This window comes from Propithecus coquereli, unplaced genomic scaffold (genome assembly GCF_000956105.1).
Source record: "Propithecus coquereli isolate 6110/MARCELLA unplaced genomic scaffold, Pcoq_1.0 Scaffold358, whole genome shotgun sequence".
Lineage (NCBI taxonomy): Eukaryota > Metazoa > Chordata > Mammalia > Primates > Indriidae > Propithecus > Propithecus coquereli.
The window spans coordinates 1,242,932-1,310,788 of record NW_012149263.1 but is presented as its reverse complement, the minus strand read 5'-3'; the positions used below and the strand labels follow the sequence as shown (position 1 = coordinate 1,310,788).

Below are 67,857 nucleotides of genomic sequence, written 5' to 3'. Positions count from 1 at the left end.
GCCCCTGAGTCCTCACTTTCCACGCAGCTCAGTTCCCCACCCCCATCACGTCCCCTTCTCACCAGTCCCCCACGACCCCCTGCAGCTCGGGGATTCGCTCCAGCGCCTGTTTCAGCAGGTTCTCCAGCTTCTTCAGAGCCTGCCCCACGTTCTCTTTCTGCTCGTTTTCCTGGGACGCCTGGCTCTGCAGCAGCTCTGAGGGTGAGAAACAGGGGAGGCAGCCCTGAGTCCCCTGGCTCGCTGGTGCCTTGCAGCCAACGCGTCACCAGGTCTCCACTTAGCCTTGACCTCAGCATCTCTCCCAAACCTGTCCCTCCTGCCAGGTCCTCCTCCCAAGGGGAACCCCACCCACCCCAGGCCTCTTCCGGGATGCCTCCCTCCCTCCCTCCCCCGACAGCCCATCAGTCTCCACGGCCCATCCACCCAGCTTCCTGAGTTTCCTCCTCCCCACTTCCCTACTCTCCCTTCAGCCTCCCTCCTAGGCTGCAGGCCTCAGTCTCCCACTCGGGTCCACCCTCTACATGGCAGTCAGCGTGATCTTCCTGAAGCTTAAACCCGACCCTCTCCTTCCCTGTTTAGAACCCTCCAAGGCTCCCTAGTACGCCTAAGGCAGAGTCCAAGCTCCTCAGCCTGGTATTTGAGAGTTTGCATTATGTGGCATCTGCTTACTGCTCTTGGGAAAAACCTGACTTATCCCCAGGGCCTACGTGAGACACCATCTTACCTCCTGGAAGCCCTTCCCAGCATTCCTGATGCCACGGCTTCCTCCTTAGCCTACTCTAAGCCCTTCACTCAAGAGGTGTTTCCCTCTGGGACTGGGACTGGGCCTAGTCCCTCTTCATGTGCCCAGAACAGGGCCCAGCCCAGAGCAAGTGCAGATTAGCAGTGTGGTCAGACCTCTTGGGCCTGAATACTGACTCCACCCCATCCTTGCCCTGTGACCTGGATCCTGACATTTGCTCTTTCTTTAGCTACATCTGCTGTCAGGTGGAATTATCTGAGCTCTAGGACAGTGGGGGAGGGGGCAGACAGATCGATGAACTCTGGAGATGGGACCCACAGGGCTTGCTGACAGGTTGAAGGTGGAGGGTTAGGGAGCTGGGGGGTGTCAAGGATGATTCCCGGGTTTCTGGCTGCAGCACCTGGATGAGGAGGGTGGGATAATTTACCGAGGAAGGAAACCAAGAAGAACAAAATCGCTTTTTGGAGTAAAGACAGAACCAGGAGTTCCATTACAGATATGTTAAAGTTCCAGAAGCCCTGGGGGTGTGGAGATGCTGTACCATGTCTCGGACTGTTCTTGTCCCTCCTGCACGCTGCGCCCTCCCCTCGTGGAGCGGTAGAAGGCAGGGAGCTGCACACTCAAAGGCCTGAAGACAGTCTTTCCTACTTTGCTGACGGTACCCCCAATTCATCTCTTCCATCTCTTTATCCTCTGGTTTTGCTTCTGCCACGGGGAAATCCGGGGGGCTGGAAAGCTCTCCCCTAACTTCCCTTTAAGCTACATGGGCTGGCAGTGGGCAGATGCCCAGCAAGTGTTTGTGAGTGAATCCCGGAATGCATGACTTCTCTGAGCTTCCGTTTCCTCATCTGTGAACTGGGAGTCTTAATCCCTTCCCCGGTGGTAAGGACCGGGGAAGGCTGTGTGTGCGCAGACGATTACTGTAATCGCACTGGAGACCCGGGCGCTTACTGCGTCCCGGGCACAGCCCACTGCCCTGTTTGGGTCACCCGCCTGAATCCTCCCAGCAACTCTGTAAGATACTATTGTTATGCTTACTCTACAGAGGAGGAAACTGAGGCACAGGGGATCACACAGCCAGGAAGAGACAGGGCTGAGGAGAGTCCAGGTAGTTTACTCCACAGCCCAGCTTTCAACTACCGAAGCGCACCACGTGACGGTGAGAAACGAATAGCTGGCAACCCGCCGGGCGGTGTACTCGGTGGTTAGGAGCACGGACCAGCCAGACTGCCCGGGTTCGCATCCCAGCCGTGCTACTGGGGACACCTACTACGTATGCCCTCTGCACCTCGGTTCCCTTCTCTGTGAAATGGGGAGCACGGCAGGCTTACCAAACAAGTGAGCATGTTTAACGCACTCAGCGCATAGTAAGCGCCGCTGGGTGTTCCTTCTGGAGGCGGCCGGTACTGGGCAGGGGCAGGGATGCTGGCTGGGGGACGCGGGGCAGCCTACCCTGGGCGGACGGGCCTGGCGGCAGGCTGTCTGTCATGTGGAGCAGATCCCAGCACCGGAGGTTCCGCTGGTCCTGGAGGAACAGGAAGTCCTGGCGAAGAGAGGCAGCCACTGGCAGAAGCAGCTCCGGAGCCTGGAGGGAGGGGGAAGGACAGTCACCTTGGGCAGGGGTGGACAGACAAGTCGTAGGGGACAGGCACTCACCTTTCCTGGGGGCAGCCCCAGCGTGTGGCTCAGTGCTATGAAGCTGGAGCCCCTTGGGGACATGGGGTGCAGCTGGTGGATGGACGGTAGGACCGTGGGCAGGGCTTTCAACCTGTGGGGGGCAGTCCAGGTTGGGTGGGACACTGAGAGGGGTGCTTGGGTTCTAGAGGTTCTTTCTGTGGGACCAGGAACATGGAGGTTGGTCTGGGGACTAGGAAGCCAGACTGGGGCTGGTGACCTGCGGGTGAGGTCTGGCATCCTGGGAACACTGGGGGTCTGGGTTATGTTTCTGGAGAGAGTTCAGGGAGTGACAGTCGCCCATGGCAGGGGACATGGGGGCAGCCCCCAGTCTCACTCTCTGGGGCTGTGCCGCAGCAGGGTGCTCAGCAGAACGTGGGGCAGATGCCGGGCTTTCTCCTCCCGACGGCGACGCAGCTCCTGGATCTGCGGTGCCACTGCCTCAGACGTGGGGACCACCTTTCGCTGAGCCAGCGCCAGCACCTGTGGGGAAGGAGAGGGACGGGTGGGGCAGCCCCGCCCGGCAGATCCGGCCCTACCCGCGCCGCCCCCCAGCTCCCATCTCACCTCCCCGGGGCTCCGGCACAGGCGGGTCTTGCTGGCTGAGTTCCCCTTGATGAGCAGGCGGACCTGCTCCTGGGTCTCCTCCTGAGGAACCAGGAGGCCACCGAGACTAGCTCCTTCCCGGCCCCCAACCCCAGGTCACCCCTTTGCACGGGTCCTGCTTCCTCCTGGGAGACTCACCCTGGGCCCCTCCCCCCAGGAGGCCGTTCTTAATTTTTCTTTTTTTCCTTTTTTCGCTTGGATCATCTACACCAAAAGGAGGCCGTTCAAAGCCTCCACTGTGGCCCTTCGCCAGGCCCTGCCACTCCTGCCCGGGCCCAGCCCCTCACCACCAGCTGGCGCCAGCGCAGGATCCGCTGCTGTTTGCCCTGAAGCTCCCTCAGCAGAAGCTGCCGGTGCCCAGCTGCGTCCTCCAGCTCCCGGCTCTGGGCACGCAGGGCCTTGAGCTCCGCCCGCAGGCCACAGTCGCGAAGCCCCAGCATCAGCACCTGCCTGGGGGACAAGCAAAAGACAGGAAGGTGACAGAGACCCGGTGGGGGAGGGAGATGAGATCTGCAGGGACGCACAGGGGACACAAACCAGGGAGACAAACTTCGAGGGAAGCGGGGCAGAGACGGGGGCCGCAGGGCAGAAAAAGTCCAGCATCCCGAGACACCCGGCGGAGGGGCGGCCTGAAGGCCTCTGTCCAGGGAGCCCCCTCACCTCTCGCTGGATCCCAGAGCACGTCTCTCCGCTTCCTCCAGCAGCCCCTGCAGGCGCCAGGCCAGGACTTGCCGCTCCTTCAGGACGGCGCCCCGCTGGGTGAGCAGTGCACCCACAGTGTGCCAGCCCTCCTGAAGCAGGAGTACAAAGTCAGGGTGGGCACGGCCCATGGGGTGAGGGGACTGAGTGGGTCTTGGAATGGGAGCGGGTGGAGTCCTGGGGAGGGTCCTGGGGTCACCTGGATGAGATGCACCGTAGACGGCAGGGCCTGGCCGGAGTCCGACTGGTCCAGTGCCTGGGGCCTGGGGTGGGGGCACAGCTGGTGAGGGAGCAGCCCCGTGTCCTTGCCTCAGTGCTCGAGGGTAGCCAGTATCCGCCTGCCTACCGCACTGGGCCCTGGGTTTCAGTTCTGCCCCAGCAGCAGGAGGCCGTGCCCAGCTCGCCCACCCATCTGCTCCACTCCTCACCTGGGCATCTCCGTATCTCCGAGCCCGTTCCCATTGCACAGAGACCGAATTTCTGCCTCTCGCTCTGCAGCCAGGTGCTCCAAGGCAGCCAGGATGTGGCCCGGGGGGTGGTTTGTCAGCAGCGTCTGATGGGGGCAGGGATGAAGTCAGGGCAGGACTGGGGCAGGGCTGCGAGCTGGGGCCCCACAGGAAGGGGGTGGGGATCAAGACTTAGGTGCTGGCACCCTGAGGTTTGATCATGGGGCTGGAAGGTGTGGCCTTTCCTGAGAGCCCCACCCTCTTACCTCCACTGAGCTAAGCCACTGCTGGTAGGAAACTCCGAAGTGGTCATCGCGAGGGATCCTGTGGGGTTGGGTAAGGGGACAGAGAATGTTATAAGACACATCAATTATCCCTCTAATTATCACTGCCACCCTATAAGGTATGGGCTGTCATGGTCCACATTTTGCAGATGAGGAAACCTCATCTATGCCTGCTAGACTTGAGTTCCCTAATTATACCAACTTGCTGGCCTTGGAGCCCTTACATGCGCCGTTTGCCTGGGACACTCTTGACCCTCTACCCTAGCTAAGCCCCCTCCCCTCCCTGCCTTCCCAGCTGGGAGAGGCACCTCCTCTGGGTGTCCAGAGCTTTTCAGGCTTCCCCGCCTCCCACCAGCCCTAACCAGCTGGTTGTCACTGTGTGTGATGGGTCTGTCTCCTTTTCTTCGCAGCCTGGAAACCCTGGCAGGGCAGGGCCTGGGACTGACATAGCCCAGAAGCTCAGTGTCTGAGGAATTAACAAACAAGCGACCCCCCACCCCACCCCACCCCTAAAGCCCAGGTTCTTTGCAGGGTCTCTGGGGGCTGGAGGACACTCACGGGGTGCTCTCCCTTTTGGCCTGGGGAATCAGGAGGTTCTGCAGGAACTGGGCCCGGAGGGTACAGGCTGCTCGGATATCACGCTAGGGAGAAGAGGATGGGGAATGAGGGGGACCAGGTGTCTGCCTGAGGCTGGACTCCCACCCCTCCTCCCAGGGTCCAGGACTCTTACCAGGACCACAGGCTCCAGGCCCAGGGCTGCTGACGTCAGGGGTCCAAAGGTCACATCCACTTGGGCCTTCCTGGAGGGAGGAGTACAGTTGGGGCTGGGGTCCCTGGGAGGAGGGAACTGGGAGAACAGATGTCTGTGCCCCATCCCCTCTCACTGCAAGGCTGGTCACAGGGACCAGTGAGCCAGGATTCCAGGGGCCACCTCTAAGATTTAGGCCACTGTCACCTCCCAGCTGGACTACTGCATTAGCCTCCTCACTGGTCTCCCTGCCTTTGCCCCCTCCATTCTGTTCTCTACCTCACAGGCAATGATCCTGTTAAAACCAAAGGAAGATCACGTCCCTGCTCAAAACCCTCCAAAACCGCGTGATTGATGTTTTCCCATCACGTTTAGAATAACAGCAGTGGATAACAGGTACTCTCGTAAGCACTTTACATGATTTAACTCACCTAATTATCTCACCTCCCCTATAAGGTTGGTATCAGTATTGTCCCCATTCCACAGATCTGAGAAACTGAGGCGTAGTGAAGTTAAATATTTTGCCCAAGGTCACGCAGTTGTAAGTGGCCAAGGCAGGGCAGGAACCCAGTCTCAGAGTAAAATTCCAATGCCTCCATGGTGCTCTGTCCACTCCTGCAACCTCACCTTCTCGTGTTCTCCCTCTTGCCTGTGAAGCGTGAGCTGAACTGGCCTTCTGGCAGGTTCTTCCCGCATACTGAGCTCAGGGCCTCTGCTCTTGCTAGTCCCTCTCCACGGAAAGCCCTCCCCTGACTCAAAGGATACCTCCTCAAAGGCCTTCCCTGACTACCCTTTCTTCATGGCCCTCGTCTCTAGTTTATGATCTGTCTTCTGTGCATCAGAGTGTAAGTGTTAGGAGGGCAGGGACTTGTCCTTCGTTTACTGCCGTTTCCCCGGAGCTGGTGTGCGAGATATACATTTGGCACGATTCTAGGCACTGGAAATACAGGTGACTGAGAAGATAAAACCTCCTGGCTTTAAATCCTATGGGGGGGCGCCCAGAATTCTGGAACCCCAGAAGGGATCAAGGCAGAGCACTGGGGTCTCGAAGGAGAGCATCTAACCACCTAGGCTGGTGAGGGCTGGTCCCTGAGGCCTACCTGTCTATGTCCTGCAGGCGCCTGAGCTGGTTCTGCAGTCTCTGTGTGGGGTCTCGGAGCCCACGCTGCTGTCTTCGCATGGCCCCAGCTTGCGCCCGAAGGAGGAGGGCGCGACGCTGAGTGTCTTGCATGCTCTGCAGTGCCTGCTCCATGGCCATGTCTATGGGAGGAACAGGGGTGGCTGTCAGCACCTTCCCCACCACATGTTCCACTGACCCTCTTCCCGGCCCCACGGGTCACCCTGAGCCTCAGTCTTTCGCTCCATCAGCTCCAGGCTCTGGTCTAACTCCTGGATCTCTGCCCGCAGGCGGGACACAGTGGCTTCCAGCTCCAACTTCCGACGGACCTGGTAGGGTCAGGTACAGGGTAAGACGCGTGGTCTGATCAGGGCTCAGCCTGGCCTGACTGCCTTTTGTGGGGCACCAGGCTCCTCACCTGCCCAGGGGGTGGCAGAGGCTTTTACCTAAGCAGTTTCTGTGTCCGACACAGAAGCACTAAGGTACTACCCTGGCCCCCTCCTTCCTCCTCGGATTGCCTCACCTACCCTCCCAGCATGAATTCCTATCTACATCAGTGATACCCACACCTCTGTCCCAGTCCTGATCTCTTCCCCGAGCGCCACATCTAGAGTCCCAAGGCCTCCCCTTAGATGTCATCTGGGCCCCTTAAACTTACTGGGTCCCACACTGGCCTCAGCATCTCTTCCAATCCTGTCCCTTCCCCCATCTCTCCTCACCAGCTTTGATGCCGCATATCCATCATATCCATGTCTCCCCTCTCCCCCCACGACTCGTGTCTGTTTCCCCCTGGATTGCAAGCTCTGTGAGTACAGGGATCAGGGCTGTCTTGTGACCCAGTGTCCCCAGCATCACGCAGCACTAGGCTGGGCTTAGGGTAGAAGATCTGCAAGTCTTTTTTGGATAGAAGAGAATCTTGGAGCACATGCTTCTCACCTCTGGACTGTCCTGGTGGCCATACCTAAGGAAATGAGGCCAAAGTCAGGGGTGACTGGGGCTCCCAGGGGGAAGTGTGAAGCTGTGGGTGGGAACAGGGCTAGATTGGACCGGGGAAGACAGGAGGAGATGGATTATTACCACAACAGGTTTCCGCGGATCTTCTTGACAGTCCTACCGTGGAGAAGAAGGAAGAGGAGTTACTGTGTCCTCGCCTGGGTCCCCTCCCCTGCCCCAGCCCAGCTCACCTCTGACTGTGCACGTGCTGCAAGATGTAGGCCCAGATGTCAGCGCCCTGGCCCAGACACAGCCTGTGGGGACAGCGTATGAGGGTGTGCGGGGGGCAGCACCCACGGTGGAGGAGCCTCCTTCCCAGGGTGATGGTGACGAGGAAAGTCTACTGGGGAGCTCCCTTCTCTGGGAGGGAAGGCCCATGCTTTTAGGGGTTAGATATTCCCTCCTTCTCACTAAGTGTGGGGGCAGGCTCATTCCCTGGTGGGGTGCTCCCTTTGTCTTGGGACAGGGTTATCTCCAGTCACTTCCAGAGGCTGGGGGTGGTGGGCGTACTGCCAGGAAGTGCACTCTCACGGCCAGATGTGGGTCATCACTCCTACAGATTCAGTCCCCAGTGGGGTGGTCACTGCTAACTCCCCAGCGTCCTGAGGGCGGGGAGCCCTCGGTAACTCGGGTCATTCACAATGGGGGATCGAGTTCTCAGTGAGGGGTGGGGAGTCCTCACTCCCGGAGTGGCCCTCACCTGCGCAGTGTCGCTTCCGGGACCCGGGCCGCCCCCATCTCTTCGGCCGCCCAGCGACCCAGTTCCCGCGCTTCCAAGGCTGGCTCCATAACAGCTAAGCGGCCGCTGGAGCCGCCTCCCGCACCCTCTTCAAGTGTGGCGCCCGCCTCTGACGACACACGTGCGCCGGCGGTGACGTCACCGGTTGCCGGGCAGACAGCTGGCCCCGGCGCTGCGGTCTGGCGGCTCTCGCGCCCCCGGGGTGAGTCGCTGAGTAAAGACAGAAAGGTGTAGAGAGACGGTGGCGCCCGCTCGCCTTCCCTCGTTCTCCCGCTCACTACCAGCTGTCCCGGAGCCTGCGAGGTCTGTGGGGTGCCCCAGAAAGCACTAGGGGTGGAGTTCTGGAACCTTCGAGGCCTGGACGGAGATCTGGATGCGCTGTGGGAGGAAAACTCAGTCTGAGACAGGCCCCGAGCGATGGCACCGTTCAGGGACCTTTCATTCGACATGCGTGCCTGGGTCACCACTGTGTCCTCAGTGTTCAGGACAGAGCTTGGGTCTCTAAATAGTTGTCGAATGAACAAACAGGGGGAAAGGTAGTGGGTGAGACCAAAGCTGGGGACCCAGGGAGGAGGCTGGAGCAGGATGAGGGGTGGGGAGCCAGCACAGTGCTGGGCCAGGGTGAGGCTGTGCGGCGGGGAGGAGAGGCTAGGTAATCGGGTCACGGCGTTGACGGACTTGGGGAGGTTCAGGGCTCTGGCTGAAGGACAAGGGACCATGATCACCACTGAGATAGCAGATTTGGGGGGAAAAGCCGAGGCCAGCTTCAAATGCTTCTCAAGGATTGAGAGGCAGCAGACAGTGCCAAGTGCTGATGTAATCTAGCTGGGCTTCCTGGAGGAAAGATTGGCAGCTGTAACTCCTTGATGTCTGGTTTTGCAACAGCTGCCATTTTCCCCAAACATCTTCACTCTTTTACACTGTGTGGAGTGTTTTGCTACTTAAAAAAAATCAATTAGACACCATGTCTATGAGATTTTCAGGAGCCTTTGAAACCTTTAAAATATATTGGCAGTTAAGAGAATGAAAAGATAAGTCACAGACTAGGAGAAAATATTTGCAAAACACATACCTTGTAAAGGATTTGTATCCAAAATATATAAAGAATTCTTGGCTGGGCGCGGTGGCTCACACCTGTAATCCTAGCACTCTGGGAGGCCGAGGCGGGAGGATGCTTGAGGTCAGGAGTCAGCAGTTCCAGACCAGCCTGAGCAAGAGCAAGACCCCATCTCTACTAATAACAGAAAAAATTAGCCGGGCATGGTGTGGTGGTGCACGCCTGTAGTCCCAGCTATTTGGGAGGTTGAGGCAGGAGGATTGCTTGAGCCCAGGAGTTCGAGGTTGCTGTGAGCTAGCCTGATGCCACGGCACTCTAGCCTGGGCAACAGAGCAAGACTCTCTCTCAAAAAAAAAAAAAAGGAAAAAGTTTCTGCACAAAGAGCAGTCAAGTTGAAGCCCTTTTTCCTACTGGCTTTTAATTAGTCATCCTGCATCCAGCATCTAGAATGTTTATTTTGCAGTTGGCTGATTTTCAGAAACAAACAAGGGAAAAGAGCCAAATCCTTTACAGACATACATAACCAAATCAAGAGAAACCACGATAAGAGCGTTCACCAAGATTTTAACCCAGGCATGCAGATCAAACAAAATACTAATCTGGTCACACAGACCAAGAGTGAATTCACCAGAAAAGACATGCCTCAGACACAGAATGTAAATTCTGTAGAAACCACAGCACTCAAACCAGAAAGACACTTGTTTTTTATACCAGAAAAGACAAAAAGTCTTTTGGCCTCCCAGGAAGAATGTGAACTCTTACTTAAGGTGACCTTATAACCAAACCAAATCTTAAATAATATCAAAAAGCCGCTACCAAAAGGAGGGAGGCTGGGCCCGAGAAGAGACTCACCAGGGCGGAAAAGGTGACCCGTGGAAGCAGAGAGCTCAAAGGGTTCAAGCGAGTACTGCGTACAGTTTCCAAGAATCGCCAATTCCTTCTGACAGTGATCTTGCTCCAGGTCCCACTTTGGATGCCATTTGTGTCACCCCAAAGAACAAACAGAGACTCTCTAAAATCAAATGATATTTATTCGGGAAAAGGGCACTGCAATGGGAACATGCACGCCATAGTAAACCATGTGCGTATTCAGGAACGTGAAGGAAGACCAAGGTCTTTAAAGGAAAAATGAGGAGGATTACATAACTGTTTCGAGATAACTATCCTCGGCTGCAAAGAGCAATAACAAGGATGATGCCAGTCCAAGGGTGGACAGGAAGTCGCTGGGCAGATGTTCTCACAGAAGTATTTTTTTGTGTATGTGTGTAAGGTTGCCAATGGCCTTTGGGCAAGGTTGTGGTTTTTGTAGAGTCTTTTGTGATAGTTTTGTTATTAGGCGTACAAGTGTGAGAACCATTTCTTCATGGGCTTCTCTGGCTCTATTTTTGAGGGTTTATTTATTTATTTTTTTAACACAAGTGACTCCATTTTGATTTCTGACAACTTGCACACCATCTGCAGCACTTAATGATGGGGATACATTCGGAGAAATGCGCTGTTAGGTGATTTCATCATTGTGCGAAGATCACAGAATGTACTTACACAGACCTAGACGGCGTTGCCTACTACATATCTAAGCCACACGGTGTGGCCTGTTGCTCACAGGCTACAAACCTGTCCAGCGTGTCACTGTGCCGAATACTGTAGGCAACTGTAACACCATGGTGTTTTTTGTGTGTCTAAACATAGAAAAGATATAATAAAAATATGTCACTATAATCTTATGGGACCACTGTCATTTATGCAGACTGCCTTTGACTAAATGTTGTTACGTTGCACATGCCTGTATTTCAGTCTGGAGGAGCCTGAATTCCACAGTCCTCTTGTTAGGAGGTGTCTGGGCGAGGCTGGGAAGGTGGAGAGCCGGAAAGATTTGTCAGAAGTCACTAAGCACCACGACACCCCTAAAACAATGACTCTGTGTCATTGTACACACGCGTATTTAGTAAAAGTGCAAAAACACACAGGATGGATTCACAGCAACACGAAGTCCAGGTTTTTTTTTTTCCTGGAAACGAGGGAGGGAGGGAAGGACAGAACAGAGAGGGAGAGGGGAAGGAGAATAATACATATCTGTACAATTTTATTTCCAACAAGAAGAGATCTGACGCAAATATAAGAAAACATTTACATCTTTTAAATCTTGATAGTACTTGGGGATTTGTTGGATCCCTTTTCTGTACTGTCTGTAGATTTGGAACATTTCTTTAAGCACTTTAACAAATGCAATGTTTTTTATTTTATTTAATTGACATATAATGATTGCACGTATTCACAGGGTACATAGTGATGTTTCAATACATACGATGGATAGTGATCAGATCAGGGTAATTAGCGTATCCATCGTCTTGAACATTTATCATTTCTTTGTGTTGGAAACATTCAATATCCTCCTCTTAGCTGTTTGAAACTATATATTATTGTTGCCTATAGTCATCCTCCAGTGCCCTAGAATACTAGAATTTACTTCTTCTAACTAGCTGTCATTTTGTAACCTTTAACAAACTTCTCCCTGTCCTCTGCTTCCCCCTGCTCTTCCCAGCCTCTAGTGTCCTGTGTTCTACTTTTTAATTCTGTAAGATCGACCTTTTTCAGCTTCCGCATAAGAGAGAACATGCAGTATTTAACTTTCTGCTCCTGGCTTGAACATGCTGGCTGTTCTGTGGAGGGTGGATGAGAGGGGGAGACTGAGGCCAGGGCAGGGAACCCGGGCAGGTGATGACAGGGCTGCCCCATAGCCGGGGGAAGATGGCTGAGTCAGGGGAACTTCTCCCCAGGTTAAGACCTTCACAGGGATGAAAGCAGCGTTCTCGCTGGGGCAGTGCCTGTCAGAGCTCCCTCCCTCCCCATCTGGGCTTTTGTTCCAGCTGTGCCCCTGCCTGGATCACCCTTCTTCCTTCTCTTTGATGGTTACCTCTTCCTCCGCCTCTAGGTCTTAGCTCAGATGTGCTCTCCTGAGGAAGCCTTCTCTGACCCCCTATGTTGGCTGGATCATCTCCTCTGACCTCTCACATTTAAGATTCTTTTTGGTGACAAATGCCCCCCAAACCCATTTCAAAGTATTTTTTTTTCTCCCAAACAAGAAAATATCTTGGCTCACATGAGTACAAACTGGGTACCGGTTCAGATTGTGCTGGTTCAGGTGATGTGTGATCCAGCAGCTCAGAAGGCAGTGATTACGAGCAAAGCCTCTGCGGTCTGACTGCCTGGGTCTGAATCCTGACTTCACCACTCACGCTCCGGATGACCCTGGGCAGGTCTCTCAATCTCTCTGGCCTCAGTTTCGTTTATGAATTGGGGACAATAATAGTACTTACTTTTCCTTATCCTCTGCTGTCCCCCAGGTGATGTCTGGTCACCCCGGCCTGTCTTCGGCTGGACTCCTTTTAGGTCATTTAGGATTTAGGAATCCCCCTTAGCCCTGATGTTTCCTCTTAGTAATTTTCCATCCACTGACCCCCACCCTGCTCCGTGGCTGTGAAGTCCCACTTGCTCATCCTGTATTTGGAGCTGAGTCCAATTTCTTCCCCCACTGCGAGCCCATTGCAGTGGTCCCCGTACTTACCGAGATGGTCCCGAATGGGGTCTTCCTTGCCCGCTTTACCAAGTGTCACTGGATAGTTTTTTCTTTAATGCCTCTCCCCAGCTTTCTCTCATTGTAGATCGGACCACTCTAGATTGTCACTTTCTGGTGGCATGTCTGTGTCTCCCCCCGGTTTATAAGTTCTCAGGGGGTGGGGTTGGATTTCAGCTGGCCACCGCTGTGTTCCCAGAGTCAGGCAGCACGGGCAAGGCCCTCGGTAGGCATAAACAGATTTGTGGTGTGAAAGCGTGAATGTGGGCGGCCTGCCCTCAAGAAACAGCGCCCTACTGGCTCTCCCATGCCCCCACCCCACTTGGCAGGGTCCCAGAGCTGGTTTTGACTTCTGGTCCAATGGGCTGGCTGAGCTACCATTTCCTTCCCCTCAAGTTACTGACTCAGGCTGGCAACACTTGTGTGATATTGTGAAATATATATTTGGTCTTGGTCTCATTTCATGGCCCAGAGCTTTGAAAACCCATGGAATCTCTGGAGTGTTAAGAGCGTCTTTTGCGTGCTGATGAGACAACTGGTGGCTGACTACCCCCTAGACAGCTTCAGGATGGGGGCTGGTCACTAGAAAGATCAAGACATGAATAGAGAGTTGGGACTTTCAACCTCTGGGGAGGGGGGAGGGGCTTAAGGGTAGGTTGCTCACTAGGGGCCAATGATGTAATCAATCATGCCTGTGTAACGAAGCTTTCATGAAAACCCAAAAGGACTGGATTCGGTGAGCCTACAGATAGCGGAACACACGGAAGTACCTGGAGGGTGGCACACCTGGGGCTCCGTGCCCCTTCCCATCAACCTCACCCAATGCATCTTTTCCCAGCTGTTCCTCTGCAAGCTTTGTAATATCCTTTATAATAAATGGGTAAAGGTAAATAAAGTGTTGGTTTCCCTGAGTTCTGTGAGCCACTCTAACAAATTAATGGAACCCGAAGAGGGGGTTCTGGGAACCCTGACTGATAGATGCTCCATTAGAAACGTCGTTGACAACCTACTACTTGTGACTAACGTCTGATGCGGGGGGCAGTCTCGTGGGACTGAGCTCTCAACTTGTGTGATCCGATGCTGTCTCTAGGTAGATTAAATTATAGGACACCCAGCTGGTGTCTGCGGGAGATACTGGTGTCACAGTGGGTTGGCTGGGGTGTGGGGAAACTCTCCCCCCTTCACACATCTGGTGTTGGAAGTGTTATGTCAAGTGGTGTGTGAGCGTAGGAAGAACACTTTGTTGTTTCTTCATCTCAAATACTTGGCAGTCCCGATGTTGAGGAGCATAGGTCCCTTCCAGCCCTAACAGATACTTACAGCCAGGGTCAGTTGCACTGTTGTGTATATTTGGTGGTTTGTTCATGAGCTAGGAAGGAGGTTACAACCTAGTTAAGTATATCATGAAGAAAACTAGGAAAGGGCTTAAGAGTCCCACAACAATGCTCGAGAGGGCCCAGTACAAGGCTCGTTTGGAGGTCTTTGCTGCCAGCTCATACTCATTTGATCTGTTGTAGTTCCTTGTCTGAGTTTCAGGGCAGAGGGACAATGGGGAAAGAGAGGTTAGAAGAGTTATTGCATGCTACCTCTTCCTCCCCTGCTGGTCTGTGGGGCCGTAAGGACCCAGGGTGGAGGTCCGAACCCACAGTGGGTGCTGGCGCTGCTCAGCCTCCTAGCACAGGAGGGAGAACAGGGAGAGGTTGAGTCAGGGTCAGGGCCAGGATGGAGAGGGAGGATGAGGATTGGCCTGGGGCACATTCCCACCTCAAAAGAAAAGAACATGGCTGGAATGGCTAGGGGCATGCAACAAAAGAGGCCGAAGATGGACAGCAAAAGGTGGTCTTCGGGCTCATCGGACATCACCAGTTTATACACCTGGGGGCAGAAAATGGGTCGTGACTCAGTATGGCTTCTGAACTCTCCCATCCCTTCTGTCTCTCTCCCTGTTTACCCTAACACATCTCTCTTTGGCAGCTATAAAATCTTCATTGACCCTCTTTAAAATTCTCACCGCCTCCCTCTAACTCCCACCATGTCCCCTCTAACCTCTATCCCTTTTAATGCCTCCCTGTCCCTTAGAACTCCCTGCTCTCCATGTCCTACCATCCCTCTAACTCTTCCCTGGTAGCCCTTTTCCCGTGTCCTCTAACCTCCTCCCTGTCCTTGACAGCTATCTCTTGGGTCCCTGACAGCATCTCTGACTTGGCCCCTTCTACTGTCCCCCACAAAACCCCTGACTCTGATGACTCTCACTTGGCCTCCCTAAAAACTCAATGGACCCTCTGAAACACTTTGTTCCTGTAACATCGTCATTGTCCCCAAAGCAGCCTTCTCTTTGACCCTATAAAACACTCTACTAATAAGGTACTCACTTTAACATTCTCACTTTTCATCTGTGAAAACTTCATTATGAATTCATTGTCCCCTTGTAAAACTCTCACTCTCTAAAACTTTTAATAGCTCTCTCACTGTCCCTTTTATAACACTCCTCACTTTGTCCCTTTAATCCTTCATGGTCCTGCTGTATCCCTTTCTCCCATAAACCCCACCCCAGCTCCTTTCAAACCTTCTTGACCGTCTATTAACTCCTTTCCCCGCCCACCCGTAACCTCTTCTCTGTCCCCTTATAAAGTTCTGTCTGCTAAAGACCAAGGCATGATTAGAGGGTTGGGGCCTTCAGCCTCATTCCCCAGCCTCCAGGGAGTGGACAGGGGCTGAAGGTTGAGTTGATCACCAAGGGCCAGGTTTGGTCAATCCTGCCTATGTAACGAAGCCTCCATAACAGCACGGGGCCTGCAGAGCTTCTGGACAGCTGAACACGTGGAGGTGCCTGGAGGGCGCCACACCTGGGGAGAACATGGAAGCTCCATGCCCCTTCCCGCAAGCCTCACCCTATTCATCTCTTCATTTGTATCCTTTGTGTCCTTTGTAATAGCCTCCTCCCAACCTCCGAAACCAGCTTCCTGACCCTTCAAACTCCTCGCTATCCGCTTATAACATCCTCCGTGCTCTCCTAAACCCATGCCCCCTCTAAATACTTCTCTGTCCTCTTATAACACCCTCTCTGCCCCCATATGATACCCTCTCTGCTCCCATCACTTCCCCTCTACCCTCTCTAACCCTCTTCCTCCTACTCCCTGTCGCCCTCAAACATTCCCAGCAGGGTACCTGGGCCTGGCCCTGCCTGTGCTTGATGGAAGCTCTTCCTTGGTCACAAAACACCAGGGATTACCATGGAGGCCAGGCAGGCCCCGCCTCCTAGCCTGATTTTCTCCTTCTATTGGCCGATTGAAGGTTGTGTGTAATAGCGTGGGAACAACTACCTGGCAACTGATTGGTGTGATGGGGTTCCTGCCCTTCCTATTCTTTAAGTTGATTGGTCATTTGGGAATCCCTGGTTCCACCTTCAGAAGGTGCCTGGAAATAGGCTTCATCTCCTTGAACGCCTTTGTTTAAAGGCTCTTCCTGAGCATCTTGGAGGAAAAGCACTACTTGGGGCAAGAGCGATGTGGGCCTGGGAGTGTTGTATTGTCTGAGGAAAAATGCAGTGTTTTTCCTCTGCTCTCACACCAGGACAATCAACACAGAAGATTTCTGTGTCCAAATGCGTGTGGGGTTTTCCCCATATCCCAAGCAAGTCATTCATTCTGCAGCGGACACCTGCTGGCTGTCCTTCAAGTCAATCCTGACACTAGCTACCTGGAGATAGTGTGAGATCCCACAGGTTGAGGGCTGAGTCCCACCAGGCTGCCCCTCCCCTTCAGACACCAGTTGCAAGTTCGAGCCTTTGGAGGTTCTGACCAGTTGGCTTCAAGTTGGGTCTGCCACAACTTCCTCTTTAGGTTAGGTTACTTTGCCAGAGCAGTTCATAAAACTCAGGGAAACACTTACATTTACTGCTTTATTATAAAGGATACTACAAAGAATACAGATGAGGAGATAGGCGGGGCTAGGTATGGGGGAAGGGGTATGGAGCTTCCATGACCTTCTTGGGTGGCCACCTTTCAGGAACCTCTAAGTGTTCAGCTATCTGGAAGCTCCTCAAACCTTGTTCTTTTGGGTTTTTATGGAGGCTTCATTACATAAGCATGATTGATTAAACCATTGATCATTGGCCATTGGTGATCAACTTAACCTTCAGCCCTTCTCTCCTCCCTGGAGGTTGGGGGTGGGACTGAAAATTCCAACCTTCTAATCATTAGTTTTTCTGGTGACCAGCGCCCATCAGCTACCTGGAGGTTGGGGCTGCTAGCTATCAGTCAACTTATTAGCATACAAAAAGATATCACTTTGGAGATTCCAAGGATTTTATGAGAGGTACATGAGGAAATGGGTTGAAGACCAAATATATATTTTACAGTATCACAAGTTCACCAGGCACCCTTGAGCATGGTCATTTAACAACTTGGAGTCAGGCTCTTCACACTGGAGGGTGAATTTGCAAGGTGTTTATTTGATATTTGTGAAGTGTCTGTTCGAGCCTTTCGCCCATTTAAAAAAATTGAGTGGTTTTTTTTATAGTTGAGTTTTGAGGGTCCTTTATATATTCTGGATACAAGTCCTTCGCAAGATAAGTGACTTGCAAATATTTTCTTCTGGTCCGTAGCTTATCTTTTTATTTTCTAACAGTGTAATTTGCAGGGCATTTTTTTTCTTTTATTGATGTGCTTTTGGTATCATGTCTAAGAATTCTTTGCTTAACCCGAGGTCAGGAAGATTTTTCTCCTAAGTTTTCTCCTAAAAGTGTCAGAGACAGATATAAGTCCAGTCTGCCTGATCTCCATGTACCTGGGCTTCACTATTAGGACATTATGATTTTCACACAGTCTAGGAAATACATAGTCCCAGTGAAACACAGATACCCAGAAAACACACATGTGTGAACCCACACACCACATACCAAACACACATGAGAATCCAGAACATTCCATTCAATTTTATTGGTTTAAATAAATATTCTCTGAAAGAGCAGCCCAGTGTCAAGGAGCTAAGGGGATCTAGGGCATGAAGTGTAGACCCCTAAGGTGAATGAAGATAGCTCTGGAGGTTGAGTGAGCCGAAGTATTACAGGCAGGTGCTCTGAGTGTTCCTGGGCTAGTTTGTTGCTTGAATGTTGAGTTCCTTGGTTGGTGGGTTTCTTGGCTAGGGGATGTCTCGGCCGTGGAGTTTCTTGCATGGTGGCTGACTTGGATGGTCAGTGTTTTGGTGGGTGGCTCTGTTGGGGAGTGGACCCCTGGGCTGCTGGGCCTGGCCTTCACATATATAGGGCATAGCCGTAAATGAGGCCTAAACCGATGAGTATGGCAAATACATCCAGCCAACCGGTTCGGCCTGAGTTGATGTAAGCCTCTTCCCACTCGCTGTTCTTGTTAGCCTTTGTGGTCTATAGGGGCGGAAGCACAGATGTGGGTTTCTGAGTCCAGAAACCCTTGGGAGAAGGGTTGGAGACCCGCTGCCACTGAGGGAAAGCCCCTACCCAGGTCCCAGGACAGGAGCAGACGCAGGGGGCAAGTAGAGGACAGGATGGGCTACGGCGTGGGCATTGTTTTACCTGGAGACTGTAGTAGACAGCCACAAATCCCAAGGGAGGGAAAAAAAGTACAGCAAAGATGGTCAAACATATGTAATTTGGGGCGTAAAATGCCAGTTCTTCCGGCGTCTGTGTAGGCTCCGGCTCCGTGTCCTTTCCCTCTGGGGCTCCTGGGGCCCTCGGCTCCGTGTCCTTTCCCTCTGGGGCTCCTGGGGCCCTCGGGGCAGGTGGGGCCTCCGGGGCAGGTGGGGCGGCTGGGGGAGCAGGGGCAGCAGGGGCAGCACGGGCGGCTGGGGCGGCTGGGGCGGCTGGGGCGGCTTTCGCTTTCGGGGCCATGATCTTTCTACTCAACCAAAGACACACCCGGAATGTAGTGCAAACCGAGAGCCAGACCCACTACGCCTTCCTTTGTTCTAACCAGAACCCCAAGACCCAGACCATCAAAAGCTGGTTCTTCACAATGGAGAAACCAGCACCTCAAGTCCTGATTGGCTGTCTTCATAAGGGGGCGTGGTCCCACTGCCCTCAGCCACTCCAGGACTCAGCGTGGGGCCAGGCTCCACCCTCTGTCTGGACATTGACTCCACCCACCCTGATAGGGATTGGGTGGAAGCCACAGGTGTTGGATCTTAGCTCTTCCTCCTTTTTTATTTTTTACATTTTTTAAATTTCAGAATATTACGGGGACACACATTTTGATTTGCTTTTGTACAGTTTGAGTCAAAGTTATAAGTGTTCCATATGTGCTCGTAAGTGTTGATCCATTAGTTCCAATTTAGTATTGAGTACATGCAGTATTTGTTTTTCCATTCTTGTAATACGTCACTTGGAAGAACGGTGTCCTGGAAAAAAAAAAGACTCTTCCTCCTCCTTGCAGACTCCTATTCTCCTTCTTGCAGACCCCTATCTGCAGACAGGGTGGTTGGGGAGGACCAAGATGGTCTCCCAAGAGCTGCGGGAAAGAGGAAGTAGACAGCCCAGTAGGAAAACTAGGAGATTTACAGAGGGAAGTAAAATGAGTCATGGATTATAAAATATTGAATTAAAAAGAGATTCTTTAGTCTATACGGACAGAAAGAAAGAGTAAAGAAGGTGAAAAGGGGAAGGTCTTTCTTAAAGTAGAATGTTTTCTCAGTGCAGTTTCCAAAGTTCCTCTTGTTACTAATTTCTAGTTTTATTCCATTGTGGTCTGAGAAGATACTTGATATAACTTGGATTTTTAAAAATGTGTTGAGACTTGTTTTGTGTCCTAACATATAGTCTATATCCTGGAGAATGTTCTAAGGTGCTGAGGAAAAGAATGTATATTCTTAGCTGTTGGATGAAATGTTCTGTAAATATCTGTTAGGTCGATTTGGTCTAAAGTGCAGTTTGAATCCAATCTTTGTTGTTAAAATCTTTGTTGATTTTTTGTCCAGTGCTGAGAGTGGGGTGTTGAAGTCCTCAACTATTATTGTATTGGAGTCTATTGCTCCCTTTAGATCTGACAATTTTTGCTTCATATATCTGGATGCTGCAGTGTTGGGCGCATATGTATTTTTTTTTTTTTTTGAGACAGAGTCTTGCTTTGCCACCTGGGCTACAGTGCTGTGGCATCAGCCTAGCTCACAGCAACCTCAAACTCCTGGGTTCAAACAATCCTCCTGCCGCAGCCTCCTGAGTAGTTGGGATTACAGGCATGAGCCACTGTGGCCTGCATGTATATTTAGAATGGTTATACCCAAAGCTTTCTTGCTTTGGAAAAAAAAAAAGTAAAATTGTTACATCCTCTTGCTGAATTGATCCTTTTATCATTTTATAATGACCTTCTTTGTCTCTTTTTACAGTTTTTTAGTTAAAGTCTGTTTTATCTGATATAAGTATAGCTACTCCTGCTCACTTTGGGGTTTTTTTGGTGGAATATCTTTTCCCATCCCTTCACTTTCAGTCTATGTATCTTTACAGATGAGATGAGTTTTTTCTGGACAGCATATAATTAGGTCATTTAAAAAATATACATTAAATGGAAAGTTTAATCTATTTACATTCAAGGTTATTATTGATATGTGAGAGCTTATTCTTGTCATTTTATTAATTCAATTCTCATTGTTTTGTATAACATTTGTTTCTTTCTTTCTTATGGTTTATCATTTCGGTTTGGTGCTTTTCTGTAGTGTGAACATTTGATTCCTTTCTCTTCTGTATTTGTGTGTTTCTTCACCAGTGGGTTTTATAATTTTTTGTCTTCATGGTGGTAGATATCGTCCTTTTGCTTCCAGATGTAGGACTCCCTTGAGCATTTCTTGTAGGGCTGGTCTAGTGGTGATAAATTTGCTCAATTTTTGCTTGTCTGGAAAAGACTTTATTTCTCCTTCATTTATGAAGGATAACTTTGCTGGGTATGGTATTGTTGGTGGGCAAATCTTTCCATGGCTGGATCCTTCTTAGCCTTCAGGTCTTAGCTCAGATATCCCCTCTTCCCCCACCACTCATGTCAATTGGCCTTCCTAGAGCCCTCTCTACCACATCCTTCTATTTCTTTCCTTCCAGAACACTCACTGCCGTCTGAAAATTATCTCGTTTATTCACATGAATATTTATCTTCTGGCTTCCCCAGGGACTGTGAACTCCACCAGAGCTATGGCTTTGTCTGTTCTTGGGCACCTCTTGGTCCCAGAGGCACAAGGCCAGGCACATAGTGGTGCCAAATAAATCTATATGGAATGAATTAGTAAATCCCACCATTAGCACTTATGGAAATCTTCTGCAGGTCAGACTGGAAAATACCAGCCAGGTTCAGAAGACTGTCCACTTTATACCTATGGGAAGAGAGAGCTCATTTTGAGAAAGTAAAAGCAAGGATCTGAAATCCTACTTCCTGTATTCATCAAGCCAATCAAGAAGAAGGAGGAATGCCCAGGAAACATCCCCTTTTTCATTCAACCAATGAGAAGCCCAGACTAGAAGAAAACCCTTGGAATCCCGCTCCCCCCATAAAGGAGCCAATCACAATGCCGAAGGGAAAGCAGAGTCAAAGGCAGAGTGGACAATTAGAGAGGCCACGCCTCAGTGACATCACTTCCTGGCAACCTAGAGATGGTTCGGGACCACAAATGAGTTGGTTGGCTAACTGGAGACTGGGGGGGGGGGTGTTACAGGGGTGGCTGAGAAGAGGATGCTAGCAGTATAGGATGAGGCTTATGGGGACACAAATATGGGGCTCATGGGCGACAGGGAGGAGAGCGTGGGCAGACTGGAAGGGGATGTAGGGGAAGGGGTTTGGGGCACAGGGAGGATACTACGGACATGGGGAGTGGACTGTGAGGGGTGGGAGGGAGGTTACTCGACAAGGAGTGGGTTATGGGGACCTGGAGAAAGTTTTGGGGCATGAGAAGACAATTATGGGGGGATGGCAAGGGGGTTGTGGGGAGACTGGGAGGGTTTAGTGGGCAATCTGGAGGGGGTTGGGACAGGGATGAGGTTGCCAGGAAAGGAAGGGGGTTATGGGGACAGGGAGTTAAGGGGCACCAGGAGAAAGTTATGTGGTACAGGTGGAGGTTATTGGCAGCAGCAAGGGGCCTTAGCAAGGCAGTGGGCATTACAGGACATTAGAGAGAGAGTTAAATGGTGCAGGAAGGAGGAGATGGGACAGCAGGGGTTTACGGGTTCCAGGAGCATCATCACTGGAGTCGGTGTGACCCCTGCTGGTGGGCCAGGCTCTACTTCCAGGTCTCTTCTTGGGGTCAGTTCAGCCCATGGCATTCCTCCTCAGCTGTCCCTCTCCCCCTTGCTGTCTGCAGACCTGTCTCTGCTGCTCTCTGCGCTACCTGCCTGACGGTATAGCTGCAGCTCCCTGGGCTCTGCAGGCCTTTTGAGGCTGTCCGATGATGTCTGTGCAGCTCCCTGTGGACCCTCCTGTGGAGGACTTCCTGCCGCTGTCCATCGTGTCCCTCCTCTGCTGTTTCCCCTTTGGGATTTTGGCCCTTGTTTTCTCCATCAGGGTGAGGCGCCACCCCTCTCTGCAAGGATAGATGTCTTTGTCCTGTCCTCCAGCCCAGGGGCATCCCTCCCACCTCTAACCCCTTTCTTTTCCCCCCTTCTCCCTTTTCTGCCCAAGTCCCAGCCTTCTCCCCAGGGGCCACTTTGCTCCTTCCTTCCATCACACTCTGGGACTCCACGAAGGACACTTCTGCGTTTGTTTGCCCTTCTCTCCAGAAACCTACCCTGCCCCCCCACATTCCACCACCCTGCTTCTTCCCCAGTACCTCATTTTTATTTCACTATGCCTTTGTCCTCTCCTCCCCAAGGCACTCCCCCTACTCTGTGGGTCCTGTCCCGACCCTCATTTCTCCCCTGGCCCCAGGTTTCTCCCTAAGAAGACTCCCTCTGGCTTCCCTTCAGCCTACCCCAACCAAGGGCCCCTCTCTGCCCCGGCTCCATCCATCTGCACCCCATCTTGAGGACACTCCCACCAACCTGCCTCCCCTACCCTCACAGACCCGGCATGCCAACAGCTATGGAGACAGAATCAGGGCAGAGAGGAATTCGAACATGGCCTTGGCCATGGGCATCTCAAGTGTCGTCCTGGGACTGCTGTTTATGTTCTTCACATCCTGCATCTATTTAGCCTGGTGACAGATGCCCCCATGGTCCAGGAGACCCCCAGGATGACCTGGCCCCTCCCTCCCTCAGAGTACCAGGGATGGTGGGTTCTCCTTGCTCCCCACAGACCCTTTGGACTCAAATGTTCACAATGACTCTGTCCCTGGAACAGAATCTCCCCTCCACTGTTATTTTGGAAAACAATAAATTATAGAGGACATTTCTGCTTTCTGGGTGACCCTTCTTTTACTGTGCATGTGAGTTCCCCCAGGATTCACTTATTCATTCAACAAACATGTATTAAACACCTACTGTGTGCCAGGTTCATGCATCTAGAACCATTACTGAGTCCAGCTGCACTGCCCTTGTTTCTGTTCCCGGTCTCACCAACCTCCTTCCTACCTCAGGATCTTTGCGCTTGCTGTTGGCCCTGCCTGGAAGTCTTACCCCAGGATCTCCTGGTGGCTGTCTCCTCTTGTACTTCAAGTCTCAGCTCAGATGTTCCCTTTTCAGAGAGGCCTTTCCTGCCAACCCACCCCCACCCCAGCCCCTTGTGGCCCTCCAGAGTCCTCCCTCCTTGTTTCAGCTATTCCCCTCTTAGCTCTTGGTTCTCAATGAAATAATTTTCTTTATTTATTTGTATGTTTTCCCTCTTTCTCATGGGCTGTGAATTCCAGGAGAGCCATGGTCTTGTCCAGCCCGGGCCTCATGTGCACTAGGCTGCTAATAGGAATATCAATAAATCTGCCCCTTACACTCACATTCCATCTGGAAGTGAGACCTCACACTATATATCGAACCAATCAGGAGTGCAAACTGGGAACAACGACAAAAAGGGCAAGTAACTGTAACCCCGTCATCTTACTCATTGAATCAATCAGGAGGGCAGGAGGAAAGAGGAGTGTCTGGGTAACGCCCCTTATGTACAATGAACCAATCAGAAGCCAGATTTAAGCACTGGAGACCCACCCACAAAGGAGTAGCCAATCATAATGAGGTGGTGGTCAATAGAGGCCACACCCCTGTGACTCAAATCGCCAAGGGACTGAGGAGCATGGAAGTCCTAGGGCCATTGACCAGTTTGTGATGGGTTATCGGGAAAGCTGAGGAGTGTAAGTACGTGTTTGGGGGGAGTGGGGGTAGGGTAGGGAGTGTTTAGAAGGGGAAAATGAGGCAATTAGGGGGCAGAGGGGTCTTTGGGCGGGTACAGAGAGGGGCTATGGAAGGGTAGAGGAGGGCCGCGTGGATGTTACGGAATCACTGGGACTATTCGATGGGAACATAGAGGGGAAGAGGGTTCTGGCTTGGGGCGCTGTCCCCCGGCGTGGGGCAGTGTCAGTTTTCAGTGCCTTTGTAGCTAGAGGGGTTGGTTTGGCTGGTCCCCATTTCTTGGGAACTCAGATGTCCCACTCTCCACCCTATCACCCCTGTCTGCAGTTTCCATCCGCCCAGCATCTCCTCCTCAGGCCAGGTCCATGGCTGCTGTGACTAGCCCCAAGGGCCGGGGTGCCCAGGTCAGCCAGATGCAGCAGGCCAGCTGGGTGCGGCCCCTCACCCCGATGCAGCCGCTCACCCCGATGCAGCCGCTCAGCCTGATGCAGCCCGTCATCGTGATGCCCTCGCGTCCCCCAGAAAAGGATTATTTGTTTCTCGCCATCATATCCTTCTTCTTCTTCATCCTGCTGGCAATCCCAGCCCTGTTTTTCTCCCTCAAGGTGGGCACCTCCTGGCTACCATCAACTCCCTTTACCCCAGATCGGCCTCGTCTTTCCCATCCCACCTCCTTGCTCCTCCCTGGGAGGCCTCTGCCTGTTCCTCGGGGATTTGCCTCCTCCCTCTTCACCATCTAGCTGCCCTTGCTCCTCTCCAGGACCCCTCTCTGCTCTTCCTCCTCCTCTGCCCAGACCCACTCCCTCATCCTGTCCCCTGCTTCCTTCCTCCTTCCCCTGGGGGACTGAACCCTGCCCTTACCCCCCTCATGCACCATTCCTGGTCTTGTACTGCCCACCTTTCCCCAGGGGTGCCCCTCCCCTACTCCCCTGCCCCCCTGGGAAACATTGCCACCAGCTTTCTTCACTCGCTCAGACTCGGGAAGCCAACTCCCTTGGGAATCAGAGGAAAGCACAGATGAACTCCAGACTGGCTCTGGGCTTCAGCATCTCAAGCATCCTGATGGGCTCCATGATTACTATTTGCTCCATTGTACTCAAAGTCTCGAAGCAGAAAATAGGAGATCATCCCGGCTCCTTCAGCGAGTAAGGAATTGCTCCTCCTGGGTCCTCTTGGAGCCTTTGAACTTGGACTCGGTAACTGCCTGTGCTGGAAGAAGTCCCTCCTCCATTAGCATTTTTAAGAGCAATAAAGTTTATGAGGAGGTTTCTGCTTTCTGTTTAATTTGCTGTGCATGTGTGCACACAGGTTCACATGTCCCTTGCTAGGTACCATGGGACTTTCATAGATTCAATGAGCATTTATTGGGCGATAGCACCAGGCACTGTCTCAAGCCTTAGTGGTTCAGTGTTTGTTCAGACAGATGAGGTATTTGCTTCCATAAAATTTATATTATATTGAGAGGACACAGAAAAAAAGAGTAAAATGTAAAGCAGCAAGATAGTTCAAAGTTAGTGCTAATATAATTTTTCTCAGTAAGAGAAATGTTCTATAATCTGCTATGTCCAATATGGTAGCCACTAGGCAGATGTGGCTATTGGCACTTGAACTATGGCTAGCGCAACTGAAGAACTCAGCCTTTTTTAAAAATTTAATTACAATTAAATTTAATTTGCTGCATGCAAATTAGTGGCTACTATCCAGTTCTAGGTAAACAGAATACAATTTGGGGAGTGGGAAAAGCGACTTAAGACAGAGTGACTCAGGGAAACCCTCACCGGGAAGCTAATAGCTAAGCTGTGAACCGAAGCAAGAAAAAGGGAAAGCCATAGAAAAATCTGGGAGAAGAAAGTTCCAAGTAGAACAGCAAGTGCAAAGACTCCGAGACAGGAAGGAATCTGGCTTGTCCTGGAGAGAGAAAGACAACTGGTGGGAGCACAGCAATGGCAATGTATAAGATCAAAGAGGTGGGCGGGAGACAGGTCATGGAGAGCCTTAAAGGTGGCAGTGAGAAAGTTGGATTTTAAGTGTGAAGGGAAGCCATTGGAGGTTTTAAAACAAAGAAAACACAGGCTCTGATTTTTGTTTTAAAAAGATTGAGTTCCATGTTTAAGTTGTATGTAAAAGCATTTCCTCCGTAATAGCTAAGGAAAAAAAGGACAAATTAAGAAATTTATGCTTTTGGCCGGGCATGGCGGCTCACGCCTGTAATCCTAGCACTCTGGGAGGCCGAGGCGGGAGGAGCACTTGAGCTCAGGAGTTTGAGACCAGTCTGAGCAAGAGTGAGACCCTGTCTCTACTAAAAATAGAAAAAATTAGCCAGGGTTGGTGGCGATTGCTTGAGCCCAGGAGTTCGAGGTTGCTGTGAGCTAGGTTGACACCATTGCTCTATCCTGGGTGCCAGCGTGAGACTATGTCTCAAAAAAAAAAAAAGAAAGAAAGAAAGACAGAAATTTATGTTTTTTAAAGATAACAAAGAGCTGTGGATGCAAAGAAGTCTAAAGGAACTAAATTCCAGAGAACGAAGAGCCCATCCTGCTTAAGTGGAAATTGGTGATCACATTTCTCACTGGGACACTTGCTGCATCCGGGCCTGAGAGGGGAAGGGCGGGAAGACTGGGCTTGCTACAAGCTGAGGGACTCTGCCCAGTGAAGGCAAAACTGGTGGAACATTGATGGCTGCGTGGGGAGACGTGAGAGATTACAGCCTGAAGGAACCCAACACGTACAGCTGGTTTTTCCTGTCTGCCCAAATTCCCCCATAAGATTTGGCTGAATTCTGGTCAACATGGTAGCTGAGGGTAAATTGGAAAGGCCTACCTACTCAAGTTGTTTGGGAAGCTGTCCCACCGAAAGAAAGGACAGCAATAAATACAATACAAGCATGTTTATGGAACATAACAAACTGATTCTAGAATGTACATGGAAATTCAAAACCTTATAAGAGGTGCAACAATCTTGAGGATAAACATGGTTGGAGAATTTACACTACTCAGTTGTTAACACTTACTATAAAGCTACAGTGTCAAGAAAGTGTGATATTGGTTTAAATATAGACAAAGACATCAGTGAAGCAAAATAAAGAGTGGAGACGTAAACTGACATATATAGTCACTTGATTTAAGAGAGGTGGCAATGAGGAAAGTCTTGTCAAGTAATGCTAATGAAAGCAACTGTGTATCAGTATGGGGAAAAATGAATCTTGAACCCTTCCTTACTTCATAACACATGATTTTTCACGTAATGTCAAATTAGAACAGTTGGGCAACATGATTCCTGAGGCCACCCCTACACGCCTTCCAATTTCCATGCTTGTAGGGACTGAGGGGTGGCTGGCCAAGATGTGAAGGACATTGATGAGTCCATCTTCTTAGGAAGACAGACAGACAGACAGACACACACACACACACACACACACACACACACACACACACACACACACAGATAGACATTCTCAGGTCCCACGTGGCTTGCTTCCTGGGGCCTTCTTTCTGCCAAATGTACCCTCCTTCCATACCCAGATTCCCCCATGGCTGAGGGACCCAGGGGTCCAGACCTGACCCATTCTCTCTAAGCATAGAAAATACTACACTGACTTCTCCAACTAAGCCCACAGCTACCCTCGGGAGTGCTGGTTTTTTCCTGCTCCGGCTCCTTCCCACCTCAGGACTGTTGCACGTGCTAGTCTGTCTGCTCAGAACTCTCTTCTCACAGACAATTCTGCTGCTCTCTCCTTCTCGTGCTTCTGGCCACAGTCCAAATGTCACTTCTTAAGAGAGGCTTTTCCTCAACACACTATCATATGTGTCCCCTCCCACCTCCCAACCTTTTTTATTTCCTTTATATTGTTTGCGGTGATCTGGAATAATCTTAATTTACATTTCCTTATTTATGTCCTGGCTCCTCTCATGGTAACATTCTGTGATCCGTCCTGTTCAGAACTGAATCCTTAGCTCCTCGTCCGACGCCCAGCACGGAGTGAGCGGTCCTGGCTGCCGAATGAATGAAGGAGCTAAATGCTGGCACAGGTAGTCACGGGATTGAGCCTGTGACAGGGGGTCTGTGCTGGGGGAAGGAGAAACCAGCGACGCTTTTCAAGGTCAAGTGCGCTGATATGACAACTTGAAAGCTGGAGTACCCTTAAATGCCCAGATGAAAAATGTAACATCTGAAATTAAGAATTATTTTGCTGAACCTAACAATATCCTGGGTGCAGAAGAAAAGATCAGTGGATTCAAAACCGATGTAATGGAAATTACCCAAACTGAAGTACAGAGGGGAAAAGGAAGGAAAAAACCCAACACCGTGAGTGCTGTCAGACACTACCAAAGGGTCTAACACAATTATGAGAGTCCTTTAAGCAGACGTATTGTAAATGGGGGAGCCACTCCCCCTTGTGGAGGATCACTCCGACGCAGCTGCGGAAACCACATTCAGAGAGGAATATGCAATTCGAGAAATCGCTATGCTCATGGGTACTAGAGAGGGGGTGCAGCCCACCATGCAGGGGGCAGCCAGGAGGAGCGCCAAGAGGGCAGGCTCAACAGGCAAGTGGGGAGCTGAGAGAGAGAGAGAGAGGACAGTGCCTTCCTTGGGGGTCAAGGTGGAGTACACAAGCAAAAGGCAGGAGGAGATTTTGCTGGTGAATTGAATGTCATTAGATCACAGTCCGAGGAGGGCGAGAAGGGAACTTCTGGCAGGGACCAGCCTCATCGTACTGGTGCACCTGGTCGCCTGGCTGGGGAGGGTGCTCACACCGTTTGTGGGATGTTGAGGCATCAGGAAAATATAAAGTTTAAAAAATTTACAATACAGTAGAGGAGAGTTGGGCCCGAACAGATACAATATTTGGAAGATAATGGGGTCTCTCAGCTATGGTGCAATGTGGGGCACGTGAAAATGAAACTCCAACCACCCTCAGCAGCTTTCCTGAGCCTTGGGGGACAGGCGGACCATGAATCCTAGGCTTCTAGGGTCCCCTGCTGCCTATCTGTGAGTGATAAAGTTGCTTTGCTTAACTCGTGCGAGTATTCTGTCTCACCAGACTCCTGCACGTGGATTGATACTGGTGCATGGTATCGGCGAGGTGTTTAGGGTCCTCTTCTGGGACTGGTACGGGTGCGATTTTTCCAAGCAAGGAGACAGAGAACTGGGCAACAGCCCTCCAAAACATCAACTCTGGCAAGAGTGAGAATACTTCCACGCAGCCCAGAAAGAAAGCTAAAGGTTTATCTCCTGGAGAGGCTGCACCAGCCCCGATCAGGTCTTGGGAACAGGGGCCAGCTAGCTTGGGGGATGGCGGGTGTGTCATCTGAGCTCAAGGAGTAAGTGACAGTTGATATAACAAGCTGTGAGTTCCCAAGCACTCTTTTTAAAAAATTAAGTAACTTTATTTTTTAGAGACAGGATTTCGCTCTGTTGCCCAGGCTGGAGTCCAGCGGTACAATCATAGCTCACTGCAACCTCAAACTCCTGGGCTCAAGCGATCCTTCCGCTTCAGCCTCCCGAGTAGCTGGGACTACAGGTGCGAGCCACTGCGGATGGCTAAGTTCCCAAGCATTCTCCCTCCTGCACGCACAGCCCTTCCAGGATGCTAGTAAAGAGTATCCCCTGGTGGCAGATTGTAGTATCTCTCTCTGGAGAAACCAACCAACCCAGAAGCAATCACCTGCAAGTAGTGACGTTTTGGGTGTCCTCCATAGACAGACCAATCCCTGCCTGCTAATACTCCAGTAAAGCCCCCCACTCAGTAAGTTCCCAACACACACAAAGTTTCCAGGCAATATTTTAGTGGCCCTTAAACATGAAGGAACAGTAATTTACAGAAATCCCTAATATGTAAAGCAGAGAGTCCAAAACAAAGACATTAAAAGGAGGCAAGGGAGGGAGGGAGGAAAAGAAAGAATGAATATGAGAATAAACGTGGCAGGGAGCAGAAAAGAATATTTTTTACAAGGACAATATAACATCCCCAAAGAGGAAGAGAAGACATTGCATCCGCGAATGAGGAGTGGGAGACCAGGAAAACGGAGCACGAAGAGAACAGGAAAGGCCTCATTGAAATGAAAAATGTGATTGCTGAAGTTAACATTTCAAAAGGAGTTTTTGGCAAATCAAGTTGAAAGTGGAACAGAAAAGGTGAGGAGTAGGAGGAAGCTAAGAATGTTAGGAGATCATCCCAGGGGGAGTAGGACTTCCAAAAAGACAGAAAAGAGAGAAACACACGAAATTATCAAAGAAGTAATACAGGAAAATTTTTCAGAGTTGAAGGACATTGGCTACTGCTACCAAGGGAGGACACCCCATCGCCCGGCCCACGTGCCCGTGGGAGACCCCCTGGGAGTCTCTCTTCCCACCTGCCTCCTCCTTCTCTGTCTGCAGTCGGCCCCATCCTCAGCCATTCATATCCGTTCCCCACCTGCCTCCTGGGTTTCTGATCTTAGAAACCCTCTGACCCATCCTCCTCATGGCGGCTGGGGGCATCTTTCCAATGCCAAACCTGGCCATCGCCTCCTCCCAGCCGAAACCTCCACTGTCTACACTGCTCTTACACCGAATTCCTAACTCCACATCGAGGCCTTTGCTCCTGCCGTTCCTCCTCCACCTCAGTCACTCCTAGCTGCCTGTTTCTCATCTTTCAAGCCTCTGTTCAAATGCTGCTTCCCCAGAGACCCTTCTCCAATACCCCAGTCCACTTCGGGTTCCTCCTCTCTGCCTCTCTCCCCAGCACCCTGTTAGGTTCCTTCATGCACGTCTCACGATTCGCAGCCAAACAGTCACTGGTCTGATTACTTAGGGAGGCAGCGGGGCCAGATCACGGGGGCCGAGGTGAGGACTTTGCTTTAGCTGGAGTGCGGTGGAGCCGAGGGAGGGCTCTCGGGCAGGAAGCCCCCGACCTGACTCAGGTGTTGGTGGGCTCCCTCTGGCTGAGTGTGGGGAACAGACAGCAGGAGTGGGGACAAGAGGAGGGAGACCGGGGGAGAGGCTGCTGTGAGCATCCAGGCAGGAAAGCATGGTGGTTGGACTGGGGTGGGAGCCAAGGAGAAGGCAGAGATGGTCGGATTCTGGGTATGACTTTAGATTCCAGAGCAAGGAGAGCCTGGCAATTTCCTGAAGAAGCAGAGGGCTCTACCCCTGGGCCAGGATGGCTGACTTTTCCAATCTGGACAAACATGGGAGAGTAGCAGATGCAAGAGGCCAGGCTTCCAGCTTAGCCACGTTGGGGGCCAGACCTTGCCCCCCACTTGGCCCAGTGCTGACTCCTGTGCCTGTCCGGAAGAGGAGGGAGCAGCACGCCCCTGCCTGCCCAGCCCCAGCTTCCATCTTCCCGGGGTCTGCAGGGTGGGGGTGACCTGCCCAGGAGGTGAAGGGCATTGCTGAGTCCCTATCTTATCAGGGAGACGCAAACACATACCAAAAGTCACGTCACAACGAGTTCTTTCACTCGGCAAACACTCCGCGAGGCCAGGTCTGGGCTGGGCGGTGCAGGGCACTCAGTGGTGACTGAGACGTCCTGGATCCTGCCCTCCTGGATTCCGGAGGAGAGATGAAATATCACCAAATTTTTTTCTTGCTGATTTGCTCGAGTTTTTTGTAGATTCTGGGTATTAGCCCTTTATCGGGTGTACAGTTTGTAAATATTTTCTCCCATTCTGTAGGTTGTCTATTTGCTCTCTTATTTCCTTAGCTGTGCAGAAGCTTTTTAGTTTAATCAAATCCTATTTATTTATTTTTGTTGTTGCTGCAATTGCCACTGGGGGCTTGGTCATAAAGTCTTTGCCTAGGCAGAAATCTAGAAGGGTTTTTCCTACCAAATTGCGACAGCCCAGAGTGGTCAGGGCGGTGATGCAGGAATTCCGGGTCAGAGTGGTGGGGACTGGGAGTGGGGAGCACAGGGGTCTGTGTGGCCCAGCTTGGTGGGTGGTCCTAGAAGGTTTCCTGGAGGAAGGAACATCTGCCCCATCAGGAAAGACACGGAGCAGTTGACACGGTGAGGAGGCAGGGCTCGGTTTGCATTTCAGGCAGAGGAAAGTACATGTGCCAAGGTCCTGAAACAATAATTTTGAAAAAAAAAAAAAAAAAAGGCTTCTTGGGCGGGCTGGCTCCTAAGGCATGAACGGGAAACGGGGCGCACGGGAAGAAGGGGCGGCTGTGGTCTGACCCCATCGGGCCCTGCAGGGCGCTGAGTCCCTGAGAGTGTCATGGTCACGATTCCAGGAGACTCTTGTTCAAATTCCCCATAAACCCCACTCAATGTTCTCCTCCATTTAACAGTCTGTCCCCTGTCTCCTCTTTCTCAATAAAAAAATTTTTTTTCCATTCTGACCATTAATTGTTCTCAGAAAAAGTCTCCGATGATCTCTGTGCCCCAGGCTCAGAGAACCCTGCACTGCTGCGGTAACTGGACTGGGCCACACTCACAACGTTCTCGTGAGAAGTCCTTGCCCGTGAGTCGCACAAGGAATTGCCCATCAGCCCGAGATGGCATCTCGCAGTCCGCCGGGCTGCATTCCAGGGTGCCGAAGACGCTGGGACACGTCCTGCTTTGTCCTGATCCTGGTCGTGGGCGAAGCCTCCGTGTCCGCCTCCCAGAGCCGGAGGTCAGCATCGCTTCAATATACGATGAAAGATCAAATCGCACGAGCAAAGACCCCTACTCCCATCCCTGCCAAAGGCACAGAACTTGCGTACCACCTGACGGCTGTGAAATCAGGGAAGCAGGTAAAATATGTAGGCATCAGCATGGCTGAGCGCCATGGGCTGCGGCAGGGTCAGGTCAGGCCCGGCGTCCGCTTTAAGCGGTTGTGTGGGGGAGGTCGGGGGTCTTGGGGGCTCAGGCAGTGGCCGTGTCTCAGCTGCTCTGACCACCAGTGCAGCTGGGGGCCAGCCCTGGCTGGGACACTGTTTTGAGCAGAAAGTAAAGAGGTCATAGGGTAGCTCTCTGGCCATCTCCTAAGCCTCTTGAGATCCCCAGTGTCCACCTTGTTCTAGAACTGTTTACAGACTCGAGTGTGAGGCGCGTTCTGGCAGGGTGCTCTGAGAAGGGCACACAGCACTCCTGTGTTCCTGCCGGAAGTTCACAGTCTGACTCTATGAAGAACCGCCAGCAAAGCCAAACCGAGACAAAATCTACAAAATGACTGACTTAATCCTCTTCCAAGATGCCGAGGTCATGAAAGACAAGGGAAGATGGAGGCATCGTCACAGAACTGGAGGAGGCCATGGAGACGTGGCAACTAAATGTGAGGCACGACCCTGGGCTGGATCCTGGACTCGGGAAAGGACATTAGCGGGAAAAGCGGGGAAATTCAGATAAATCCTCTAGATGAGTTGATAATGTCTGATTAATGTTAATATCCTGAATTTGATCGTTAGACTGATTGTGTAAGAGACTGTCCTTACTCACAGGAGACACGTGCCTAAAGACTGCATAAACAACCATCCTGTCCCCAGCTTACTCTCAAATGATTCAGCAAAAAATTTTTAAAAATCTCTCTAGCTATCTACCCAGAACGCACAAATGTAGCAAATCATTAAATTTGGGTAAAGGGTAGGCAGGTGTTCCACCTGCCCCAGGCCCTGGATGCTTTGGGGGTACGGGGGCTGGTGGGCCAGGACCAAGGGGCCGGAGACATCATGAGCCACCTCAGGAATCCCCCAAGACTGTCACTATCTGAGGGCCCTCCCAGCGAGTGACTATTCCTGACCGCCAATGAGCAAATCCTGTTCAATACTCAACAATGTTTTTTTTTTTTTTGAGACAGAGTCTCGCTTTGTTGCCCAGACTAGAGTCAGTGCCATGGCATCAGCCTAGCTCACAGCAACCTCAAACTCCTGGGCTCAAGCAATCCTCCTGCCTCAGCCTCCCGAGTAGCTGGGACTACAGGCATGCGCCACCATGCCCGGCTAATATTTTCTATATATTTTTAGTTGTCTAGCTAATTTCTTCCTATTTTTAGTAGAGATGGGGTCTCACTCTTGCTCAGGCTGGTCTCAAACTCCTGACCTTGAGCTATCCTCCCGCCTCGGCCTCCCAGAGTGCTAGAATTACAGGCGTGGGCCACTGCTGCCCGGCCAACACTCAACAGTGTTTATTGAGCATCTACTATGTGGCAGAGGGGCACTGTTCTGGTACCGTGTGTACAGCAGCAAACACAACCAAGTCCCAGTCTTCCTTCTAGTGAGACAAGGTGGACACCAAATGAACAAAAATAAAATACCACGGCAGGTTGGAGTAAGAGGCGTGAATGAAGCAGGGTAAGGGAATGGAACTTGAAGGGGGTGCGGTATTACAGGGGGGACTCTCTGAAGAGGTAACACTGGAGCTGAGACCTGAAGGAGGTGTGAAAGAGCCACGCGGACATCTAAGGAGAGGGTCCCAGGCAGCAGGAGCTGCAAGTGCGCGGTTCTGAGGCAGGAATGACCTTGGTCTGTACAAAGGAGGCCAGTGCCTGCTCAGCCATGGTGGAAACGGAGGCAGGAGAGGCCATCTGCGGACGGATCTTGCAGGAATGACTGTGGAGTTTATCCCGAGTAGGAAGAGAAGCCTTTGGAGGGTTGTAAGTGCAGGAGTGACACAGCTGTTTTACACACGCGCAGCTCGGAGCCGGAGCTCACCCAGCAAGCGCGTGGACTACCGCACGCACGGGCAGTCGGTGTGACTGCGGCCCCCGCTCGGCTTTCCTGTAGCAGGCCGGGGACGACCAGGAGGCGGGTGTGGGGAGCAGCTCTGGCTGCCCAACAGCTTCGACTTTCCCAGGTGACCTGCTCCAGAGGAAAAGGACGTCGCCAAGGCGATTATCTTATCAGGCACACTCGCACCTGCCCCTGGAGACACGTCCACCCCGTGGCCGAGGCATGACCGTACCAAGGACCCCACCATTCCACCAGCCAGTCCCTCACTGCTGCCCACAGAGGTCCCTGCCTAGGGGATTTGGAAGGGGTCCCCAGACCTCCTGGCACCTGTCACTAAACACCAAGCTTGAGCCAGGACCCCTGGACACATCCTTTCCCCACTTTGCACCTTGGTTTCCCATCTGGGCACGCTGGGTGGGGACAGGGGAATGGCTGAGAGCTGTGCAGGCCCTCGCTGGATCTGTGGAGTGCCTCTGGGACCCTCCTCGAACACCTCTGAGCCTCAGTTTCCCCCTCTGCACCTCAGTTTCCCCCTCTGCACAACAAGAATGATAGCGCTGCCTTCACAGGGGTTTGTAGCAAGGACCCGTGAGGTCACATATGTACAGCACCTGGCACGCACATGGCGCTGCTGTCGTGGGGTTCGGGCGTACTGACGGCACCACGGTAGAGCCGGGCTCCGGGCCAAGCCTAGGCTGGAATCCTGCCCCTGATTCCCAGACATCGCAACCTTACGCGAAGTCCTTTCCCTGTCTGGGTCTCGGTTTCCCCATCTGTACAATGGGGGCTAAGAAGAGAACGTGGCTTTCCAGGGCTGTTGTGAAGAGCTAACGAAACCTGCAAGACCCAGTCCTGGTAAATACTCAGTAAACAGCGGCCATCACAGCGACTGCCGTGAGCACCCTTCTCGCCAGTTGGGCACGTGCCACATGGCCTAAAAGAGGACACTCTGCAGCTGACCTACCCAGTACTACGTCCTGATGCTGTCATATCCCAGCCCGGGGACCATGGGCAAGCGACTTAATCCCTCTGTGCCTCGGTTTCCCATCTATAAAGGGAGCCCTGACCTCAGAGGGTTGTTGTAGGGTTAAATAAGTTAATACACGAAAGCTTTTAGCACCATGCCTGGCACAGAATGAGCACCGTATGTTTTCTCTTCTGGTTGTTACTGTGGCTATTCCCCGTGATTCCCTGACCGGGGGCAGGTTGAGATGAGATCTGGGCGGGTTGGGACAGCACACCATGGAATGCCCGAGCTGTCCAGGCCTGGAGGTCACCCCAAGGAGCCCCGTAATCAGCTGTAATCAGGCTGGTTCTGCCCCACCCCCACTCTCCCCGGGTATATCAGGGCTGGTCCAGACCCCGGGCTCTGTCTGGGCAAAGGCGGGCAGGGTGACCAGGCGCCATGGGGAAGGCAGTGAGTGGGGCGCGGGGGTTGGGGATTGGAGGGTGGGGTCACGGATCCCAGTGGGATCTGAAGCCCCCCCTTCACCCCATCCCCAGGAGAATTACGAGCTCTACTCGGTGGAGCTGGGACCTGGTCCTGGTGGGGACATGGCAGCCAAGATGAAAAAGAAGAAGAAGGGCGGTGGGGGAGGCAAGAAGAAGGAGAAGCTGGAGAACATGAAGAAGGAGATGGAGATCGTGAGTGCGGGGCCTGGGCAGGGGCTGGGGTCGAGGCAGGGGCTGGGGTCGAGGCAGGAGGGCCGAGGCTGGGGCTGGGGCTGGGTCGGGCACTAAGCAGCGGGTGGGGGGTGGGGCCGATGAGAGCCCAGAGCAAGTGCCCTGCCCCCCACCGCGCAGAATGACCACCAGCTGTCCGTGGCAGAGCTGGAACAGAAATACCAGACCAGCGCCACCAAGGTGAGCTGGGGCAGGGGAGGGGTGGGTGCAGAGGGGGGAGGGAGGGGAGGCAGAAGGAGGGAGAGGGAGAAGAGCAGATGAAAAGAGGCAGAAAGACAGAGGCAGATAAGGGAGAGGGAAACAGGGGAGAGAAAGGTGAAGGAAGAGGAGAGAGACTGAGGGAGGGGCGAAGAGGGGAGGGTGGGGCCGGAACCAAGAGACAAAAACAGAAGCAAAGAGGAGCAGACAGATGGGAAAGAAGGACAGGGACAGAGGGGCTATCCCGGTGAGAGGAATGCCCTCCAGCCCCTGCCCTGACACCTCCCCCTCCGTCCGCAGGGCCTGTCTGCCAGCCTGGCGGCTGAGCTGCTGCTGCGGGATGGGCCCAACGCGCTGCGGCCTCCGCGGGGCACCCCCGAGTACGTCAAGTTTGCGCGGCAGCTGGCAGGAGGTCTGCAGTGCCTCATGTGGGTGGCTGCTGCCATCTGCCTCATCGCTTTTGCCATCCAGGCCAGCGAGGGTGACCTCACCACCGATGACAATGTGAGTGGCAGACGTGGGACATAGGGACTGGGGGACAGAAGACATGGAGCATGGGACTCAGGACAAAAGGGACATAGGGTGGGAATACAGAGACATAGAAATGCAGTCCCAAGATATGGGTCATGGGGGATGGAGGACACTGGGATACGGGACAGACCCAAGGACACGGATCACAGGACACACAGGGACATTGAGGATGCGTCTCAGATGTGGGGGACATAGGTGGTGATGTAGAGACATGGAAATGCAGTATGTAAGATACAGGATTTGGGAAACAGAGGACATGAGGACACAGAACAAACCAAAGATACAGGGGACATTGGGACTCAGATATGGGACACCAGAGCATGGGACAGAGGGACACAGGCCTCAGGACACAGCACATGGAGAGAAATAAGACATCAGACATAGAAGCACAGAAAGAGGAAATGGAGATGAGGACAAGGGACATTGGATATATGACAGGGTCAGAACAAGGGACATGGGGACTTAGGGACATGTGACATTGGACATGTGCTTGAAGAGTCAGGACATGTGACCCAGGATGGGGACTCAGAGGTACATGGACATGGGGAGACACTGGACACAGGGACTGGGGATTTGGAACATGGGGACATTGGTTGCGGAGGACACAATATGAAGCATGAGGTCTGCAGCCCACAAACAGGGAAATGGGGACGTGAGGACACAGGAACCCGTGGGCATAGGGGACACAGAGGGTGGCACACAGGTTATGGAAAACACAGAATATGAAATGTGGGACACAGGGAATACAGGCCATGGGAACATGAGGAGATGTGGGACAGAGGACGTGGGGAGCGCAAGATTTGGGGGACCCAGGAAAAGGGAGCACACAGACCAAGGTACTTCGTGACAAGGGGGACAAGTCACAGGAGACTGAGGAGTCAGGAGCCAGAGGATACGGGATATATACAGGAACCCAAGACACGGAGAATACAGGACAGGTGAATGTGGGCTATGAAGAACATGGGGACAGGGGACACAGGACATAGTGCACAAGGCTTCCTAGTAAGTGGGGAACACCACGGAGGTGACCCCAACACCACCAGGGGAGCAGGGAGCAGGCAGGTGGCCTCGGACAAGGAGCTTCCAGCCCCTTCACATAACCCCAGTCCCCCCTTCCCCAAGCTGTACCTGGCACTGGCCCTCATTGCCGTGGTCGTGGTTACCGGCTGCTTCGGCTACTACCAGGAGTTCAAGAGCACCAACATCATCGCCAGCTTCAAGAACCTCGTGCCCCAGGTGGGTTCCCCAGCCCGCAGCCACTTCAGCGTCCAGAGACCCAAACCGGCTCAGGCAGGCTCCTCCCGTCAGGTCCCTCCTGGCCCTCATCCGTGGCCTCCATCTCTCGCCAAAGGTCCCCAGCTCTCCCCATCTGTCACCTCCACACATCCCCATCACACTCAGCACCTCAACTTTGGCGCCCCCACCCCACAGCAAGCTACTGTGATCCGAGATGGGGACAAGTTCCAGATCAACGCAGATCAGCTTGTGGTGGGCGACCTGGTGGAGATGAAAGGCGGGGACCGTGTGCCAGCCGACATCCGCATCCTGGCGGCCCAGGGCTGCAAGGTGGACAACTCCTCGCTGACCGGAGAGTCCGAGCCCCAGACACGGTCGCCGGAGTGTACACACGAGAGCCCCCTGGAGACCCGCAACATCGCCTTCTTCTCCACCATGTGCCTCGAGGGTCTGTGAAGCCCCTGCCTGCCCGTCCCGTAGCCACACCGCCTCCCCACTTCCTGGGACCACCTCCACTGGCCCCACTTCTGCTGCGTTCTGGGACACACCCCCTCCCCCATCCGACTCCCACCTCTCCAGGGCTCACTGCCTCTCCATCCCCCACTACGGCTACCCTCTTCCCAGGTCACGCTGCCTCCACTGCCTGCCGTGACTGCCCCTCCTCGAGTTCACACTGCCGCGCGCGCCCCCCCCCCCGCTGCCCACCCAGCCCTGAGTCACCCTCCTGCCCCTCTGCAGGCACAGCGCAGGGCCTGGTGGTGAGCACGGGCGACCGCACCATCATCGGGCGCATCGCATCGCTGGCTTCAGGAGTGGAAAACGAGAAGACGCCCATCGCGATCGAGATTGAACATTTTGTGGACATCATTGCAGGCCTGGCCATCCTCTTTGGTGCCACATTTTTTGTGGTGGCCATGTGCATTGGCTACACCTTCCTGCGGGCCATGGTCTTCTTCATGGCCATTGTGGTGGCCTATGTGCCGGAGGGGCTGCTGGCCACTGTCACAGTGAGTGGGGGCAGAGGGGGTGCAGGGAGCTGAGAGCCTGTCCATCGTTTGCTCGTTCACCCAGGCTTCCGCCCATTATCTCCCGACCTGTGCGTCTACCCACTCCTCTCCCCATCCACTGCCTACCTTCCCATCCATCCATTCAGCAAACATTCACCACGGCTACTCTGGGCCATGTCCTGTGCCGTCGAGGGCTCAGAGATGAAGAGGCAGGATCCTTGACCGGAGGAGGCTGAGGTCTGGGGGGGCAGCCAGCATATAACAGTCAGCAGCCCGCCCAAGGCCAGCCCTGGAGGTGGCTCAGGGATGCTCATTTTCTCATTTTGACTATGCTAAGAGAACCTATGGAAGGAACCTCAGCTGGGACAGTGCAGAGAGGGGCCTGGCTGCATGAATCTGGGCAGATAGGAGAAGGTGTCCCAAGTAGAAAGCACAGGCTGAACACAAGCTTGGAGGCAGGAAAAAGGCTGGTTTTTGTTGTCGTTGTTTGTTTGTTTGCAGAAGAATGTTGCACACGCAGCACTCTGGCTGGGGTAAAGGATTCCCAGTGCTGTGAGAGCAGGGAAGCGGGACAGGAAGCAAGGATTGGTCCCCAGCCTGCATGTCTCGCCCCTCCCCCAGGTCTGCCTGTCCCTGACAGCCAAGCGGCTGGCCAGTAAGAACTGTGTGGTCAAGAACCTGGAAGCAGTGGAGACACTGGGCTCCACCTCCGTGATCTGCTCCGACAAGACGGGGACCCTCACTCAGAACCGCATGACTGTGTCCCATCTGTGGTTTGACAACCACATCCATTCGGCTGACACTACGGAAGACCAGTCAGGTGTGGGGGTGGGAGGGGACAGGCTGGGTCTGGCAGACGGCGGAGACCTGACGGGAGCCTAGGGAAGGCTTTTCCTTAGTGGGGAGGGGGCGGTGTCCTGAGTTCCGGGAGGGAGCTCAGCTCCAGGTCTGCGGAGCTCCCTCGCGGCCCCAGCCTGGACGCCTGGTCTCCAGGGCAGACGTTCGACCAGTCCTCGGAGACGTGGCGGGCGCTGTGCCGCGTGCTCACCCTGTGCAACCGTGCGGCCTTCAAGTCCGGCCAGGACGCAGTGCCGGTGCCCAAGGTGAGAGCCGGGGGGACTCCAGGCGATCCCGGGAGCCTCGTGCAGCCGGGTTCGCCCCTGACACCGGCCCCCGCTCCCAGCGCATCGTGATCGGAGACGCATCCGAGACGGCCCTGCTCAAGTTCTCGGAGCTGACGCTGGGCAACGCCATGGGCTACCGCGAGCGCTTCCCTAAAGTCTGCGAGATCCCCTTCAACTCCACCAACAAGTTCCAGGTGTGCACCGGCCCCGCCCACAGAAGGGGCACGCCCACTTAAGACCCCACCCACACCGGGCGGGCCTACGGTGGTGCTCCGTTCTGTCTTCAGCTCTCGGTAGACAAACCCCGTTCCCAGTGCGCGTCTGCCACAGCCCCAGCCCACCTAGGGCCAGGCCCCGCCCACGGCCAGGCCCCGCCCACAGCCCTCCGCTGGGGGGCTGTCCGCGCGCTCCCGGTTATCCGGCCCTCGGTGCAGGGAAGCTCGCTAAACAAGTCCCTCCCCCGGCCCAAGTCCGCATTGCCTGTGCCCAGGACCCTAACTCCGCGCCTAGGCCCCCTCCTTCTCCCCTACCTTTCCCGCCCTGGGCCCCGCCCCGCCCTCCGTGGCCGCGCCCACAGCCCCGCCCCCCGCCCCCAGCTGTCCATCCACACGCTGGAGGACCCACGGGACCCGCGGCACCTGCTGGTGATGAAGGGCGCCCCCGAGCGCGTGCTGGAGCGCTGCAGCTCCATCCTCATCAAGGGCCAGGAGCTGCCGCTGGACGAGCAGTGGCGCGAGGCCTTCCAGACTGCCTACATGAGCCTGGGAGGCCTGGGCGAGCGCGTGCTCGGTGAGGCCCCGGCGGCGGGGTTAGGAGATAAGCCGGCCTCCCCGACCCGCCCGCCCTTTCTCATCCCTGGCTGACAGCTGACCCACCCCAGTCCACACACGCACCCGTGACTTTCCCCATCTCCGTCCTGACCCCTGGTTCTCCTCAACCCCTTCTTTGACCCCAGTCCCTTCCCACTCGTCCTCGCCTGGACCTTTCCCGTCCTGACCTGGCCTGTGGTCATTTGACTTGTCCCAGCGCTTGCCTCAACTGATGACCTACCCTTGCTGGGACCTGCACCTTTCAGTGTCCTCCCCTTGACCCTCTGACTTTTCCCAGTCCCTGCAAGACTTTCCCCAATCCTTATCCTGACTTCTGACCCCCCTCCAATTTTTGTCCTGACCCCTTAAACTTCCCTGACTTCGACCCTGGAAGGAGATCTGTGGTCCAATTCTGGATCTTTCGCCTTACCTGCTGTGTGACCTCTGGCGAGAAATGTCCCCTCTCTAAGCCTCAGTTTCCTCACCTGCAAGATGGGTTCGAGCCTCGCGGGGTGGTTGTGAGGATGGATTCAGATAATGTGGATGCAGGGCCAGCACAGGGCCAGGCATGCATGGGTGCCTGGTGCAAGAGGCCTGGCTATTTTCCTCACTTCCGGGCCCTGCTAGGCAGGGTCTGCCCAGGACTCCTCTCTGACTTCCTGTTTCTGGTCAGGCTTCTGCCAGCTCTACCTGAGTGAGAAGGACTACCCACCTGGCTATGCCTTCGACGTGGAGGCCATGAACTTTCCATCTGGTGGCCTCTGCTTTGCCGGACTCGTATCCATGATCGACCCACCCCGGGCCACCGTCCCCGATGCTGTGCTCAAGTGCCGCACAGCAGGCATCCGGGTATGCCACTGGGGAGAGGAACAGGCAGGGGTGAAGGCAGAGAAAAGACGGATTTGGGGTTGAGGAACCCTATGACAGAAACTCACCTGAAACTGGCTTGAACCGAAATAGATTGGTTCATGATACTGAAAAATTCTGGGGAATGAAGCTTCATCGGATCTGCCTTTCTCCATGTCTCAGCTCTGCTTTTCTCTCTACTGGCTTTATTCTCAAGCAGTCCCTCCATCTGGGTGGGCAAAGATGACACACCCCTGCCCCAGGAGCTCTTACAGCTCCCACCCATCCAGCCAGCCCACAGAAAGAGAGCGCCTCTTTTGCAGGAGCGCAAGACTGGGTCACGTGTTCATCCCTGAACTGGTCACTATGGCTGGGGATGGGACACTTTGACTGGCCAGGTCTGGGCTTACTTGCTCAATCTTGGCCAGGGACTTCCCTTCAACCAGTGGCCTAGGGGAGAAGGGTGGTTCCCCAAAGACAAAAGGGGAGTCCATGCTGAGCAAGCGATGCCCAAGCCCTTCCCACGGTCCCTAAGGCCCTGTGAAATCTGGGCCTTGTTACCTCTCTGTGCTCATTCCTTAGTCCACTACCCCTTGTTCATGCCTCTTTAGTCATGCGGTCCTCCCTGCTGCGCCTCCAACAGTTCAGGCATGTTCTCGCCTCAGAGCCTTTGCGCTGGCTGTTCCCTCTACCAGGAACACCCTTCCCCCAGGTTTCCACGTGGCCAACTCCCTCACCTCTGCTCAAATATCACCTTCTCAATGAGGCCTTCCCTGGGCATGCTTAAAATCAAGCCACCACTTCCTCCACCAAGCTTAGTATTTTTTTCCCTCCTCTTAATGTGCTATATAATTCATTTCTTTATTTCATTTATGTTCTGTCTTCCTCACTAGCATGTCAGCTCCACAAAGATAGGGATCTTTGTTTTGTCCCTGCTATGTCCCAAGCACAAAGCAGGTGGTCACATTTGGGTGAATAAATGAACAAGTGTATCAGCAGACAGCTACCAGGGAGGACAAGGGGATTAGGCTGATCTGAAGGGGTCATGGGTCTGCTGGTCCCCCCCACAGGTGATCATGGTGACAGGTGACCACCCCATCACAGCCAAGGCCATCGCAGCCAGCGTGGGGATCATCTCAGAAGGCAGTGAGACAGTGGAGGACATTGCTGCCCGGCTGCGTGTGCCCGTGGAGCAGGTCAATCGGAAGTAAGCGTGGCCGGCCCTCCCCAGGGTTCTCCCCACACCCCGCACAGACAGAGGCCCCAGTGAGGTCCTCCCACATCCCTCCCCAGGGAGGCCCGTGCCTGCGTGATCAATGGCATGCAGCTGAAGGACATGGACCCGTCAGAGCTGGTCGAGGCGCTGCGCACCCACCCGGAGATGGTGTTTGCTCGCACCAGCCCCCAGCAGAAGTTGGTGATCGTGGAGAGCTGCCAGCGACTGGTAAGGCCCTGCTGATGGGGGTGGACGGATGGGCCGGGCTGGCATGGGCTGGCCTCTCGCTGACTGCCCACCCCCCTGCACCCCCTGCCTGCAGGGCGCAATTGTGGCTGTCACAGGGGATGGTGTGAACGACTCCCCCGCCCTGAAGAAGGCGGACATCGGAGTGGCCATGGGCATTGCCGGCTCAGATGCTGCTAAAAATGCAGCCGACATGATCCTGCTGGATGACAACTTCGCCTCCATCGTGACAGGAGTGGAACAGGGTCCGGGCCAGGCCAGGGGACGGGCAGGCGGTGCGGGCGCAGGAGGGAACGGGCTGCAAGGAGGCTGAGGTGCCTGCTGTACCCCCCAGGCCGACTGATCTTTGACAACCTGAAGAAGTCCATCGCCTACACACTGACCAAGAACATCCCCGAGCTGACGCCGTACCTCATTTACATCACTGTCAGCGTGCCCCTGCCACTCGGCTGCATCACCATCCTCTTCATAGAGCTCTGCACTGACATCGTGAGTCCGCAGCCCCATGCCCCACCCGCTAGTGCCCATGGACACATGCCCACGGGCGGACAGGACGGACAGGGGCCACCACAGACCCTCCTGGACATAGAGTGAAACAGACAAGACAGCCAGAGGTGAAGACACAGGTGGGCAAGCAGGTAGACAGGGACAGACCTACAGACCTGCACACACAGGGGGATACTCACGTAGGCATGGACGGACCCAGGGACACACAGGGACTCAGATGTGGACACTCAGAGATATTAAAAGACACAGATATCTGGCCAAACTTGGATCGCAGACAGACAGCCCTAAACAGACATGGGCAAATAAACACCCACAGACCCCAGGCAGACGGACAGGGAAGGGCCACAGATACAGCCACGAACGCAGCCAGATTGCACAGCTGTGTTGGCAGATACTCATTGAACGACATTTGCATAGTGCTTACTCTGGGCCAGGGACGCGCTAATTTACTTAATTTTGTCCTCATACCTGTGAGATGGGTTTTATTATTATCACGCCCGTTTTACTGATGAGCTCAGTGAGGCACAGGCAGGCTGAGTGGCTTGCCCCAGGTCACACGGCAAGTAAGTGGCACTGCTAGGATTTGAGCCCAGGCAGTCAGGTGCCCCAGAGCCTGAGCCCCTGATCAGCATGCTCTGCTGCCACCCTGGAGTCACAAACAGATGGGGGCTGACACGGGGTCACACAGAGAGAGTGACAGAGACACACATGAAAACAGAGACAGGGACACAGTCATAGAGAAAGAGGCTAGAGACAGGGACAGTGCCCCAGAGACCACAGTATAAAAATACAGAGACAGAGAGGGAGGAGGAGGAGGAGGGACGGGGAGAGAGAGAGAACCATAGTGGACATGACAGCAGACATTCTTGTGAAGATGGACACCAGGATGCATGTGGTCCGGACATGCCACTCCTCCGACAGGGCCAGCGGGCCCCAGGCTGTCCAGGCAGGTGTGGCTGTGTGGTTGCTGCAGGTCCTACCTCCCAGCCTCAGTCACTTTCCTGCCCATGGATGGGGGAAGGGGGGATCCAGGGGCCAGGCAAACCCTCATCCCTGGTTCCTTCCACTCCTGGCCAGTTCCCGTCCGTGTCCTTGGCATATGAGAAGGCTGAGAGTGACATCATGCACCTGCGTCCACGGAATCCAAAGCGTGACAGATTGGTCAACGAGCCCCTGGCTGCCTACTCCTACTTCCAGATTGGTAGTGCCACAGGGCCAGGGAGGCCGGCTGGGGGGGGCTCTTCAGTGGGGCTACTCGTCTGCCTGGGGGTCCCTGACTTGGGCTCTGGCTTGCTCTGGATCTTGGCGTCTGCATTTGATCCTGGGGCTCTGTTGTTCTCTGTGTCCCTCTCTGTTCGTCAAGGTTTCTTTGGTCCCCCAGTGTCCCTGCTCTGTCTCTGGCCTTGTTCTCCATGACCCTGTCTCCTGGTCATTGCTGATTTCCATCTTTTTTGAGTTCTCTGGGTATGTCTCTCTCTGCCTGTGTCCCTGTCTCTCCATGTCTCCATCTCTGTCTCCCTGTGTCCCTGTGCCTCCCTGTGTCTCCTTGCCGCTCCCCAGGTGCCATCCAGTCATTTGCTGGCTTCACTGACTATTTCACGGCCATGGCCCAGGAGGGCTGGTTCCCGCTGCTGTGTGTGGGGCTGCGGCCACACTGGGAGAACCACCACCTACAAGATCTGCAGGACAGCTACGGCCAGGAGTGGGTGAGCCCCTGTCCCACCCCATGCCATCCATGGCTCCCTCCTTCCCAGTGCCACCTACCTCGTGTGGCTCACTCGCTCCTCCACATGTGACAGTTCAGCCAGAGTACCCCAGACACCCAGACCCTCTGCCAACTCTCTGCTCCAAACTCCTGCTTCTGAGGATCACAGCTGCAGATGGGTCCTCTCCCTGCCGCCGGGACGCATCGTCTCTATTCTGTTATGTTCCCTGCAGTGTCACCGCACAGGGTACTGCATGTGTGGTCCACTTTAATGACAGTTTGGAGCACGGCGAGGCTAGATCTGGCTAGCAGATGTGTTAGTTTGCCCGTGGAGTTATAGATCAGGATATTCCTCTTAGACCTTTACTGTCATCGTTAAGAATACAGACCTTAGGCCGGGCGCGGTGGCTCCCGCCTGTAATCCTAGCACTCTGGGAGGCCGAGGCGGGCGGGTTGTTTGAGAGCTCAGGAGTTCGAAACCAGCCTGAGCAAGAGCGAGACCCCGTCTCTACTAAAAATAGAAAGAAATTAATCGGACAACTAAAAATATATAGAAAAAATTAGCCGGGCATGGTGGCGCATGCCTGTAATCCCAGCTACTTGGGAGGCTGAGGCAGAGGATGGCTTGAGCCCAGGAGTTTGAGGTTGCTGTGAGCTAGGCTGATGCCACGGCACTCTAGCCCGGGCAACACAGTGAGACTCTGTCTCAAAAAAAAAAAAAAAATAATAATACAGACCTTAGAGCCAGACTGCCTGGATTCATGGTCTGGCCCTGCTCCTCACAAGCTGTGTGACCTGGGGCGAGTCGCTGTGCCTCTCTGTGCCTCAGTTTTCTCACCTGTAAAGTGGGGAGAATACTGAGGTCTAGCTCAGTGGTTTTCACTGCTTGTTCCCAGACCAGCAACATCAGAGTCACCTGGGAACTTGTTTGAAACGCAGGTTCTTAAGCCCTATCCCAGACCTCTGGCATTAGAAGCTCTGGGGACGGGGCCTGGAAGTCTGTGTTTGAAGCAGCCCTCGCGGGGATTCGGATGCCTGCTAAACTTTCAGCACCACTGATCTGCGTCACAGTGTTCTCAGGATTAAATGAGATAATACATGTGAAACATTTTATCCCTGGAGCGTACCTGGTGTTCCGGGCACAGCTGGGATTAGAATGAGTTGTGCTGAAGAGATGGCCGGCACAGTGGCGCCCCCCGCAAATGGGCCTTCTGTTCCCCAAAGGCCCGCTGAGCCCGCTTCACTCCTTTTTGCCGTCTGCCTGGTCCCTGGAGCCACTGGCCTTGGCAAAGCCTGTCCAGGATCCCAGTTCCCTTTTCCCAGGCCCCTTCTGTTGGGTGCCCAGGAAATCGACATCCCTGTTTGTTGTGAAAGCCGTCTGGCCTGGCCCACGTTTGCCCAGGCACTGTCATCCAAGGCCTGCTGGGCTGAGGTTTCTGGGCCGCACACTCTGGGGTCCCACACGCCTGGCAGATCCTGCCTCTCTCCTCCCCCCCAACCCCAGCCTCTGACGCAAGGGAAACAGAGCACTGCAGAGGCTCTCCGTCTGGGCTCAGGCTGCTTTCCTTCCCTCCCGGCCACAGACATTCGGGCAGCGCCTGTACCAGCAGTACACCTGCTACACCGTGTTCTTCATCAGCATCGAGATGTGCCAGATCGCTGACGTCCTCATCCGCAAGACGCGCCGCCTCTCCGCCTTCCAGCAGGGCTTCTTCAGGTGTCCTCAGCCAGCCCCAGCCCTGCCCCAGCCCGCCCTCCACCCCTGGCCCCAGTTCCCCTCAGATCATGACTACGGTTTGCTGCAGCCGGTGCATGCCAGCGCCGGATGCACCCACGCCAGATGCCGAACATTTTCTTATCTCCACTGCCCAGTGGCTCAGGCCACGTGCCTCCCGGTGGTCCCTCCATATTTCATTAACTAAAGGGGTAACGCTGACAGGGCCAGCACCCACTGTTGGGGAGGCCCAGGCCGCTCCAGTGTTAGGTGTTCAGAACAGCTTGCTGATGACGTCTGTCCTAGTACCCTGATTTCCATCTGCTCCCCAACTCCTGACGGCTTATCTTCATCCCATCCCGCCCCACCCCAGGAATAGGATCCTGGTGATCGCCATCGTGTTCCAGGTGTGCATCGGCTGCTTCCTGTGCTACTGCCCCGGAATGCCCAACATCTTCAACTTCATGCCCATTCGGTGAGGGCTTGTGAGGCGTGAGTGGAGGGACGGGGGATGCGGGACACAGGCCTGGGGGCAGCCTTTACCTTGCTATCTCGCCTGTGCCTTCAGGTACCAGTGGTGGCTGGTCCCCATGCCCTTTGGCCTCCTCATCTTCGTCTATGATGAGATCCGGAAACTTGGAGTTCGCTGCTGCCCAGGGAGTGAGTCTGGAGACTGGGCGCCTGGGGGTGGGGGCTGAAACGTTTCAGAGCAGCTGCACCCACCTTTGATCCTCAACACTTGACCTCCAAGCTCTTGACCCTCCATACCAGACTGCCACTGAAGCCCCCAGCCCCACCCCCAGCTCTGAGTCTCCTCTCTCGCCCAGGCTGGTGGGACCAGGAGCTGTACTACTAGAGGGACAGCTGCCTTCAAGCCATCCCTGCACCCGCCACAGCCAGGTGGGGGCCTGGCTCATGGGACCCTCTGGACAGCCACCAAAACATCTGCGCAATCAAGAGTCCTGGACCACCTGTGTCTGCTTCTGAAGCCCATGGCACCCCAACCTTGGAGGGACCCACTCCCCTTCCCTAGCCCCAAGGTCCCCATCCTCCTGGAGAAGCAGTCCCTGGGCACAGTCCTCTGAAGTGGTGGGGCTTGGACAGCGTGGGAGCTGGCAGCTCCTGGTAAGGTGTGTCTGTCCTTAGGACTCCAGTCCAGGCAAGAGGGCTGCCCGGGGCTCATTGTTACAAACGCGCTTGTGTCCTGCACCACAGCAATAAAGCCGTTCACGCTGACTGTGCATTTATTCCATGCCGGGCACCGTCGTAAGCGTCTTTCTTAATCTCCTTCAATCCTGCAAAATAGGGGCTGTTTGTCCAGGGCTGCATCTCTAGGCTAGAACCCAGCCTGGCACATAGTAGGTGCTCAATAAACCTTCCTTGGGGGAAATAATTCCCATTTCTTTGCCCAGCATTACAGCACTTAAAGGCAAGCTGGGATGTGACCACAGGTGGCCTCCAGAGTGGGTGTCTTTACCTGCTCCACTGCTTGGACAGCCACCTCTGGGCCTTCTCTGTCCTCGGCACCTTTTCCTTCCAGGAGGCTCCTTGACGCAAGGGGACCCAAATCTCTTCCACATCAAGCGTCCCCTACCCCGACCTTCATAGGTATCTCCGCTGATTCTACTTGCTCAGTCCTTTGTCCCTGCAATGGTCAGTCCCTGGCCAACTCCTGGAGGTCCCCTACTCATACCTCCCACCTGAAGTTAACCCCTCCAACTGCTAGAAACACCCCCCAACCTCTGGCCCTTCCTCTGCCCAGTGCCCTTTGCCTGCTTCTCTTTCCCTTTCTCTTTTCTTTTTGGCATCAGAGGTCCCACAGTGGATTTCTTCCCCTTCCTTGAGTTTCTCTGGCTGTGGCCTCGGCTTCTCCTTCTCCTTCCTCTTCACCACAGCCCCCTACCTACGCCCATGGCCTCAGTTTTCTCTGCAGTGACACCCACACGTCTCCAGCCTCCGCCGGTGTGTCACAGGTGACTCATACTGGCTTCTGCATCATCCCCCAAACCTGTTCCCCCCACTGCCCCATCAGTGTGCTTCCTTCTCCCTAGGACACACTGTGGGCCCCAAATTTGTATTATCCTGGACTTCTTTGCTCCTTCCTTACCTGTCATCTCCCTACGGTGCCCCCATCGATAAAAAAAGACACAGCCCACTGGTCCCCAACATCTCTCTACTTGGCTTTTAGCCACTCTGCTCCTAACCCTGCCAGCCCCGCTCTGGTCCAGCCCTGGCCTTGCTCTCCCCCCCAACACAATGCATGGAGAGCTTCCTGAAGGCAAATCTGGCCTTGTCCTTCCACTGCCTAGAACTCTCCAGGTTCCTCTCGCCCCCTGGCTACCCCCCAGCCAGCCTTCAGAGCCTTCTGAGATGTGGACCCCTGCCAACTTCTGCAGCCTCACAAGCCTTGAACTCGTTCCAACCAGTTCTTCTGTTCCCCGGAGAAGCCAGGCCCTCTCTCTGACTGCAAGACCCTGCGCCTGCCTTGATCCTTCCTTTTCTCTGCCTTATTCTTCAGGCCTCAGTTCACACAGCCCTGCCACGGGACAGCCCACACTGCCTCCAGGCCAGGTCAGGAACTACTCTGGGTCCCCAGAACCCGTGTTTCCCCATCATGACCCTGATGGCCGCAGCCTGGCTCGTCACACCCCTACCACGGCCCAGGCTACACCGTCACAGCCCTGATCACTCTGGCCTGTGCTCCTCCCATCTCAACTCTAACTCGAGTCTCTCCCTGAGCCCCATGTAATTGGGAGCATTTCAGACAGTTGGTCATTTCTGCAACCTTCACTTGTCCCAATACGTGTAAAGGGACAGGCAGGGCAGGGGATGGATGTGTGGGAGAAAATGACCCCATTACGTATCTACCCAGATGGGCTGGGAGAGCACCCCATCTTCCTTTCGACGTCAAAGTCAAGGCAACCAATCACTCTCAACCCCCAAGAGACCTGCGGACCCTGTGTTTACTTAGGGCAATGAAGAAGGGTGGGGCTAGATGTTGGCTCCTCAGTCTGAGGATAAATGTTCCCTCTGAAAACATCAAGACTGTCATAGCACAGCTGAACAGAGCTGTCCTTCGTGCTTTCCTAGGCCCAAGGCTAAATAACATCATGCAAGATCTCAACAGCCTGGTGGAGTAGGGAGGGGGCAATTGTCCCATCTCACTTGGGAACCCCAGGGCCAGGGAGCACCTTCCTGAGTGGGCAGGATTTGCATCAAGGTGGAGCTTAGACATGACTTTCAAAGCCCTGCTTCTCACACATCCCCCTCAGGGAGAGGCAGGGAGCTGCCAGTACTGGAGCAAGAAAGGGCTGATGAGGGATGGCGTCCAGGACAACATCCAGGACAACGGCGAGCTCAGTGCTCTGTCTGGCTGTAGCTGTCTCTGTGTTCCACCCTGAGAAGACACCCACGATTTGACCTGAGGGCCACAGAACTGAGCCCAAGCACTAAGGAGCTCAGAATCACAAGTCTGCCCCCCAGCCCTGACTCCCCGTACTGGCCCTGTGGCTGGAAGGATGTTAAGAATTTGGCTGGGCAGGTAACTCCAAGGAGCAGCTCCAAAGAGGTCAAGGGCAAAACTAAAAGTCAAGCGGTCAGACTGTCCACGGTGCGATGAGGAGGCACAAGTGACTATGAGCAGGGGAGGATGATGGAATAGGATGGGTTTAGGATACAGCCCCCTGGCTGCCAGAGAGGATGGATCAGAGAGAGGAGATTGGGGCCAGGAGGTAACCAGCCAGGGAATGCAGGAGAGGGCTAGGCTGAGGCTGTGAGGAGAGGAGGAGCCCCAAGAGCCCTCTCTTGGATTCCAGCTTCCCTTACCACTTGTTCCCCGAGGGCCCTGGCCTCTGCCACCGCTCGAAGGTCATTTACTTCAAACTTGCAGTCTACTCTGGGAAAACAAGGAGCCTGAGGAACTGCTCCAGAAACACAAGACACGTTGGTGTATTGGCTAGCTTCCCAGCTTGTCCGCCTGGTTCCAAAGCCAGAATGAGGGCATCTGGGACCCAGATGGACATGGTATTGAGAGACAGTTCCCAAGAGAAAGAGAAATGGAGGTAGAAACAACTTTCCAAATACTGTTTACTTCACTAAAACCTGGAGAGAGGCAGGGAACAGGTATGTCTGGGACACTAAGCCTAGGTGTGCACATTGACAACGGCGACATACAGGGCCAAGGTGCTGAGGGCCAGCAGCCCCGTCACCACTGCTCGGGCCAGCAGTGCTGTCCAGCTGCCCAGGGAGCAGAGGTGGACGAAGGTCCTGTGGGGAAACATCACGATGAGAGAAGGAGAAGAGACAACCCCCCTCCCCATTTGGACCCAGCCTCAAACCCCACCCAGCTCACTCCATGACAAAGGTCTTGTAGACACTAAGGAACATCAGCAGGAGGACGGCCGGCCGGAAGGTGTGGTACAAGTCGTAGCGCGTTATCATCCAGACCTGGGCAGACGCAACAATGTAATGGACCTAGAGGGAGGCAGAAAGTCGGGGCCGGGCCTTGGAGAGGAGTAGCCATCAGCAAAAACGTATGTAGGGGGCAGAGAAGAACTGCGTACCAGACTGATGTTGGAGTCAATGCTCATCTGGATGTACTTCCAGTCAAACTCAATGCCCCGGGCTCCGACCCAGAGGGGAATGCAGCTGAGGAAGGCAACGGGAGGGGTTCTCCACTACCCAGACACCCTTAGTACCCAGACTCTGAGCCCCCACCCTCCAGCACCCCGTGGAACCCACGTGTCCTCTCTCAGGAGTCTGGGCTCCAGGCTGCTGCACACACCGGGACATAATGAGCTCGGCGGTGGCCCAGCCTAGGGCGGCAACCATGATCTTGTACTCCCCCTTGCCGGCATTCCGGGACATGACAAGGTTCAGGCCTATCAGGTCTGCCACATCCACGCTGGCCTTCATGAACTCCTGTGGGTCAGGTTGAGGCCTCAGTGAGCACAGAGGCCAGGGGGCCCTGCTCCTGCACTCCCTTCGCCGCCCTTGCCCCACTCACCCCAATGAAGTCATATATGCCACCTTCCCAGGTGGGAAAGAAAGTGGCCAAGAACAGCATCTGAGAACAGAAAACAGAAAGAGGTCACCTCAAGGAGAGGGGATAATCCACGTGGGTTTTGTGGGAAGTCAGTGTGTACGTGGAGGGCAGGACACCGAGGTTCTGGCGGCCCATCTGGGAGAGGGAGCATCAGATGGCGGCAAGATTGTAGGACTGGAGGATACACAAGGGTAGGTGACCTGGTCCCTGAGGACATTTGAGTTCTGTGGTGATCACAAGGAATCTGAGTCGGTCTGGAGGTGCAGAGGTGGCTACTCGGGCAGTGTTAGCAGCACTGTGTGACACCATGGGGGTTGCTTATCACTCTTATCATACCAAGAAACCTGTTAGCCAACCACACAACCGAGGTTTTCCCAAGCTTACTAAGTGCTACGCAAAAGTTGCTTCTAGGCCTTTTCTCAGGTTCCACCCCTTCTATAGTCCATCCTCTGTAGGTATTCTGGAGCCGTCCCTATGCGGAGTCCCGGGGGCGGTCCCACCGTGGGGACATGCCGCGAGGGCGGGCCCCTGGGTCTGGAGAGCCTGGAGGCCAGACACGTGGCGTCCGGGCGGCCCTCACCTTGCATAGCTGCACAAAGAGGTAGGTGACTCCAGCCTGGACGCATTTCCAGAAGGCGTTGTACTCGGACCTGGGGAAGCGGGCGGTGAGGGGTCGGCCCGGGTCCCGTGCCCTCTCCGCCCCGCGCCCGCCCCCGCCCCGCACTCACAGGCCGCTGCACTTGTACGTGATGAAGTAGGGGAAGTAGGCGAGGGCGAAGCAGTTCCCGAAGTGGAACAGGGTCATAATGCCAGCCGCCCGGGCCCGCCGGCGCGGGGGTCGCGAGGAGGCGTGTCCGGGCGCGGGTCGCTGCCTCCGCCGGCGCTCTCGCCGGGGCCGGGGCCTGGCGCCCACCTGACTGGCCGCGGCCCGCGCACGGCCTTCTGGGAAAGGTAGTCCTGGCCTGGGGCGTCGCGCCTGATGACGTCAGAGCGCCGGTGCTACGGCCCTGGTTCCCTGAGCTCTCGCGCCGGGTGCTCTGGATACCGACTTCCGGCCACGCCAGGCTTCCACGACCATTGCTATCCCCGTTTCCCTGAAGTGAAACCGGGCTCCGAGCCGAGCGTGACCCCTTGCCCGTGGGCGCAGGCCGGTCGAGTAAGCGTGTGGCGGCCCTAAACCCGGATCTGAACCCGCAGTGATCGGCGCAGAGGCACGGGGCGCAACCGTGAGCACTCGTTTTTATTTCATCATTGACCCAGCGGTGCAGAGCCCTCAGGCCGGGCGGCCGAGCACGGGTACAGGAGGGACAGGTCCCGGTCAGGGAGCACAGGGAAGCAAAGGAGGGGCCCTCCCTCTTTTCACTTGTCCCGGCTGAACATATAGCGGATGAGGTCGACCACCCGGTGACTGTAGCCATATTCGTTATCGTACCTGTGAGGGGAGGGAAGGGAGGTTCAAGGGGGTCCCTCCAGACCACCTCTTAGTTTCCCCCCACAATTCTCTGATCACTTCCCCCTTACCAGGAAATGAGCTTCACGAAGTTGTCGTTAAGTGCGATGCTGGCGTTAGCATCGAAGATGGAGGAGTGGGTATCGCTGAGGAAGTCCGTGGAGACGACCTGAGCGACAGATTTAAAAGGTAAGTGTGGGTGGCAGAGCAGAAACCTCCAGGAGGTCAGGCTCGGACGCTTAGGCACGCTGTCCATCCATTTATCTACAGTATTTGCTGTTTCCCTCCTGTGTCCCAGCTCTGGAGACAGGGTGTGACCTAGGCAGGTGGGGGTTCTGCCTGTGGGGGACTGGCCAAAGGACACAGACCCCAAACATCCTAATGCTGTACCAATGTATTACTTCCTAGGAATAATGCATGCACTTGGAATGGGCCAGAATGGAGGCCCTCTCTGAGCGGTGGCCATGAGCCTGGGTCTGGCTGACTAGGAGGATCTGGCCAACTGGAGCCCTCAATCAATGCATTGTCTGAGGTGGAAAGAGCTGCAGGCCAGAGGTCCTGAGGGTTTTAGCCCTAGTGTGGGTTCACACTAAGGGCCACAGGGGAGTTTTCAGCAATGGAGTGATACCATCTGGTTCCGTTAAAGCAAGAGGTCCCGGAGGCTGTGTGGGAGTGGACCTGCGTGAGCTAAAGCAGGGAGACAGCACCAAGGTGGACGACATACAGAGATGGCACTTCTGACGGTGACATCAACTCCTCACATGGAAGGCACTGGCCATGGCCTGGCCGCAAGCAAATGCTAAAAAGTAGGAGCTGTTCTCTTTTGTTCTCTGAGCATGTTAAGAGCACTTGTTGTGTGCCAGGCTGGAAGGAAATGAAGAGATACCCCCTAAATCTCTTTCTTGGCATGCACATGCTATTGGGGTCAACAATGACTATGAAATGAAGTTTCAGTTGAATAGGGCCACAAAAAACATCTTTTTGAGGGGGTACCTTGCCGAGGAGGAACGTTGAAATAGAGACTTGAAGTGAGAGCAGACCGTGTGGCCACCTGGGTGGTAGGTTTTCCAGACCAAAGGAACAGCAAGTGTAAAGGCCCTGAGGCAGGGAGATCTACCTTCCCAGCTCTGCAGTTTGTATCTTGGCACATGGAGGGCAGCTCTCAGGCAAGTGGAAATCACATGCCCTCCCCAGAGGGCTCCTCCCAGGGTCTCCTCTCCTCAGCCCCTACCTCATCCTCGGTGTAGGCAAGGATGCCAGCCATGGGCCCCTTGGCTGCTGCTTTTATAGCCTCCTTGATGGCCGAGTAGGGGGTAGGCTTGGCCAAGCGGCAGGTCAGGTCCACGACAGACACGTCTGGGGTTGGTACCCGGAAGGCCATTCCTGTCAGCTTCCTGGAGAATCCCATGTCAGGGATGGGAGTCAGAACTTAGGAATGTCTGCCTCCATTCCCCCTTACCTTGAGGGTTGGCCAAGGCCCCTGCTTTCCCCTTAAGGATTTAGGGCCAGTCCAGTCCTGCTGGGGTGTGCCCCCCCTACCACCATTGCAGCTTCCTTCCTCATACCCTTTGAGATCTGGGATGACTTTGCCCACAGCTTTGGCAGCCCCGGTGGAGGCTGGGATGATGTTCTGGTGGGCACCCCGTCCATCTCGCCAGGCCTTCTTTGATGGCCCATCCACTGTCTTCTGGGTGGCCGTGTAGGAATGGACTGTGGTCTTGGGGACGAAGAAGGCCAAGATAAGGCCCACGCTCCCATCCCTCTTTTCCCCAAGGCTGGGATGGTGGCCTAGGGGTGGAGGCTGCTGGGGCCACCAACCACAGACCACAGGAGGGGCTCATGCAGGCCATGGTCCAGCCTTGCCTGAGGGCTGTACAGTGTTTTAACAGACTTCGCCACTGGTGGGCCTCTCCTCCCAAAACCAGTCTGTTCCTGTTAACTCCATGCACTAAGCAAGGCCTGGGAAGAAGAGGTTGGGTTTCCCTGCCATCCTTCCTGCCCCAGCCCCTCGTTCCCAACTCACCATCAGCCCTTCCACGATCCCAAAACGCTCATGGATGACTTTGGCGAGCGGGGCCAGGCAGTTGGTGGTGCAGGATGCGTTGCTGAAACAGCCCGGGCACTGTGAGGCGAGCTGTAGAGCTACGCCCCACCCTTACCCCTTCTAGAGTCTGCACACAGGCCGGATTTTGTGAATAGTTGGGAAGGGGGTGAGAGGGATCAGCGGGGCTGCCTCAGACTGAAGGAGGCACCCCAGGGACAGCTGGGGGAAGCTCCCCAAGCGTGTTCTCCAGAAGTCGTGCATTTCTAACAGTTTCAAGGTAGCATTGACCTGATAGGTGCGGGGACTTTGGGAAGGAGACGCAGGGCCCTGGTAGGGGTGGGAGTGGGGAGGGCGAGTCTGCACCCTCCCCTCCACAGGCTGGCGTGCCCTCCAGGCACCGCTCACGTTCTTAAGGATGTTGCTGCCCTGTTACCTGACAATGTTCATGGAGCCAGGGTCGTAGGCGTTTTCATTCACACCCATGACAAACATGGGTGCATCTGGTGAGGGCGCGGAGATGACCACACGCTGGGCGCCTGCTAAGATGTGGTCCTAGGGAGGAAGCGTGAGTGTCAGGTGCTTCGAGCACCACAGCCCCCCAGCCAGCCCTGGGGCGCCCCGCTTACCAAAGTTGCGTCTAGGGAGAGGTACACGCCTGTGCACTCTACCACATAGGGGCTCCCAACAGTCTTCCAGGGGATTTCTTTGGGCGCCTTGCTGCAGAGGGGTGGCAGGGCTGAGTCAGTCTCCCCCGTGCAGGCTTTGCCAGCCTAGTCCACAGCCTTCGCCATCGAAAAGCCTGACCCGATGCATTCCTGCAGGTACCAGCCCGCCCAAGCCCACCTGTGCCCCCGCCCCACACACGCCCAGCCTCCCTAGGTGGCTTCAACCCTGCCGGACTTGCTTTTCCTCACTGCCCCCTGTCGGGCCACCTTTCCTTTCTTGACTGCACCGCTCCTGTTATGGCTGGGTAGAGGCGGCCTCCTCCCCAGCTCAGGCCTCGATTCTCTTGGGGGGGCCTTCCCTGACTACTCCCAGCCAGGCCAGACCCTTTTCCCATGAGCTGCCCAGAATGTGGGCCCTGTGACAGTGAGGCCTGCCCAGCTGCGTTCTGGTCCCCAGCCCCGGCCACCTCTCCATGAACCCTCCCCTCATGTCTTTACTACGACGGGGGCCAGAGAGCAGCTCTTGGGGGAGAACTGGAGTCTGAGGCTGCCTTGGGGCCAGCAGTGGCTGGTGGCTTACATTAGAAAAAGTTTACGTTTTTACTTGATGTTTTGACAAACGTTTGTACCTGGAACATTAAGCATGTAGTATTGCTGTTTTCTACTTGGCTTTAGCAAACAAGCGTTAGATGAATAAATTGCATACAAATAACTGGGTGCTTTGCTTCTGTGGTTATTTGTTAGTGTCTGTCTGTCTCCTTTGCCATTGAGCCTGTTCCCTCCATGGGGGTTTGATCAATGTGTGGGTTTGTTTTTTTTTTTTGATTAGCCATTCTACACATGTTTACTGGACACCTGCCATGGGCCCGTGTTCTAAGTGCTTTACCTGTGTTAAACTCATTAACTTTCACAACCCAAGGAGTAAGTACTACTATTGCCATTTTTCGGAGGAGCCAGCATCAGGGCAGAGGTGAAGGGAGTAAGAGGCAGAGCTGGCTGGAGTGCGGGCTGGTGGCCCTCGGGTCTGCGTTCCTAGCTACACTGCCTGAATGAATGAATGAACGAGCAGGCTTCCCCTCTTCTCCCTAGCCCGTAGCACATGGGTATTCTCTCTTCCTGGTCTTCTGCTCTGTCAGTCCACACTTTCATCATCTGGCCCAACTAGCTCTTCTCTGATGCCCCCCGTTTCCTGCCTTCCAAGCTGGGGACACTTGAGCAAATTCCTCTGCAGCAATTGCTAAGCTGGCATGAGGCAAACAGTCTGCCCCAGAAGACCCCAGCCCCTCCCCCAGGCTGTCATGGGCCCCACCCTTCTGCCCAGAGGGCTGTTTTGAGGATTCCATTTCATTCATTCACTCTTCGAGGAAGTACTGAATGTCTACCAAGAGCCAGGGTCTGTACCTGCTCGTGCCAAGCAACCGTGGTGAGCACAAACCATGGGGCCCTCCCTGCAAGGCTGTGGCCCTGTGGGAAAATGCCCTTCCAGTTGTTCCATGAACACTTGTTAACTCCAGTTGGGTTCCCAGCTACCACCGTGGTGGGTGTGGTCCCATCAGACACAGGGAGGAACTGAGGCTCAGGCAAGTTTGGTCCCTTGCCCAAGGTCACCCAACTAGGACGGGGTGGAGCAGGGTAGAGTACACACAACATGGCTTGTGCCGAGTGCCCGGGCAACACCAACAGCGCAGGGGGAGGAGGACTGTTGTGTCGTACAAGTGACCAGAGAAGGCAGCGTGGGGGTGTGGGTGGAGGGAGTGGCTGTGTGGGCGTGGGGAGGGGGAATGCCCTGAGTTGGCAAGAATGATGGTACCCGGGCTGAGCTGGGAGAGGACACCATGTCTGCATGATGAACTCTCTACCGAGATTGTTTTTGTTGTCTTGATTTCAAACTTGGGTCAAGCAGCTTCCATTTTCACTGATTCTGCAGTCCCTACCTCTCCCCACCCCCGACTGCCTGCACCCATCCCCGCCCAGCTCCCCACAAGCCCTCCCTGGCCCTTTACCACCCACCCACCGCCCGCAAGTACAAAGGGAAGGGCTGAGAGTGGAACTGCTCGGAGGGGCGCTTGGAAGGCCGCAGCTTGCCTGGGGTTGGAGAAGTCTCCCCGGCGTGCCTGCCGCCTGCACGTGCATGAGTGTAAGAGCCTCGCGGCCACAGGCCAGCAGTGGCTAAGAGTTCACATTAGAAAGGTAAGGTAAGTTTACTGTTTCCCTCTTTATACATTTTTAATTGCTTTTGGTATCTTGCAAATGTTCGTATTTGAAGCATATTACACGTCTAGAGTTACTGCTTTTGACTTACAGAATCAGAACCTATCTTTAAACGAAAGATCAGTATCAATACCAGCATGAACTGGGTAGTCTCAGTGCGAAATGACATTGCCCAGCTGTGAGAGGCGCTGGCTTGGGTCCCAAGAGGTGGGTGGCCAGTGCGGCTGAGGTGACGTGGAGAGGCTTCGGGTGGGTGCATAGTGTTTGGGGGGCCCGTCAGGAGCTGAATTTTATCCTTGGGGTCATGGGAAGCCACTGGGGGATTTCGCAGGGGAGTAACCTGGCTGCTTTGTGGGGCCCGCCTGGAAGGGCTCGGCTAGATGTCGCAGTCATTTTCCGGGATGGAAGATGGGCAGGTTTGGGGCTGGAAGGGGAGTCAAGCATTGAGTTGCAGACATGTTGAGTCGATACGCCTCGGAGGAACACGCACGTGTGTTTTAAAGAAAAAACGCTCTTGAGTACTGGGGACATCTTTCTAGATAAGGGCTTCTTAACCATTTTAGGGTTCAAGGACCTCTCTGGGACCCCCTCTCCAAACTAGTACCCAGAGGCATGCACACACAATGTGGGGGCTTCTGAACCCCACGTGAGAAGCTGGAATCCCATTTTAGTCAAGGCGTACACCAGACAGATGCTGCCCTTACCACTGGAAGACAGAGATCTCTTGGTTGTCCACGACCAGCCGCCCATTCCGGCATTCCACGCTCCCCTTGTACCGGCCGTGGGTGGAGTCGTACTTAAACATGTACACCTGCAGAAGACAGAACGGCTGCTAGTCTCGGGGCGGCAGAGCGAGCATCCCTAGAGCGTCCCCACCTTGGTGAAGAAGGTTCCACATTGCAGCTGGAGCCATCCACAGAGCTGCCCAGACCCCCTCCCCGCCTAGTCCCACCCTTCCTGTTCCGGCTCTCTGCAGGCTGCTCACCATGTATTCCGGGTCAATGAACGGGTCATTCACTGCCACCACCTTAACGCCCTTCTCCACGCAGGCGCGCAACACCAGGCGACCAATGCGTCCAAATCTGGCCGGGACCAGGCGGAGGAGAGGATGGGAGAGAAGGGGTAATGGAGAGGAGGCCCACGCAAGGGGACCGGGCGGGAATCCTCTGTCTGGGGGAAGAAGGCAGCCACCTCTGTGCAGGCCACTATCCCCTCCTGCCCAGATGACCTCGCCAGCCTCTCCACTGCTTCTTCTGCTTCCTCTCTCCAACTGTCCCCTGACCCCTATTCTTTTTTTGTTTGTTTATGTGTTTTGCCCTATTCTTAACCTTGTAGCTGGATGGATCTTTTAAAACTTCAAGTCAGATTATGTCTCTTGGCATGAAAATCTCCACGTTTGTCCCTCAGCAAAACAAGATCTAAACTCCTTACCATGGTGTCCCAGGCCCCTGCCAGGTCCCTCTCTCCTCCCCCAGCTTGCTCTACACCAGCCACACCGACTTCCTGCCGGCCTTCAACATGCGGAGCTTGCCTCCTGCACCCAGAGCCCTTACTTGTTCTTCGGCCTGGCAGGCTCTTTCGCCAGCAAGGGGCACAGCTGGCGCCTTTCATCTCTCAGGCCTCACTCCGATGTCACCTTCTCCCAGAGGCCTTCCTTGATTACCTCCGCTAATGCTGCCCTCTCCAGCCTTACGGTACCACCGAGGTCTGTACTGCTCACGACACACACCACCGAGCCATCTTGTTTCTTTGATTATTGAACGTGAGCCCTGAGGGCGGGACCCCGTCAGCCTAATGCCCTGCTGTTTCTCCAGGGCCCGCAGAGCCGTGGACATCCCCAGTTAGCAACCAGCGGAGGGGGCTGGGCTCTGAGGCTCCAGGAACTGCTCAGGGGCCAGAGTAGACTCACCCATTGATGCCAACGGTCAACTCCCGGGGTGGAGGAAGGTTCGGAGGAGGAGGGGGAAGAGACGGCTGCGGAGCTGGCTTTACTTCCTCCCTGACTGGCTCAGGCTGGGGTTGGGGCCGCGGCTCTGCCTCCACCTTGGGCTCAGGTGGGGGCGGTGCTCTGGTCACTGTGGGCCGGGGGAGGGAGAAGCAGGGGTGTGGGATGAGCTGCACCACCACGGCAGTGAGAGAATGAACCATCTTTGCCATCTCGAACCTGTTGCTGGCTCCCGGCCCCTGGGCCCTGACTGTCCAGCCCGGTGCTTCGCAGAATGAGCGAGGGGTGGACTTGTTTTAAAACACCAGTGCCAGGACCCCTTCCCTGGAGAGTCCCAGTGGGTGGGCATATATTTTTAACAATTGCTCGGGGTGAGATTCTCTGTGCCTCAGTTTCCTCTTCTGTAAAACGGAGGTAATAATAGTACTTCTCTTAGATGGTCATTGTGAAGATTGAATAAGGTAATATACGTGGGGCCTAGGAAACATTCCACACATTAGTATTTTTAAGATAGTTTCCCAAATTTGTCTGATAATTGACCTATTCCAGTGGTACGCAAACTGTTCTGATGGTAAGAATCACCGGAGGAGGCCTCTTTCCAGAAAAATCTAACTCTCTAGGTTGTACTGAGGCCCCAGGAATCCTGTTTTTTTTTTTTTTTTTGAGACAGAGTCTCACTGTGTTGCCCGGGCTAGAGTGAGTGCTGTGGCGTCAGCCTGGCTCACAGCAACCTCAAACTCCTGGGCTCAAGCGATCCTCCTGCCTCAGCCTCCCGAGTAGCTGGGACCACAGGCATGCGCCACCATGCCCGGCTAATTTTCTCTGTATATTTTTAGTTATCCAGATCATTTCTTTCTATTTTTAGTAGAGACAGGGTCTCGCTCTTGCTCAGGCTGGTCTCGAACTCCTGAGCTCAAACAATCTGCCCGCCTCGGCCTCCCAGAGTGCTAGGATTACAGGCGTGAGCCACCGTGCCCGGCCAGGAATCCTGTTTTTAACAAGCACTCCAGGTATTTCTTATCCTCAGGGGAGTTTAGGGAACACCGTATCATACTGTACGAAACAAATGGAAACTCCTGTCAGCTTCGGCTTGTCCGTGCACACACTCCCACTCTTGTACTGCGCTTAAAACCGCCTGTGCTTAGAGCTGTGCTCCTACCTGAGCCACAGATGAAGGCTTGAGGAGAGGAGGGGAGAAGTGGAGGCTTAGGGGTCCTGGGTGGCAGAGGGTTGCAAGCTGGGAAGTCAGGCCTGGATGCCAGCCCTGACTCCATCACCTGCTGCTGTGTGGTCTTGGGCAAGTTAACGACCCCCTCTGTCTCATTTCCGAGGTGTCATAGCTGATCCTCCACCCAGGGCTGCTATGAGGGCTCCTGGGGATCTCAAGGCCCACAAGTGGGAGCTGATTTTAACAGAGGAGGAGGGAAAGTCTGATCCTAAGACTATCCATGAGGACAGGGAGAGAGCAGGGGTTGGGGAGGGGCTGGAGGGGGATGGTGGGAGTTGCCTTAGGCGCCTGGGAGGAGGTGGGGCTAGGAGCAGGGCACCCCTAGCAGTTGGGGCCCCATTTCCCTCCTCTCTCCCTTGTGGCCTGAGGCTGGACTGTGGGTGTTTCCAACAGCAGAACCAGTTCAGAAAGTAGTATCAGTCAGTGTTTCCGGGTGGCAGTGACCCTGTGGTTGTTGGCGACCTTGAGGATGTTTGCATTCTTGGGGGTTCTCTTTTTGGTATGAAAGGGGTAGATTTGTCCATCTGGGTTAAGAGTGGGCATCTGAGCCCACTCAGTGACCTTCCAGAAGAAATTCAGCTGGCCCTCCTTTCCCAGCTTCCCCCAGCTTTCCACGGTCCTCTCCCCTGCGCTCTGGGAGTGGGGTGCCGGCTAGGGAGCAGCTGCCTGTCCAGCTAGGTGCTGTTCTGAGCTCTTTGCACACATCGGCTCTCTGAATCCTGTGAGGCGTGTGCTATAAACCCACTTTCCAGAGGAGAAAATGAAGCCTGAGGTCACAGAGCAATGATGACAGGGAAGGGTTTGAGTCCCGTGACTGTTACATCTGTCTGTGGCTGTGTCTTCCAGGGTCTCCGGGCCAGAAGCCCTGCCTAAGCGGCGCCCCACCCCAGCCCCACCTGCCCTCCAGTGGCCGGACCCCTGAGGAGGAAGTGAGGAAACAGCGTGCCGATGGGGGCTGCCTTCCCGGGAGACCTGACTTTGTTTAGTGTGTGTGTGTGTGGTGGGGGTCACACACCCCCTCTGGCTGGGTGAGGCAGGACGGCCCAGTGGCTGCGAGCAAGGGGTCTGGAGTCCTGCTGCCATGAGCAGAATCTCAGCTATACCAGCTGTTTGTTGACAGGCGAAAGCGGTTTGCCGTCCCCAACAGCTCTGTAAAAAGGGACAGTGAACACACTGGCCTCACCAGGTGAGGCTTCAGTGAGCCCACCCCCATAAAATGATTCGCAGGACCCTGGCAGGTCTCAGGCGTTCCTGCTTTTGCACTACAGACAGGACAAAGCCCACCAACACCCCAAGCGGCCCCTTTCCCCACGGGTCACCGGGAACACGAATTTTATGTGGCAGCACTGCCTGCCTGGGCTGTCCTCACAGATGCCCCTCATAAACCCTCTTCTGCCCCGCCCGGGCTCCAGCCTCGGTATCTCCACACTTTCCACCCTGGGGGCAGAGTCCCAGCTCCTCCACCATGGCCGCAGAAACCACCTGCCAGCAAACCCGGGTGGGTAAGGGGTGGGGATGAGGGCTGGGCTGGAGGGAGGGCGGCACGTGGCTCCCGGATGAAGGGACAGGGCAGGTGAGGAGCGGCCCCACCCCTGCGCCTCCCGTCTCCCCCCCCGCGCCCTAGACGGGCCCACGCTCGCGGAAGGAGGGCTCGGAGTCACAGCGCCCCCTGTGGGGGTGGAGGCGCTCCCGGACCACGCTTTCTTCCCCTCCCCGAGGTCGCCTGCCATCTCCCTCACCCGGGCATGGCTGTCGCAGTAGCTGGACAACGGTGACATTGGTGAGGACGATGTCGCGTTTCGACATGGTCACCTAAGGTATCACTGCTCAGCCGTCCCGGGACCTGCCGTAATGCGGGACCTCCGGGGCTAGTGGGTCCGGAGCTTCCTGCAGTGACGTCACAGTACCCAGTGACGTCACAGGGGAGGCGGCGCGCAGGCTGGAGACCTGGGGGCCTCCGCCGCCTGGCCTCCCGTCGAGACGAGTGACGTCTGCGCTCTGTGCGCCACCCGTTCCAAGGCCACCCGCTGGCGTCTGGAATGGAATCCAACTTTGTTTTTTGGAGGCAGTCCCGCTCTGTCGCCCAGCTAGAGTGCAGCGGCGTCATCGCGGCTCACTGCAGCGCGAAACTCCTGGGCGCGAGCCTCCTGCCTCGGCCTCCCGAGCAGCTGGGGCTGCAGGCATGCGCCGCTGCGCTCGGCTAATTTTTTTTTATTTTTAGTAGAGACGGGGTCTGCCTCTTGCCCAGGCTGGCCTCGAACTCCTGGCCTCAAGCGATCCTCCCGCCTCGGCCTCCCAGAGTGCTGGGATTACAGGCTTTCAACACTGGCTCTTAAAGTCATTTTCTCTCTCCCTCTGTCTCCCTCCGCACACTGTTCCCTGACGTGTCGTCTGCAGTCACTGGTTCCTTACGCCTGCAAAGCCCCTCCCGCGGCTTCCCCTGGCTTCCCTCGCATGCCATCCTCTAAAAGAGGCCCTCCTGGACTCCCCGTCTAAAGTTTCCTCCACTCTCAGTCATTATCTGCCACCCTCCCCGCCCCCTCAATCGCTGCCCCTCAGCCTAGGCCGACTCCCCACCTGGGCTGTATGTTCCGCTGTGCAAAACTCCACTGGCGCTACACTTGCTATATTTTTACCCTCCTTGTAGAATGTTTCCCTAAAAATCATCTTATTTATTTTCTGGCAAATTGTCTCTGCCTACTACTAGACTGTAAGCTCTGGAGGGCAGGGACCTCGTCTATCTTTGTCACTTCTATATCCTATTGGCTAGAAGAATGTTTGGCACTTAGAAGGTGCTTGCTCAATAAATAACATCTGAATGAATAAATAAATGTCACCTCCTTGGGTCATCTGATCCCCAGTCTTTCAGCACCCTCTAACTCATATCCTCTGACATCACCTGTTCTTGTCCTTGTAGCTTTTCACTAAGTTCGTCATGATCTAGCTGTGGGTTTACTTGCCCGTGTCTCCCACTTGGGCTCTAAGCCCCCCTGCAGGGCATATGTTCTCGTCTGTTCACCGCTGTGCCTCCAGCACCTAGAACAGTGCCTGGCACACAGCAGGCTTTCAGCAAACATCTGAGGAAGAACAAGTGGACAGATGGCCCCCTCCTAAAGCACCGGGGGGGCAGGGAGCTTGCCCATCTGTGATTCACGGGCAGACACCTTCACCCGCACAGCTGGTTGCCACGCAGCGGTGACCAAGATTTAGGTGGCATAAGGGTTTGTGCCAGGAAGGAGTCACCATCCCGGAGAGAGAGGTGGATGCCAGAAGGGACGGAATGACATAACCGCTTCCTTCCCCAAACTTCCATGGGAACTTAGTTTGCCAAGCACCTGCCATGGAACCAAAGGGAGGGCGAGGCTCTCCCGTGTGGCTGGCCTGGGAGAGGTGGACCTGAGAACAAATGGAGTGTGCAGAGGAGGGGATTTCACTGAACCAAGACCAAAAGACAGATGATGAATTAAACGAAGGGGGATAAACTTTGCTCTCTAATCAAGGAGGCAAAAAACCACAGCACCGACAAAGCCAGGATTAAAAAGGGACCGATTTTGTGCAACTTGACAATAACAGATTTGCAATTAAAATTTTTCTTAGCAAATATAAAGGATCAAAACGGGTGCAAGAAGAAATGGCGAATCTGACTAGGCCAATAATAAACAAAAGATATATCCTCCCAAAGGCTGATTCGGATCCAGACAATTTTATGGGCAAGGTCTGCCGAAGCTCTGGGGGACAGGTATCTGCCATTCTGCACTGATGTCGCAGATCCCAGGCAGGGCTGGGAAGCCCAGTGGAGGCTCCCGTGCAGAGGGCTCCAGTTAGGGGCCTGGCTCTGAGCCTCTCCCTTCAGACGGGCCAGCACTCTGTGGACTTGCACTGCATACTTCTTTGGAGCGCTTTGGGGGAGAGCTGTCATGGCTCAGCTACTTCCTCCATTCACTCTAGGAGACCCGCACGACCATGTTACCAACAGCAGCAGAGGACAGCCTGAGAAAGGACAACTCCAGGCCAGTTATGGAGACAGATGCCAAAGTCCTGAATCAAATAGTCTTTTTTTTTTTTTGAGACAGAGTCTCACTCTGTTGCCTGGGCTAGAGTGCCGTGGCGTCATCCTAGCTCACAGCAACCTCAAACTCCTGGGCTCGAGCGATCCTCCTGTCTCAGCCTCCCGAGTTGCTGGGACTACAGGCATGCGCCACCATGCCCGGCTAATTTTTTCTATATATTTTTAGTTGTCCAATTAATTTCTTTCTAATTTTAGTAGAGACAGGGTCTCGCTCTTGCTCAGGCTGGTCTCGAACTCCTGAGCTCAAACAATCCGCCCGCCTCGGCCTCCCAGAGAGCTAGGATTACAGGCGTGAGCCACCGCGCCCGGCCTCAAATAGTCTCAAATGGGATTTGAGAGACTGAGGAGAGGGATTGAGTCCGACAGGAGATGGAAGGGTGGACAGAGAGAGGGATGGGAAGGAAAAGATGGAGAAACGTATCGAAAGAAGAAATCCCACCTCTCAGTCTTGGGGTGCGTTAGGATTCTGAAGCTCACCTTCCCCACCCAGCAACCTCCTGCCATGGGAAACTCCATCACTCAGGCACTGGACAAGGGCAGGTTGCCCAGGAATTTGGCTTTGTCCCTGGAGCGTGAAACTGGGATACAGATTTGATGAGCTCAAGCTTATAGAGGTGGCGCAATTAGTCACCCTCTATAGGCAGAGCCTAGAGAAGCTCTTGGGATGCCTGGCTCTGGGTGGGGCCAAGTGTCCAGGATCTGGGTGGAACCCTGGGTCCTCTGAGGGGAGTGGGCCTTGGCGCCCTTGTTTGAGCAAAGCCTGAAAACACGTGCAGATTCTCACCACACCTGGGCACCCACACGCATAACTCCCCACCCCCACGTGCTCACACCCTCTTCATTCCTTCCTGCCTGGGCTTCCCACCAGCAATCCCACCTCCACCCCCTCTCTTGGTCTCTCCCCTTGGCACCAAAACCCAAATATCTTTCACCCCTGCCCCCATCTGTACCCACCCTCTGGCTCCCAGGCAGATAGGCTGCTGCAGACCTACCCACCACCGCCTGCCTTTCCTTCCAGCAGCCCCCTTTACACCCTGGGCCAAACTCTCTGCTGTTCCTCCTCCAGCCTGAGCCGATATGTCAACGCTGGGGGCTCCAGGTTAGGGCTCAGGAGGCCCTAGGGGAGGAGGGCAGGAAGTTGAGCGTCTGGCTGCAGCCCAGGTCCTGGCTCGGTCTCCTGCTGCCCCGGGTCCTCAGCCCCTCCCCGGGGCTGCCTCAACCGGCTTTTCAGGAGATACTGCGTCCTGTTCCAGCTCATGGCAATCAGCCCCCTGCCCTCGCCCAAGGGCTAGGAGACAGGAGGCCTGAGCGCTGTGACAGGAATGTGATCCTGACTCCAAAACCTGCAACACACACTCCCCAAGGGATCCTATGCCGCTCTGGGACCCAGGAACCCTTCCCTCCAGCACCTGTGAGACTCAGGCTCAGGCTTGGACTCTCCCCCCTCGGCTTCTTCTAATCCACCTAATTGTTCGGTCTATCAACATCTACTGAACCACAGGCAATGTTCTAGGAGCTGGGGATACAGCAGTGACCAACACAGACAAAGGCCCTGTCCTCTAAATGTTTACAACCTAGTGAGACAGACAATAAAAAAATAAAGGTAATTTCGGATCATGGTAAGCGCTATAAAAACAAAAGGATGCCATTACGGAGTGTAACTGTCACAGCATGTTGTGGCTGGGTGGCCAGGGGAGGTCTCTTTGAGAAGGAGGCATTTGTGTTCTGCATTCCAGACAGAGAGAAGAGCAAGTGCGGAGGCCGTGAGGCCGGAGTGAGCTTGGTGTGTTTGGGGAGCAGGGAGAAGGCCTGTGTGGCTGGCTGGATGGAGTGAGGGGCAGGGG

General features: G+C 54.6%; 4 protein-coding genes across 4 annotated transcripts in view; 1 reads left to right on the top strand and 3 right to left on the bottom strand.

The window, feature by feature from the left end:
- Positions 1 to 8,156, bottom strand: part of HAUS5 (HAUS augmin-like complex, subunit 5) — a 9,223-nt gene extending 1,067 nt beyond the window's left edge. Inside the window, exons 1-18 of the mRNA XM_012651633.1 lie at positions 8,010 to 8,156; positions 7,501 to 7,563; positions 7,394 to 7,426; positions 7,253 to 7,277; positions 6,540 to 6,645; positions 6,300 to 6,459; positions 5,182 to 5,251; positions 5,010 to 5,092; positions 4,434 to 4,491; positions 4,150 to 4,274; positions 3,921 to 3,984; positions 3,683 to 3,813; positions 3,310 to 3,472; positions 2,984 to 3,064; positions 2,754 to 2,899; positions 2,399 to 2,510; positions 2,195 to 2,327; positions 63 to 195 (exon numbers count right to left, since the gene is read on the bottom strand). Coding sequence (XP_012507087.1) covers positions 63 to 195; positions 2,195 to 2,327; positions 2,399 to 2,510; positions 2,754 to 2,899; positions 2,984 to 3,064; positions 3,310 to 3,472; positions 3,683 to 3,813; positions 3,921 to 3,984; positions 4,150 to 4,274; positions 4,434 to 4,491; positions 5,010 to 5,092; positions 5,182 to 5,251; positions 6,300 to 6,459; positions 6,540 to 6,645; positions 7,253 to 7,277; positions 7,394 to 7,426; positions 7,501 to 7,563; positions 8,010 to 8,098 — 1,775 coding nt within the window. The 5' untranslated portion in view covers positions 8,099 to 8,156. The remainder of the gene's footprint in view (positions 1 to 62; positions 196 to 2,194; positions 2,328 to 2,398; positions 2,511 to 2,753; positions 2,900 to 2,983; positions 3,065 to 3,309; positions 3,473 to 3,682; positions 3,814 to 3,920; positions 3,985 to 4,149; positions 4,275 to 4,433; positions 4,492 to 5,009; positions 5,093 to 5,181; positions 5,252 to 6,299; positions 6,460 to 6,539; positions 6,646 to 7,252; positions 7,278 to 7,393; positions 7,427 to 7,500; positions 7,564 to 8,009) is intronic.
- A 27,784-nt stretch (positions 8,157 to 35,940) lies between these two features.
- Positions 35,941 to 48,599, top strand: ATP4A (ATPase, H+/K+ exchanging, alpha polypeptide). Its single transcript, XM_012651616.1, has 22 exons — positions 35,941 to 35,952; positions 36,039 to 36,179; positions 36,339 to 36,398; positions 36,717 to 36,920; positions 38,070 to 38,183; positions 38,379 to 38,631; positions 38,922 to 39,190; positions 39,812 to 40,010; positions 40,184 to 40,293; positions 40,374 to 40,508; positions 40,911 to 41,103; positions 41,797 to 41,972; positions 43,040 to 43,176; positions 43,263 to 43,413; positions 43,508 to 43,676; positions 43,766 to 43,920; positions 45,016 to 45,139; positions 45,499 to 45,644; positions 47,227 to 47,360; positions 47,731 to 47,832; positions 47,926 to 48,017; positions 48,185 to 48,599. The coding sequence occupies exons 1-22, from the start codon at positions 35,941 to 35,943 to the stop codon at positions 48,211 to 48,213; spliced, it is 3,105 nt and encodes a 1,034-aa protein (XP_012507070.1). The 3' UTR covers positions 48,214 to 48,599.
- Positions 48,600 to 51,426: 2,827 nt separating this feature from the next.
- Positions 51,427 to 53,343, bottom strand: TMEM147 (transmembrane protein 147). The gene is made up of 7 exons (XM_012651615.1): positions 53,130 to 53,343; positions 52,982 to 53,051; positions 52,363 to 52,422; positions 52,141 to 52,277; positions 51,920 to 52,004; positions 51,709 to 51,830; positions 51,427 to 51,623 (listed from the first exon to the last, which is right to left on the bottom strand). Exons 1-7 carry the CDS (start codon positions 53,204 to 53,206, stop codon positions 51,500 to 51,502), a joined length of 675 nt encoding a protein of 224 aa, XP_012507069.1. The 5' UTR covers positions 53,207 to 53,343; the 3' UTR covers positions 51,427 to 51,499.
- A 408-nt stretch (positions 53,344 to 53,751) lies between these two features.
- Positions 53,752 to 63,750, bottom strand: GAPDHS (glyceraldehyde-3-phosphate dehydrogenase, spermatogenic). The gene is made up of 11 exons (XM_012651614.1): positions 63,684 to 63,750; positions 60,681 to 60,846; positions 59,757 to 59,853; positions 59,476 to 59,582; positions 56,522 to 56,612; positions 56,329 to 56,447; positions 55,875 to 55,956; positions 55,417 to 55,568; positions 55,083 to 55,245; positions 53,923 to 54,020; positions 53,752 to 53,833 (listed from the first exon to the last, which is right to left on the bottom strand). The coding sequence occupies exons 1-11, from the start codon at positions 63,748 to 63,750 to the stop codon at positions 53,761 to 53,763; spliced, it is 1,215 nt and encodes a 404-aa protein (XP_012507068.1). The 3' UTR covers positions 53,752 to 53,760.
- Positions 63,751 to 67,857: the final 4,107 nt, after the last annotated feature.

Excerpts from the sequence above, each read along its gene's own strand:
- GAPDHS (XM_012651614.1), bottom strand. The coding sequence starts at position 63,750 with ATGTCGAAACGCGACATCGTCCTCACCAATGTCACCGTTGTCCAGCTA. Across the intron at positions 55,957-56,328 it reads GGCTCCATGAACATTGTCAG|CAACGCATCCTGCACCACCA; the intron begins GTAACAGGGCAG and ends GGGCTGTTTCAG. Across the intron at positions 53,834-53,922 it reads TTCGTGAAGCTCATTTCCTG|GTACGATAACGAATATGGCT; the intron begins GTAAGGGGGAAG and ends CTCCCCTCACAG.
- TMEM147 (XM_012651615.1), bottom strand. The coding sequence starts at position 53,206 with ATGACCCTGTTCCACTTCGGGAACTGCTTCGCCCTCGCCTACTTCCCC. Across the intron at positions 53,052-53,129 it reads ACGTACAAGTGCAGCGGCCT|GTCCGAGTACAACGCCTTCT; the intron begins GTGAGTGCGGGG and ends CCGCTTCCCCAG. Across the intron at positions 52,005-52,140 it reads GCCGAGCTCATTATGTCCCG|CTGCATTCCCCTCTGGGTCG; the intron begins GTGTGTGCAGCA and ends TGCCTTCCTCAG.
- ATP4A (XM_012651616.1), top strand. Across the intron at positions 38,184-38,378 it reads TCAAGAACCTCGTGCCCCAG|CAAGCTACTGTGATCCGAGA; the intron begins GTGGGTTCCCCA and ends CCCACCCCACAG. Across the intron at positions 39,191-39,811 it reads GGCTGCTGGCCACTGTCACA|GTCTGCCTGTCCCTGACAGC; the intron begins GTGAGTGGGGGC and ends CCCCTCCCCCAG.